Source organism: Triticum dicoccoides, chromosome 5A (assembly GCF_002162155.2).
Source record: "Triticum dicoccoides isolate Atlit2015 ecotype Zavitan chromosome 5A, WEW_v2.0, whole genome shotgun sequence".
Taxonomy (NCBI): Eukaryota; Viridiplantae; Streptophyta; class Magnoliopsida; order Poales; family Poaceae; genus Triticum; species Triticum dicoccoides.
The window spans coordinates 64,485,389-64,557,477 of NC_041388.1; the positions used below are offsets into that span (position 1 = coordinate 64,485,389).

Consider the following 72,089-nt stretch of genomic DNA (forward strand, 5'->3'; position numbering starts at 1 on the left):
TTGGAGACACCCTAAGACACCAATAGAGACATAAGAGATCACAAACAGACGTCACACACACACATGTATGTATGTATGTAGACCATTCACAGAGGGCTGTATTCATCCTTGTCTGCCAACAGATGAATCCAGTGACCATGTGTGCAATATGTGCCAACGTGAGAAATAATGCACGAGTATATGCCTACCTGCTTCATTATAACTTGGCAGCACTTATATTCATAAGTTAGTGCAAAAATGCAGTGTCTATTTGGCACTCGACACAAAAGTAATTGGGCTTCAATCAGATTTTATGAAAAATAGAGAGATGGCATGTGTTTTTCCTTTTTTCTTAGGGATGAAATTAGTTGGACCATTCAATCGTAGTAACTTTTTTTAACAGAGTATAGGTCCTTTGTGGATGGACATCACATGCTGACACAAGAACTCAAAGAAAAGATAACTACAACTTGGCCCTGACCTTTTTATGGAGAGCCTCAATAGAGAAACTACATTATAATCGGGTGTAAAAACTACCTGAATGCAAAACCAATTGCACTGACACCGGAGGCAAACCACTTGGTTTGATGTAACCATCATTGCCTTCGAAGGATATGCATAGCTCATCAGAGAAGGACACCATGGACTCTATATCAAAGGACAATTACCTCCCTTTTGGAAATTATGGCTGCGGTGAAGACCCGAGCGGTAGCTTCAACCCAAAACCAGCGGTGACGAACAGCTGCCTAAACACTACACTTCAGTAATCCCTCCCTCCCCCTCTATCCTTCCACCACCACGATGAAGAGAAGAGAGGAGGAGGAGAGGCTGAGGCTCCTCCAGATCAGGGGTGACTAGGGCCTCTGGTTTGACCATCTCCCCAACTCGAACAACTTTTCCTCTGACCAACATGGTTGCGATGAAGACTGGAGTGGTAGCTTCAATGCAAACACCAGGGGTGACGAACTGTAGCCCAGACACTACACTCCGGTAATCCACCCCCTATCTTCCCACCACGACGAGTAGAAGAGAGGAGGAGGAGAGGCTAAAGCTCCTCCAAATCAGGGATGACTCCCCAACTCGAACAATTTTTCCTAACGAGGAGAGGATAACCAAGATCAGCTTTATTTAGAGAAGCAAAAGGGGGCGGGTTAGTGAGGGCGTTGGCGGTGAAACAACTCGTTGCCATATGGATCTGGCCAAGAGGTGCCAACTTAGGAGTGTAATCTTGTCCGGCCCTCTACCTTGCCTACATCACCATGAATGAAAGGGAGAGGAGATAGAGGAGGAATCATGGTGGATCTAGATCTGATTGCCTCTTTATTTGGCAGGAGAAGCACAGCAAAGCAAACCCTACTACTACACATGGGTACGGCCTCTTCCCCCCATTCCGGCTGACAACGCGAGTGGAAGAGGGAGGAATAATGCTGATCGGAGTCTACGACATGAGCCTGACTTCACTCAGAGCTCAGCCTACATGAATGGGGTAAAGGAAGAAAGAAAGTGTCATTGATGAACACCGCATGTGCTTACAAATCCCTTATTGCTTTGATGGTCTAATAACATAGAATACGTAAGTAATTTGCTATCATGAACTCTATTTATAGTTCAGTACTTCAGGTGATTGCTTTTGTTACTATACATAGTTTCAAACATACTTGATCCATGACATGAAATTTTTAGGTCAAATACTTTTTAGTGTTATGTCCATGAGGATATGCTTAACAAAATTGATCATGAAAAATAATGACTTCAAATGGGACCATGAAACAAGCCACATCATTTGTTTTCGAAAAAGAGGATAACTCCCGGCCTTTGCATCAAAAGATGCATATAGCCATATATTATTCAAGAAAGAAAATCACGCAACGGAACAAATTCGACCCGAAAAATAAAACCCGAGGCCATGCCTCGCGAGAGTAGTGCCGTCAGACAACCACTAACCATATGGTAAAAGTCCACAACAACAAAAAAGTATACAACTCCTAGGCTAAGCCTTCAAGAGGGAAATACCGCACGTGTGCTAATTGTGACAAGTCCAAACATAGGTCAGTCATGGGATTTTCATCCTCAAAGTTGAGATTTAATCCACCACCTTCAACAAGAACACAACGCAGACGCCCGTCGCTCATCATCGGCCAACTCAAAATAAATACATAAACAACACATCGGTAATGGCTTCTCCGTGACAACAATAATGTAACTAGAAAAATAAATAAAGCATCGGTAATAGCTTGACAAACATAGACTAGTTTGCTTCATGTGATCGTGGTCATCATCAAAGCATATATGTGTGACAAGTCATCATGATATGAACTAGTAACAGAGTGAACAAGCCTTTGCCTTTTCTTAGGGACCCTTTTCTTCTTTCGTCAACGTGGACAAGTCATCATATACATATTGATTATAATTCCTTCCTCATATTGTAATTAGACTGTCTCCATTATGCTAAAGCCATGCTACATTTGCAACACTAAACTACAAGCAAACTACATTTTTGCGATCCCTGTAGTGTTTAATTTTCTTTGACATCGACAGTGTGCCTACCCAAACTACATTTCCTTGTTTTCCAAGTTGTCAACCACATAGCACCAGCTCATGTGGATCCGATGGAAAAGAAGATATCCATCTGCCAAGCATGGCATTAGTCCTATCATGTTGATCGAGCAATACCAAAAGCACTGAGCACCACCAGCCATATAAATTTGGCTAAAGAAGAGCCAAAAATAGCACATATGTACAATTTTCTGGGTAAAGGAAGTCGCGACAATGAAGGTCTATTTTCTAATGAGATCATCAATATGAAAACCACTATACACAAAAGGGAGAGATACAATGAGCAAAGTAAGGTAGAGGCTACCAAGATGGTAAATTGAGCACCCCCAATAACCATAGAGTAGGTGTGATTATATCAGGGGTGCCACCGGTATTCATGGCGCAATATCCCTCCTTGAGGACAAAATAAATCAATGTCTCAACATATTTCAAATATTTTCTCGCTTGTTTGTATCAGGACCGGCCAAGGCAATTAAAATATTATTTTTACAAAATGTTTTGGATTGTATTCATATTGCATAACATTACAACAGTTTTGCTTCGTTATGTCTCAATCGATGCTACCTTCCTTTGATTTTGCATAGAGATTTGTATAAAAAATATATTTTCAGTTTCTCTTTTTCTTCTTACATAGTATATCACTTGACTGAGACTTAGTTAAGTCTCAGTCGACTGAGACCTAGCCACACCCGACAACACATATGGCAAATTATTGGGGACGTTGACTTTATTTTTGCGGGGAGCTAGGGAACTTTGACCACATTTCTAGAAAAAAGTGAAAGCATTTATGGCATCAAATTAGTATCACTAGATTCGTTTTAAAATGTACTTTGATAATATATCAATTTGATTTCATATATGTTACTACTATTTTCCATAAAGTTGGTCAAAATTTTAAAATTCGCGAACGAATGGAGTACATATGCATTCAATTGAAAACATAGGACCTACACCCCGCAAAAAAACATACACCTACCACACCAACCAGTCAGTGACCACGCAGACGCAAAGCCACCAGCCAGCTGCATTCCACGATCATATCGCTTGCTTGTTCGTTCGTGGCTATATATGTATCTCCCTCCTCCTCTCGGCGTTGCGTTGCTCCTTGCTCGATCGCGTCCCAGGAAATTAAGCTCTCGATAGGCCGCCCCTGATCGACTCTGGACATGGCGGGGCGCAGCGACGACGTGGCCGTGATGACCGTGGCGGAGTATGAGGCAAGGAGGAGGAGGCGGGCGGAGCAGGTCACGCTGCCGACCGGCATGCTGCTTGTGCAGGTGCTGACGGTGGTGACCATGCTGCTTACCAAGGTGGCTCTCAACGACATGCACCCCCTCATCCTGCTCGCCTACCACAACCTCGTCGCAGCCGCCTTCTTCTTCCTCCTCGCCATCGTCTTCGAGAGGTACGCAACGCAGGCGCGCGCGTGATCCATCGACCTATCGATGGATGGTATATACTACGATGCGTGTTCGCCGCGTTCGCGGCACGCGATGCGATCGTATTTTATTTCCATGCATCATTCATGAACTCTCTTTTGTTTCATGTTAGGCATAATGGAGCGCCGGACGGGTCATACGTAGAGTTACTTAGATGCATGCATGCTAGCTACCAGGTCGTGTGGCCGGCTGTTGAGGAACTGATGCGCGCATGGATATGGACGTCGTGCATGTAGCTAGCTTAGAGGGTGTTTGTTTTCAGGGACTTATTGCTTTATGGACTTAAAAAAGTCCCTAGAAACTTATAGGGACTTAATGTGATAATTTGGGACTTATAAAATAAGACTCTCAAGGAGGGACTTATAGGGACTTATAGTTGTAATATGGTCTTTTAGTTCATATTAAGTCCCAGGAGCCAGATAAGTAGGGACTTTTTAGAGACTTAAAACTTATAAGTTGGGATTAAAAAAAGTCTTAGGACTTATTAACCAAACAGGGCCTTAGTGGTATAGTTAGTACTTGCGTGTGAACGGGTTAGTGGCCGTGAGTTTAGGCCGGTGATGTGTGTGTGTGTGTGTGCTGGGCTGCGTGTACACGCAGGTATAAAACCCCCAGACCTGATGTAGCCAAAGGGGGGAGTTGCCGATATTGTAGCGATGTAGCCAGTGTAAAGAGGAAAAAGATTTGGGCGTTCGTGCGCCCGTGGCGGCGTTCGTGCGCCGGCTGGAAAAATCTCTTGTGTCCAGTGTTTCCTTTCTTCCTCCTCTTTAGTCTTTGTTGTGTTAGAAAGAGAGAGCGCGAAGAAGGTCCAGAGAAAGAGTGCAAGAGGAAGGCCACGGCAACAACAATTGGTATTCAGAGCCACAAGGTTCGAGGGGCGGCCGTGGCGCGCGGTGGCGTGCGCGGCGGACGCGGCGTGCGCGACCGACATGGAGGCATTGGCTGCGGCGTGCGGCGAGCGCGTGGCGTCGGCGACGCGCGACGAGTCCGCGGCTGTGCGGTGTGATGCCGTGCGTGCGAAGAGCACGGTGGTCGCGGAGACGAGGAGGTCGCGGAGGACCTGCGTGGTGGCACAGAGGTCGCGGCGGCTCGGCGCGACAACCGTGGAGGCGCGTGGCACAGAGCCGGGGTGGACCTGTGTGGTGGCGCAGAGGCTGCGGTGGGGCAGCGTGGTGGCATGGAGGTGATGTGCTGCGGTTGAGGCTGCAGCGGTGCAGGGCAATAAGCTGCGGCGGCGAGCCGAGCGCAACCAGTGCGTGTTATGGGTGCGCACTGGACGCGTCGGGCGCGCCGGGAACCCGGGCGCGCGTACGAGCGTGCGGTTGACGTTGGGAGGAGGCGTATGTCGCCGTTGTACTCGAATCCGTGCTCGAGTTCGGCTACATCCTTCCGGCGTTTGTCGCCGGCGGCTGCCATGGCGGACGCGGAGGCGGCACACGGGAGCGTCTGGTGCGGTTGGGCTCGTCGGACACGTCGGGTGCGTGCAGGACGTGCGGGACGCACTGGTGCGGTCGGGCTCGTCGGACGCGCCGGGTGCGCGCGAGACGTGCGGGACGCAGAGGGACGCTAGGTATGTGTCGCCGGCGGAGAAAGAGCTCGGCGTATGTCGTCAGGATCGTGACGGAGCACGGTGCGACCAGCGTCAATGCGTCCAGGTCGGGTCCATGACGGTGCGACTGACGTCGATGTGCCGGGTCGGGTCCGCGGGCTGGGTCCGTCGTGATGACGACAATAACAGGAGTTGCAACTCTGATGACGACAAGCAGGCGGCACGTCACATCGTTGGACGGAGACGGTCAAGATGACGGTCGACGACTAGCCATATCAAGATTAGGAGAATTGTTAGGCATGATCTTTGACATGAGACTGGAGCGGGCCGGCCCGGTCATACGTGGAGTTAGTTAGATGCATGCATGCTATCTACCAGGTCGTGTGGCCGGCTGTCGAGGAACTGATGCGCGCCTGGATATGGACGCCATGCATGTAGCTAGCTTAGTGGTATAGTTAGTACTTGTGTGTGAACATGTTAGTGGCCGTGAGTTCAGGCCGGTGATGTGTGCGTGCGTGTGTGCTGGGGTGCGTGTACGTGCAGGTATAAAATCCCTCAGACCTGATGTAACCAAAGGGGGGAGTTGCCGGTGTTGTAGCGATGTAGCCAGTGTAAAAAGAAAAATAATTTGGGTGTTCGTGCGCCCGTGACGGTGTTCGTGCGTCGGCCGACAAAATCTCTCGTGTTCACTGTCTTCTTTCTTCCTCCTTCATCTTTGTTGTGTCAGAAAAAGAGAGCGCGAAGGAGGTTCAAAGAAAGAGTGCAAGAGAAAGGCCACGGCAACAATATTTCAGTATATACTACAAGTTGTTTATTAACTACTTTTTTCGTTCTGAATTACTTGTCGCAAGTATGGTTGTATCTAGATGTATTTTTTTTACAAAGTATCTAGATGTATTTTAGTTCTAGATATATCCATTCTTGCGATAAGTAATTTAAAATGGAGAGAGTAATTATTTCGCTATGCTATGCTTGAGACGCCGGCCATCAACGGAGGGAGTAGCTAGCTCGATGGACATATTTGACCCGCGCCGGCCGATTAGCTGCGGTGTTAATATGATGGATTGTCTGGCTCATATATAGATATTCACGCAGTTTATTTGATTATAGCAATACGTACGTAGCTGCACGCACTGAAATTATTGCGTGTGTTCATGTAGTATAAAACTAAAACTTTTGACACCCATATGGCCACAACTGGCAAATTCGACAATCTTTGTTAATTTTGAGGTCAGTTACGGACAATTAGCTAGTTTTCGTACTGTCAAAAAGAAAAAAACAGTTAGCTAGTTTTTGTGATGGTGCTAGAGCTAGACATACACTACACGCATGCAGCTCTGTCCATTAATTTGTGCTGGTCGATATATGGATGGACGGCCGAGATCATGCTTGCACATATATAGTGACACGTACGGTAACTGCACTAATTAATGTACTCTGCGCCGATTTGGAAAATGCATGCACTAAGTAACCCTGCTACCCTACTTCTTAGGCCCTGTTTGGTTCTAAATAAGTCATCAACTTATAAGTCGAAAAATAAAAAAAGTGACTTATTTTGTCAAACAAACCCAACTTATAAATCACCCCAACTTATAAGTCATAAGTAGTTCCACCCCAACTTAAAATTTATAAGTCACCCTCTTTTGCGTGGGTCCCACCACCTTTATATAAAAAATAAGGTAAGAATGTGTGGTCGATGACTTATAAGTCAGGTGACAACCAAACAGACGTGACTAATAAGTCACTGATTTTAAGTCACCTGATTTATATGTCAGGTGATTTATTAGAACCAAACAGACCCTTAATTGTGTGTGCGCACGTTCCTTTCGGTCCTCCTTGATCGATTGTCTACCGCAATCTCTTGTGCACAGCTAGCAGAATAGCATTGGGCAGAACTGGAAAGTTGGGACAAGGATGACTTGGTCTGTCTTTTACTTTTAGTACGGGTCAGTGTCAGATTGCTGACAGCTAGCTAGCGCTAAACATGCCAACTGCACCTAATTAATGCACTATGCTCCTACTACTCCGTGTCTCTGTCAATTTGGAATGTCACACCTACTCCTGTGAATATAGCCTCTTCAGGTGAGAGCACAACACATTAGTGCTAATTAACTGGGATACTAATGTTTGTTGCTGTTGAGAACAACTGAGATAACGTACGTCTGTTCCCGTCGATGCATGCATGCAATATCTGGGAAGGAGTTCCTTACAAACTACTCCCTCCTTTGACCTTTCAACTGAGGGAGTAGTTTTTCCTTGTTGCACTGATTAATAAAGATCTGTTTGGTTTCAATAAGTCACCCGATTTATAAGTCAGGTGACTTAAAACTAGTGACTTATAAGCACGCCTGTTTGGTTGTCACCTGACTTATAAGTCACCTGACACATCTTTTCACACCAATCAACATCATGCAGGTGGTGGGACCCACGCAAAAGGGGGTGACTTATAAGTTTTAAGTTGGGGTAGAGCAACTTATGACTTATAAGTTGGGATGACTTATAAGTCGGGTCTGTTTGACAAAATAAGTCACTTTTTTCACTTTTCGACTTATAAGTTGGTGACTTATTTAGAACCAAACATGCCCTAAGTTCCTGCTTAATTATTTTTGATAGTAATTAATTAAAAAGGTAAATACACGGGCAGTCATAGAACTTGCACGTGACGGTCAGTTTGGTACATAAACTTATAAATTACATGTTTCTAGTCATCAAACTTGCGTGGGCGTGCAAATACGGTGCTTTCTACCGTAGCTGGGTGTATTACATGCATGCGTGCCGTGCCAACATTGCATGGGCCCGCTGTCAATGGCTGAGGAGGTGGGTAACCCGCATGCGTTTTTTTCTTCAGAAAGCACCCTTGCATTTCATTTTTTTACACAGAAAATTCTGAAATAAAACGAAAAAAAAGGATGGATCAGTATTGATGGGATTCAACCACACCTGCAATTCGCATGCATATTGCCCGCTAATCGGCTAACTGACGTTTGACGTCTAACGTGCACAATTAGCTTTATATACGAGCACCGTCCTAATTAAAATAGAAATTAAAACCAGAAAAGGGTTCGCGAAAAGGTGGAAGCCGGGTTCGAACCATCCAGCCACAATGACACATAAAAGGATAAACACAATTTATCTTATGTATTTTGCTTTTGTTTTTTCTATGTAAGAAAACAACTTATATTCTAGATAATTTTTTTGGACAGATTGACTAGATTTCTCTTTTGAATTAGAGTATTTTTTGGAATGAATGCATATATTTTTTACGGACAAAGCAACCAATTTCCGTTAGAGTATCTATAGCAAACCCCTTATAGTGTGTTTACAGTGTTTGTTCAGACAACCTTTTGGCGCAAAACCGCAAACTGGCGATTATTTTAAGGGTCGGCGCGATATGAGGGATTTGCTAGAGATGCGCTTAGAATTCAAAAAAATATATTAGAAAATCTAGATAAAACATAATATAGCGCAGAATGAATGAATGGAGGGCTTTTGTACGAAGTATTAAAAAACTTGAGGGTGTTTTTATAAAAAATATCACATGCACAACGCTTCATCCACTGACAATGGGCCCCGGCCATGCTGGCATGCCATGTAGGCAGTGAATACATCCATATACAGGAAATGTGACCGTATTTACACGTCCACGCAAGTTTGATGACCAGAAACACGTATTTTGCAAGTTTATGCACCAAACTGACCATCACGTGCAAGTTCTATGACTCCTGGTGTATTTATCTCTAAATTAAATAAATTATTGCAGGGGGGTGAGTAGTGAGAAGATGAACCCGCGAGTGTTGGGCTGGATTTCCCTCAACGCAATGTTCGGGCTCGCATCCATCGCACTTACTCTTACAACTACTAGTAGCGTGTGTATTTTACACAGCCAGCAGTTCTATCTTTAGAAATGCATGTATGATTTGCCCTTTTGCAAAGTTCTGCCAGACCTCAGTTATAATTAATGAAACAGCAAATCCGAAGAAAAAAAGCATGATTTTTCAAGGATCTTACCGAGTAGAAGAAAAACAGTATACCTGAAATAGAGATGTACAGATGCATAAACTAATTCTTAGTTATTTTTCATTTACATTTACTAGTCGAATGCCTGTGCGTTGCCACGGGATAGATAACAACATTAGGCAAAGAGACATTTGTCGAATTATCACTAAGTTACATCATGTATGTCACAATCAGGTTATGAGTTTGTTCAAACAAATATTATTTTGTACAAACCCAACCTTTTTGCTCTTGGGCACTCCTGGTGCAGGCTACAAAAAATCATCCGGAGAATCATGTATGCATATCTGGATCTTCCTTACCATTTCAAAAGGTTAACAATAATAATAATGAGATATGCATTCTATACAAAAATAACAATCACAAGTGAACGAAATGCAAATAGAAATATGTAGGAACACGGCCGATCTCTTATTTTTGCACAAGCTACATTAATTTCAATTATTTTATGAAGATTTATAGGCTCAACAAACATGCATATTGAGACATTGATTAAAACATCATTGTAACTTCAAGAATGAGTGCCATGCAATTATCACTGCATTTCAAAAACATCACCTTACACTTGCTTCCCTTACACATGCATTCGCCTCACATATTTCAAGTTTCTTTCACATGTGTATGAAAAATAGTCATAGAATACCCCAAAGCAACAAGATGTCACTTCGACTTCAAATGTGTTTCAAGTAAAGCTATTGGCATCATATGCAAATAAAAACAGAAGTAATTTTTCTTAGCTATTCGTTCTTTGATGATATGCTTGACTATTACATAGTTGCTTCCATTTTTGTCGAACAATTTGTGAATACAAGCATAATTCAGAAACAATAACCACAAATGCACTTTGAATTCCGCTAACTCAAAGCAGACCACTTGGCACTTCTTCTCAGTTCTCTTTTCCTGTTTGTCCCACTTGCCAACCCATTGCTACCAGGTTTTGTCTGGCGGAGCAACCAGAAAGATTTGAGGCCAGATTGCAATGCTTAAGAGATGAATTATCCATATGCTTAGTAATTCACAAGAACATCTGGCTGCCCATGCTAAACATGTATTGAACATTATCAGTTTTTTACACAAAAATTGACCATGTTTTCTCCATGAACATACACTCATGCTTCCAGGAATGTGCGCATAAAAAAGAAATTTCTTGTATTTGATACTCCTACTTGTATCATAGTATTCGAGTATGCTATACTACCATGGATTCAGTTTTGGCATGGGGGGGGGATAATTTGTTGACTCAAAAGGCTGCTTCCTTGAAGATACTATATGTTCTCTTTTAATTTGTTGGGCTGAAAGAACTCATTTATTTCTCTATTACAAAACAGAAGAAATATGTTATAGCAACAAGCACTCAGTACGAGTACCCTACATTGAGTCCCTTCACACCATGATCTCTCTAGATAAAACAGATGGCATAGATCATTTCCTTCTGTAGCATTTAGTGTTGATGATTGTTGGAGCCTTGGTCATGCATTCATTGTTTCATAACTTCACAAGGCACATCACATAGATAAAAGATGCAAGTGTATCTCCTAGAATGAGCTTGAAAAAAAGCTTATGATGTGTCAAGGAATCAACACATTATTCTGATGAACAAGTAAATCATATCGGTAAGTATTACATGAGCCAAAACAGAGACCGGAAAAGTTTTAATATACAAAGACCCCTTGCATTGGTGGCACTAAAAAATGACAAGGAATAACTTATTGAGAACTTCACGCAGGACATACAAAAATCCATTTGTGCAGCTAGATCCTAGTAACATGCTGAGAACCAGTATAAATTTTACACCGCGTCATGCAGATTTTCTAAAAGAAAACACAGTAGTCATAAAAAATATTTTCTCTCTAACTACTCCAGCAAATAAGTGAGAGAAATGACCTCTTAGATTAGGATTAGTGTGCTCTAGCCATGTCTTAGTTGATTCAATAACAATAACAACAAAATATGTTACAGCTGTAGCAAGTGAACCAGTAACACCTATACTAATTCCTCTGTAAAAAACTGCAAATAGGTCCACAGTAGAAAACAACAAGAAATAGAAAGTCGGGAATACTAAGTTTATCATGATTACTGTTAATGTTGTGAACAAGTTCAATCAGTTGGCACTCACGCAGTACGAAATTTCGTAGATTACAACAGCTAACACTACAGTTTGCTTCCATGTGCAGTGCACACTTTTGGAACTGTGTGTTGCCCAGTTTCTTTGAACTCTATTACAAATTATGACATAGTCTACTACCAAAGTGCAGCAAAATTTTGGTGAAAATAAACCATCATAAACATATGTAGCTAGCATAGTGAAATATATAAGTCTTTCTATTTGTTTAAACTATTTATTAGCATCACGAGTGGGCAAAGATATGACACATCGGTTGTCAATTTGCCATCGAATGCAAGGTAATAGATAATAATAACGTGAAACATAACCTTTTCTCAGAGAGCATGTTACTGTACAACCATCGAATGCAAGGCAATAGATAATAATAACTTGAAACATAGCCTCATATTGCATAAAAAGAACCTATATTGTGGAAAACAGAATATACGGTTCATATCATTAATCATGTCGAAATTATAAGCCCAATAAACAACAGCCTCAAAATTAGAGCCACTTCCATCCCATACCCTCATCTCAAGCAAATGCATACCATGCCAAATTTAGAAGACAAGAGCACAATCGAGGATGCTAGCAATCAACTATCAACATCAAGTGAAATGTGAGAGGGGGAAGAAAGAGCACCCACAGAAGAAGTCGGTGAGGTTTGGGGACAACGATCGGTAGGTTGGGCTTCGGTCGCTAACCACAAAAATTAGGGTGGGGAAAGAACAGATGCTACCTTATTATGACATGGCACCACACACTCCACCGTTGTGACGCCACCGGGATCAACATGCCGGAGACGGAGAGGGAGGACGGGGACCTGCTGCCTCGCTGCCAGGGGACGGAGGAACTCAAGTAGAACCCCACGTGGGTCAACTACTGCTGAGGAGCACCTGAGTGCGTTCGTTCACAATGTCGTCCTCGGAGCTAAAATGCATGCACGAGCACGTCCAACTCCGGCGTTCGCAAGCGCTAGGAACTCAGTAGGCGTGTCATCGTGCTCGAGCACCCTGGTACCACAAACATCATCAATGCGTGTAATTAATGAGCAAACCTACAGATTTGTGCAACAGAAGTATTAGCACGTACCTTATTCTATTTCTTAATTTCAGTTTGCTTTAGTAAAAAAATATCTTGGTAATGTACAATGTTTGGTTGTCGTGACAACTCAAGCTTATATAATTTTTAAAAGACAATACTTTGTCACTTCTGTTGATTGCACATGAGGCATCAATCTTTATCATATTACCCTTACAGAGAAGTAATTGGCATTTCACCAAAGTATTCAAATGCCTGCATATTATATTTTACTTCAGTTTAGCTAGCAGAGCACCTATTCTTATCATTGTCATTTTGCTCAGAAATGCTAGAGTAGTAGGTACACTAATTAGTTGATTATATAAGAAGACATGGACATGGAGATATATTTTTCGGAAGAACATGCTACTTCAAGTGCATGATTAATTATTATCTGGCCTACACATTAGCAGGACAGCTTGGGCCTCATTTTGTACTAATCATTTTCTATTTGTAGTTTCTTGAACTTCATCAGCGATCCATAGTGCGCTGGTCCAAATCCATCATTTCACTGAACTATATGCAATGAAAAATCTGGCTAATCATGACATGAATCAACGAAATTTCCATTAGCAGGAGGAAAGCCATGCTCCTGTCAGCTTCATTGCGTACAACAATACCAAAAGGTAGAGCAAGTAAGCTCCTATTAATTCAGTTTCTACTGTAAACATCAACAAATAAAATATGCAGGAGCAACACAAACAAAAACAAACCGAATTAGCTATTGCAGCAGCAGAAAGGGGATGTAAAAGTAAAACAGTTAGTCTGCAAGGGGGAATTGGATTGGATTGGCACCTGGGCTATCCAGTCACCGAGGGAGTAGACGACGCCGCGATCATCATCTTGGCAAGAACCGGATTGGCCTTGAGGGCCTCCTCGTACGCCGACCAGTTATGCTCTGACATGTACCGCAGGATCTCAAAGATAGTCCACCCCTACACCAAATCCAATTAAAATAAACAAAGCATAGTCATCCTGTTGGGGAACGTTGCAGAAAACAAAAAAAATTCCTACGTTTTCACCAAGATCCATCTATGAGTTCATCTAGCAACGAGTGATCGGACGCATCTACACACCTTTGTAGATCGCGAGCGGACGCGTTCAAGAGAACGGGGATGAGGGAGTCGTACTCGACGTGATCCAAATCACCGGAGATCCTAGCGCCGAACGGAAGGCACCTCCGCGTTCAACACACGTACGGTCAGTGTGACGTCTCCTCCTTCTTGATCCAGCAAGGGGGAAGGAGAGGTTGATGAAGATCCAGTAGCACGACGGCGTGGTGGTGGATGCAGCAGTCACTGCAGCAGGGCTTCGCCGTTCTTCTGCGAGAGGGACAGGTGTAGCAGGGGAGAGGGAGGCGCCAAGAGTCAAGGGTGCAGCTGCCCCTTCCTCCCCCCTTTATATAGGCTCCCCTAGGGGGGGCGCCGGCCCTAGGAGATGGGATCTCCTAGGGGGGCGGCGGCCAAGGGGTGGAGTGCCCCCCAAGCCAGGTGGGGCGCCCCCACCCTAGGGTTCCCAACCCTAGGCGCATGGGGTGGGCCAAAGGGGGTGCACCAGCCCACTATGGGTTGGTTCCCCTCCCCACTTCAGCCCATGGGGCCCTCCGGGATGGGTGGCCCCAACCGGTGGACCCCCGGGACCCTTCCGGTGGCCCCGGTACAATACCGGTGACCCCCGAAACTCTCCCGATGGCCGAAACTGCACTTCCTATATATAATTCTTCACCTCCGGACCATTCCGGAACTCCGCGTGACGTCTGGGATCTCATCTGGGACTCCGAACAACTTTCGGGTTACTGCATATTCATATCTCTACAACCCTAGCATCACCGAACCTTAAGTGTGTAGAGCCTACGGGTTCGGGAGACATGTAGACATGACCGAGATGGCTCTCCGGTCAATAACCAACAGCGGGATCTGGATACCCATGTTGGCTCCCACATGCTCCTCGATGATCTCATCGGATGAACCACGATGTCGAGGATTCAAGCAACCCCGTATACAATTCCCTTTGTCAATCGGTACGTTACTTGCCCGAGATTCGATCGTCGGTATCCCAATACCTCGTTCAATCTCGTTACCGGCAAGTCACTTTACTCGTACCGTAATGCATGATCCCGTGACCAGACACTTGGTCACTTTGAGCTCATTATGATGATGCATTACCGAGTGGGCCCAGAGATACCTCTCCGTCATACGGAGTGACAAATCCCAGTCTTGATCCGTGTCAACCCAACAGACACTTTCGGAGATACCCGTAGTATACCTTTATAGTCACCCAGTTACGTTGTGACGTTTGGTACACCCAAAGCACTCCTACGGTATTCGGGAGTTACACGAACTCATGGTCTAAGGAAAAGATACTTGACTTTGGAAAAACTCTAGCAAACGAACTATATGATCTTGTGCTATGTTTAGGATTGGGTCTTGTCCATCACATCATTCTCCTAATGATGTGATCTCGTTATCAATGACATCCAATGTCCATAGTCAGGAAACCATGACTATTTGTTGATCAACGAGCTAGTCAACTAGAGGCTTACTAGGGACATGTTGCTGTCTATGTATTCACACATGTATTACGATTTCCGGATAACACAATTATAGCATGAATAAAGACAATTATCATGAACAAGGAAATATAGTAATAATCCTTTTATTATTGCCTCTAGGGCATATTTCCAACAGTCTCCCACTTGCACTAGAGTCAATAATCTAGTTACATTGTGATGAATCGAACACCCATGGAATTCTGGTGTTGATCATGTTTTGCTCTAGGGAGAGGTTTAGTCAACGGATCTGCTACATTCAGGTCCGTATGTACTTTACAAATATCTATGTCTCCATCTTGAACATTTTCACGAATGGAGTTGAAGCGACGCTTGATGTGCCTGGTCTTCTTGTGAAACCTGGGCTCCTTGGCAAGTGCAATAGCTCCAGTGTTGTCATAGAAGAGTTTGATCGGCCTCGACACATTGGGTATGACTCCTAGGTCGGTGATGAACTCCTTCACCCAAATTGCTTCATGCGCTGCCTCTGAGGCTGCCATGTACTCCGCTTCACATGTAGATCCCACCACGACGCTCTGCTTGCAACTGCACCAGCTTACTGCCCCACCATTCAAAATATACACGTATCCGGTTTGTGACTTAGAGTCATCCAGATCTGTGTCGAAGCTAGCGTCGACGTAACCCTTTACGACGAGCTCTTCGTCACCTCCATAAACGAGAAACATTTCCTTAGTCCTTTTCAGGTACTTCAGGATATTATTGACCGCTGTCCAGTGTTCCTTGCCGGGATTACTTTGGTACCTACCTACCAAACTTATGACAAGGTTTACATCAGGTCTGGTACACAGCATGGCATACATAATAGAACCTATGGCTGAGGCATAGGGGATGACACTCATCTCTTTTATATCTTCTGCCGTGGTCGGACATTTAGCTGAGCTCAATTTCACACCTAGCAACACAGGCAAGAACCCCTTCTTAGACTGATCCATATTGAACTTCTTCAATATCTTATCAAGGTATGTGCTTTGTGAAAGACCTATGAGGCGTCTTGATCTATCTCTATAGATCTTGATGCCTAATATATATGCAGCTTCTCCAAGGTCCTTCATTGAAAAACTCTTATTCAAGTAGGCCTTAATGCTGTCCAAAAGCTCTATATCATTTCCCATCAAAAGTATGTCATCTACATATATTATGAGAAATGCTACAGAGCTCCCACTCACTTTCTTGTAAACGCAGGCTTCTCCATAAGTCTACATAAACCCAAACGCTTTGATCATCTCATCAAAGCGAATGTTCCAACTCCGAGATGCTTGCACCAGCCCATAAATCGAGCGTTGGAGCTTGCACACCTTGTCAGCATTCTTAGGATCGACAAAACCTTCCGGCTGCATCATATACAATTCTTCCTTAAGGAAACCATTAAGGAATGCCATTTTGACGTCCATTTGCCATATCTCATAATCATAGAATGCGGCAATTGCTAACATGATTCGGACGGACTTCAGCTTCGCTACAGGTGAGAAAGTCTCATCGTAGTCAACCCCTTGAACTTGTCGATAACCCTTAGCGACAAGCCGAGCTTTATAGATGGTCACATTACCATCCGCGTCTGTCTTCTTCTTAAAGATCCATTTATTTTCTATGGCTCGCCGCTCAACAGGCTAGTCAGTCAAAGTCCATACTCCGTTTTCATACATGGATCCTATCTCGGATTTCATGGCTTCCAGCCATTTTTCGGAATCCGGGCCCGCCATCGCTTCTTCATAGTTCGAAGGTTCACAATTGTCTAACAACATGATTTCCAAGACAGGGTTGCCGTACCACTCTGGTGCGGAACGTGTCCTTGTGGACCTACGAAGTTCAGTAGCAACTTGATCTGAAGTTTCATGATCATCATCATTAACTTCCTCTCTAGTCGGTGCAGGCACCTCAGGAACATTTTCTTGAGCCGCGCCACTTTCCGGTTCAAGAGGTAATACTTCATCAAGTTCTACTTTCCTCCCACTTACTTCTTTCGAGAGAAACTCTTTCTCTAGAAAGGATCCATTCTTGGCAACAAAGATCTTGCCTTCGGATCTGAGGTAGAAGGTATACCCAATAGTTTCTTTAGGGTATCCTATGAAGACGCATTTTTCCGACTTGGGTTCGAGATTTTCAGGTTGAAGTTTCTTGACATAAGCATCGCATCCCCAAACTTTTAGAAACGACAGCTTAGGTTTCTTCCCAAACCATAATTCATATGGTGTCGTCTCAACGGATTTCGACGGAGCCCTATTTAAAGTGAATGCGGCAGTCTCTAAAGCATAGCCCCAAAAAGATAGTGGTAAATCGGTAAGAGACATCATAGATCGCACCATATCTAATAGAGTGCGATTACGACGTTCGGACACACCATTACGCTGAGGTGTTCCAGGCGGCGTGAGTTGTGAAACTATTCCACTTTTTCTTAAGTGTGTGCCAAATTCGTGACTCAAGTATTCTCCTCCACGATCTGATCGCAAGAACTTGATTTTCCTGTCACGTTGATTCTCAACCTCACTCTGAAATTCCTTGAACCTTTCAAAGGTCTCAGACTTGTGTTTCATTAAGTAGACATACCCATATCTACTCAAGTCATCAGTGAGGGTGAGAACATAACGATAACCACCGCGAGCCTCAACACTCATTGGACCGCACACATCAGTATGTATGATTTCCAATAAGTTGGTTGCTCGCTCCATTGTTCCTGAGAACGGAATCATGGTCATTTTACCCATGAGGCATGGTTCGCACGTGTCAAATGATTCGTAATCAAGAGACTCTAAAAGTCCATCTGCATGGAGCTTCTTCATGCGTTCGACACCTATGTGACCAAGGCGGCAGTGCCACAAGTATGTGGGACTATCATTATCAACCTTATATCTTTTGGTACTCACACTATGAATATGTGTAGCATTACGCTCGAGATTCATTAAGAATAAACCATTCACCATCGGAGCATGACCATAAAACATATCTCTCATATAAATAGAACAACCATTATTCTCAGATTTAAATGAGTAGCCATCTCGTATTAAACGAGATCCTGATACAATGTTCATGCTCAAACTTGGCACTAAATAACAATTATTGAGGTTTAAAGCTAATCCCGTAGGTAAATGTAGAGGTAGCGTGCCGACGGCGATCACATCGACCTTGGAACCATTCCCGACGCGTATCGTCACCTCGTCCTTCGCCAGTCTCCGCTTATTCCGCAGCTCCTGCTTTGAGTTACAAATGTGAGTAACTGCACTGGTATCAAATACCCAGGAGCTACTACGAGTACTGGTAAGGTACACATCAATTACATGTATATCACATATACCTTTCGTTTTGCCGGCCTTCTTGTCCGCTAAGTATTTGGGGCAGTTCCGCTTCCAGTGACCACTTTCCTTGCAATAAAAACACTCAGTCTCGGGCTTGGGTCCATTCTTTGGCTTCTTCCCGGCAGCTTGCTTACCGGGCGTGGCAACTCCCTTGCCGTCCTTCTTGAAGTTCTTCTTACCCTTGCCTTTCTTGAACTTAGTGGTTTTATTCACCATCAACACTTGATGTTCCTTTTTGACTTCTACCTCTGCTGATTTCAGCATTGCAAATACTTCAGGAATGGTCTTTTCCATCCCCTCGATATTGAAGTTCATCACAAAGCTCTTGTAGCTCGGTGGAAGCGACTGAAGGATTTTGTCAATGACCGTGTCATCCGGGAGATTAACTCCCAGCTGAGTCAAGCGGTTATGTAACCCTGACATAGTGAGTATGTGCTCACTGACAGAACTATTTTCCTCCATCTTACAGCTGAAGAACTTGTCGGAGACTTCATATCTCTCGACCCGGGCATGAGCTTGAAAAACCATTTTCAGCTCTTCGAACATCTCATATGCTCCGTGTCTCTCAAAACGCTTTTGGAGCCCCGGTTCTAAGCTGTAAAGCATGCCGCACTGAACGAGGGAGTAATCATCAGCACGTGTCTGCCAAGCGTTCATAACGTCTTGTTCCGCAGGGAGAACAGGTGTGTCACCTAGCGGTGCTTCTAGGACATAATCTTTCTTTGCAGCTATGAGGATGATCCTCAGGTTCCGGACCCAGTCCGTATAATTGCTGCCATCGTCTTTCAGCTTGGTTTTCTTTAGGAATGCGTTGAAGTTGAGGACAACGTTGGCCATTTGATCTACAAGACATATTGTAAATATTTTAGACTAAGTTCATAATAATTAAGTTCATCTATTTAATGAACTCCCACTCAGATAGACATCCCTCCAGTCATCTAAGTATAACATGATCCGAGTTAACTAGGCCGTGTCCGATCATCACGTGAGACGGACTAGTCAACATCGGTGAACATCTTCATGTTGATTGTATCTGCTATACGACTAATTCTCGACCTTTCGGTCTTCTGTGTTCCGAGGCCATGTCTGTACATGCTAGGCTCGTCAAGTCAACCTAAGTGTTTGCATGTGTAAATCTGTCTTACACCCGTTGTATGTGAACGTTGGAATCTATCACACCCGATCATCACGTGGTGCTTCGAAACAACGAACTGTCGCAACGGTGCACAGTTAGGGGGAACACTTTCTTGAAATTATTATGAGGGATCATCTTATTTACTACCGTCGTTCTAAGTAAACAAGATGCAAAAACATGATAAACATCACATGCAATCAAATAATAATAGTGACATGATATGGCCAATATCACATAGCTCCTTTGATCTCCATCTTGGGGCTCCATGATCATCTTGTCACCGGCATGACACCATGATCTCCATCATCGTGTCTCCATGAAGTTGCTCGCCAACTATTACTTCTACTACTATGGCTAACACGCTTAGCAATAAAGTAAAGTAATTTACATGGGGTTTCTCAATGACACGCAGGTCATACAAAAAATAAAGACAACTCCTGTGGCTCCTGCCGGTTGTCATACTCATCGACATGCAAGTCGTGATTCCTATTACAATAGCATGAACATCTCATACATCACATATATGTCATTCATCATTCATCACAACTTTGGCCATATCACATCACAAAACACTTGCTGCAAAAACAAGTTAGACGTCCTCTAATTGTTGTTGCAAGTTTTACGTGGCTGCAATAGGGTTCTAGCAAGAACATTTTCTTACCTACGTGAAAGCCACAACATGAATTGTCAACTTCTATTTACCCTTCATAAGGACCCTTTTCATTGAATCCGCTCCAACTAAAGTGGGAGAGACAGACACCCGCCAGCCACCTTATGCAACTAGTGCATGTCAGTCGGTGGAACCGGTCTCACGTAAGCGTACGTGTAAGGTTGGTCCGGGCCGCTTCATCCCACAATACCGCTGAAGCAAAATGAGACTAGTAGCGGCAAGAAAGTTGACAACATCTACGCCCACAACAAATTGTGTTCTACTCGTGCAAAAAGAACTACCAATAGACCTAGCTCATGATGCCACTGTTGGGGAACGTTGCAGAAAACAAAAAAATTCCTACGTTTTCACCAAGACCCATCTATGAGTTCATCTAGCAACGAGTGATCAGATGCATCTACATACCTTTGTAGATCGCGAGCAGAAGCGTTCAAGAGAACGGGGATGAGGGAGTCGTACTCGACGTGATCCAAATCACCGGAGATCCTAGCACCGAATGGACGGCACCTCCGCGTTCAACACACGTACGGTCAGCGTGACGTCTCCTCCTTCTTGATCCAGCAAGGGGGAAGGAGAGGTTGATGAAGATTCAGCAGCACGACGGCGTGGTGGTGGATGCAGCAGTCACCGCAGCAGGGCTTCGCCGTTCTTCTGCGAGAGGGAGAGGTGTAGAAGGGGAGAGGGAGGCGCCAAGAGTCAAGGGTGCAGCTGCCCCTCCCTCCCCCCCTTTTATATAGGCTCCCCTAGGGGGGCGCCGGCCAAGCGGTGGAGTGCCCCCCAAGCCAGGTGGGGCGCCCCCCACCCTAGGGTTCCCAACCCTAGGCGCATGGGGTGGGACAAAGGGGGCACACCAGCCCACTATGGGCTGGTTCCCCTCCCCACTTCAGCCCATGGGGCCCTCCGGGATGGGTGGCCCCACCCGGTGGACCCTCGGGACCCTTCCGGTGGCCCCGGTACAATACCGGTGACCCCCGAAACTCTCCCGATGGCCGAAACTGCACTTCCTATATATAATTCTTCACCTCCGGACCATTCCGGAACTCCTCGTGACATCCGGGATCTCATCCGGGACTCCGAACAACTTTCGGGTTACTGCATATTCATATCTCTACAACCCTAGCGTCACCGAACCTTAAGTGTGTAGACCCTACGGGTTCGGGAGACATGTAGACATGACCGAGATGGTTCTCCGGTCAATAACCAACAGCAGGATCTGGATACCCATGTTGGCTCCCACATGCTCCTCGATGATCTCATCGGATGAACCACGATGTCGAGGAGTCAAGCAACCCCGTATACAATTCCCTTTGTCAATCGGTACGTTACTTGCCCGAGATTCGATCGTCGGTATCCTGATACCTCGTTCAATCTCGTTACCGGCAAGTCACTTTACTTGTACCGTAATGCATGATCCCGTGACCAGACACTTGGTCACTTTGAGCTCATTATGATGATGCATTACCGAGTGGGTCCAGAGATACCTCTCCGTCATACGGAGTGACAAATCCCAGTCTTGATCCGTGTGAACCCAACAGACACTTTCGGAGATACCCGTAGTATACCTTTATAGTCACCCAGTTACGTTGTGACGTTTGGTACACCCAAAGCACTCCTACGGTATCCGGGAGTTACACGAACTCATGGTCTAAGGAAAATATACTTGACATTGGAAAAACTCTAGCAAACGAACTATACGATCTTGTGCTATGTTTAGGATTGGGTCTTGTCCATCACATCATTCTCCTAATGATGTGATCTCGTTATCAATGACATCAAATGTCCATAGTCAGGAAACCATGACTATCTGTTGATCAACGAGCTAGTCAACTAGAGGCTTACTAGGGACATGTTGGTGTCTATGTATTCACACATGTATTACGATTTCCGGATAACACAATTATAGCATGAATAAAAGACAACTATCATGAACAAGAAAATATAATAATAATCCTTTTATTATTGCCTCTAGAGCATATTTCCAACACATCCATCATGAACCACCAATAGATCGAGATAATGGCTACCTATTAGCAGAAGAAGTAGAGGCTATGGGGCGAAAACCTATCAACAATAAAAAACTCACAATCTCTGTCAACGACAACCATGCCTATATATGCTGGTCGGCTTCCCCTGGTGACAAGCTGGTCGGCTTCCTCCTTGGAGAGCCTCCCTCTCATCTATATGCCCTCCTCCCCGGTGGTATGCTGACCCCGGAAGCTCGCGCTCTTCTTCCACCCAGACATCGGCGGTGCTGCACTGGATCTAGTTGGCCGCGAGCTCCCGCCAGCTTCCCCGCAGGGGTCAACCTCCTAAGACATCGGCGACGTAGTCCATGGAAGTGACGGTTGTTGCGGTGGTGGAGGCGAGGAGGCCGTACAAGGGCGGCTTGCACGGGCTTCACCGTGGCGACCGAGATGAGCACCGAACGGCGATGGAGATGGGCAGTTCAACGTGGCGGACGAGTGTCGGGGAAGAGGCTGCGGCGGTGATTTTTCTCACGAGATCGAAAGAATGGACGGATCGGGAGAGGCGGGGGAGACGGGACGTGGGACGGGAGTGGGTCCTGTTTTTTTCTAATTGCGCGAAGGAAGGCTGGGAGGGGAGGTGGAACCAGGTCGCGAGGGGTAGTTTTTTTACTGCATGCGATCGTGCGAAGGGGAGGGAGGGGAACGAGGTCGAACCATCATGACGTTCGATCCTCCGTTAATAGTAGAGATGCTATTCCTCTCACACAAGTATATGATTGTATGTAGAGTACTGCTGGCTCCTGGGCTATACTATTGTGGCCTACGCACCAGCGGCGCCGCCTACGCCATCAACTTCCTCAACCTCATCCCTGTCGCCACCTTCATCATCGCTGCCGCTCTCCGGGTCGAGCAGCTCTCCCTCGCCGCCTGGCCAAGTGGGATGAAGCTCCTCGGAGCGGTGGTGGGCGTCGCCGGCACCATGGTCGTCAGCCTCTGCAAGGGCACCCATCTCCGGCTGCCGCACCTCGAAATATCGTCCCACGCCAACCCCCACCTCGCCGCACCCCACGGCGACGGTGACATGGCCGTCGGCACGGATTTTTTTCCAAACTATCACGTTTTTTGAAGCAAATTCGAAAACTATAGATAGAATGGAAAAAATTCAAAAGTATGTCCCTGTCGGCCTTGCTTGGGCCGAAAAGGGTGTTTTTGGCTAAACTTTGGCCGAAAAGGGGTCTTCGGCCTGCGATTGACCGAAGACGGGCTTTTCTGGGCCGAAGACATGGCGTCGGCGGTGGCCCAGCCGGAAATAGTAGCTTCAGCCACCAGCTGACCGAATTGGGCCGTTTTCAGCCACCCATAGGCCGAAGTAGTTTTCAGCCATCCATCGGCCGAAAAGGCTGGATAAGCCAGCGTCGCGCCCATCTTCTTCATGTCGCCTATGTTCTTCTTTCTCTCGTTCTCTCTCTCAGTTCTTCTTTGTAGGTCGCCACGCCACTCCGATCTCCTCCATTTGCCACCCATTTTCACATCCAAGCCATAGAATCGATAGATCATAGCAATCCCCGAGGGCCTACAGTGTTATTTCTTGCTATGGGATAGTTTTTGATGCGTTTGGGGAGTAGCCATGGTGGGGAGGAGGACGTGGGGTTGGGCAGTAGGTGGTGGTGAGGAGGAGCAGCAGCTGTGGAGGAGGAGGTGGTGAGGAGGAGGTGCGGCTAGGGGGGTGACCGAAGTTGAACCTCTGGTCGTCGAGGGGGCGGCGGTGTCATTGTCCAGTGGTGCAAAAATGTCAAGTGGGAGTTGATGCCGATAGATAGGAGCCAGCATTGGTTGTCCCTGTTAAGACGGTGCCGAGACCGAAGAATCCACCCATATGCACTTGTGCAACCTTTGCCGAAGGAGGAGAATGTCGCACAACTCCACAGGGGGTATGAACCCGGCCAAGGCAGTGAAGTGGCTAATGAGATTGTTTTATCTGGGTCACAACCACAAGATGTGGATGCTAGCCAACCCGAGAAAGTGTCGGACTACGTGCCACACAATGTTTGTGGTCCTAATACTGGGCAGAGTAGCCAGTCGATAATATTAGCTGGTTCTGGTTTTGCTGGCGGGGATGAGGAAGGGGATGAAATGCAGAGGGTGATGGAGGAAGAGGACGAGGATGGATTGGTGGAGGAGCTGGATTCTGAAAATTCTGAGGATGAAGTTGAGTTGCCGATTCCTTCTGCATGGGAGCAGGACATATCCACCTGCCTTACGGTCAACGATGTCCATGAGACTCCATGGCAGTATAATCTGAACCAAGTACAGATAGGGGCTATGTTTGATACAAAGAAAAAATTGAAATATGCGGTGATAAAGTGGGCTATGTCTACGCAGAGGGTTTTTCGGACACACATATCAAGTCCAACAAACTATACCATGAAATGTGTTGAAACAGGTTGTCCTGGGAAGGTGCACAGGCACGTGCCGAAGTATGACATCCACTGGGTTGTCACGATTTTTGTCCCACATAATTGTGTGAGGAAGAACCTGCTGGTGAAGCATCCGAACCTAACTTCAAGTCTCATTGCGCAACTCATGTATACTGAGATAGTAGAGAAGAAAGATATGGAAGCAAAACACATCCAGACAGTAGTGAAGGTCAGATGGAATTATGTCATTCCATATGGGAAGGCTTGGAGGGCTAAGCAGAAGGCTATGGAGGAAAGCTTTGGGACGTTCTGCGACTTATATGATAATGTTGTCCGTCTCCTTGGCATACTGAAGGAGAGGAATCCCGGCACTTATGTGAACGTACAACACATGAGGTTGTTGAGTATACCAGATTTCAAGGTGTTGAAACGAGTGTTCTTCTCTTTCTCTATGTGCATCGAAGCTTTCCGGCATTGTCCTCCTGTTATGTTTGTGGATGATACATTCCTGACCGGTCAGTATAGAGGGCAAATCCTGGCTGCTATTGGTGTGGACGGGATCAATCAAATCATCCCACTTGCCATGGCATTTGTGGAGGGTGAGAACTTTCCCCGCTGGATATGGTTCTTCCGGCAAGTGAAAATTGCCATCGTGAAGGACCGACCAAATGTGTGTGTCATTCATGATAGACATGCTGGTATATTGAAGGCCGTGAAGACACTACATAATCCAGCAGTTGACGAACCAACACCTTGGAGGGACTTGCAGAGCCGGTGGTGCATGCGCCATCTTGGGGCTAATTTTTTCTCACAGTTCAAGAACAAGTGGTTGATGAACTTGTTCAAAAAATTATGCAAGAAGAGCCAGCAACGCAAATATGGATTTATTTGATCAAAACTAGATGAGTTCACTCAGAAGCGGGTCTGTGCGAAAAAGAAAATGGAAGAAGACCAGGTTAAATTAGCAGCACTCATCGCGGAGCTAGAGGAGCCACTAGGTCTTTGTGACTTGCCAGCAATTGACCCTCCTAATAATAAGAGAAAGAAGAGAAGGGCAATAAAGAATTTTTCTGAGTGGATAGAGAAAGAGCCTCCAGTGAATTGGTCTTTGCTGCATGACACACATGGAGCTAGGTATGGCCACATGAAAACCAATCTTGCAGAGGTGAATAACTTTGTGCTGAGAGGGAATAGAGCATTGCCACATTGTGAAGGCTGTATTCCATGGCACTTTGAGATATTTCAGAGAAAGGCACAAGTTAGCAAAGAAGCATATTGAAGATAATCAGAACATACCTTATTGTAGCCGTGTCATGGAATACATGGCAAAGAAGATAGAGAAAGCAAAGAAGCACACTATCAGACTCATAGGGAATCAAGAAAGGAGGTATGAGGTTCAGCTTCCTACCGATGGTTTTGGTTCTGGACATGAGATGAAGACACACGAGGTAAAAATTGGAACGGAATTTTATCCAACGTGTGAGTGTACATGCAACAAACCAAAGTTGTTGCACCTACCTTGCTCTCATATGTTGGCTGCCTGTGGCCAGATTGAGTTGGATGCTGTCTCCTTCGTGTACCCATACTATTTAAAAAAGGCAGTGTTGAACACATGGACAAGTGAGATGACAGGGTTTAGATTCATCGGCAATTTCAACAAGGTAAGCGACGGTGAGAGAGTATACATTCCACATCCAGACCTTCGGCGAACAAGTAGGGGCAGACGAAAGGCCCATCACATCCAAAACGATATGGAACAATCTGAAGCTAGTGGAGCAACCAGACAATGTTTGTTATGCGCGGCTTATGGGCATAGGATGAAATATTGTCCCGACCTGAACAAAGATGGCGCTTCCACATCGACGAGTGCTTCCACATCGACGACTGCGACAAGAGGAGCAAGAGGCGGACATTGTCATGGCAGTCGAGGCCGAAGGGGTGGACGAGGAAGAAATAACTCACAAGCTATATAATGTGTCGTAGTGGGTTTTAATTTGTAATATGCCAGGACTATGTTTTAATATGTAATATGTTAGGACTATGTTTTAATATGTAATGTGTCGTACTGTATTTCAATATGTAATATGTCAGGACTATGTTTTAGTTTGTAATATGTGAGGACTATGTTTAATTTGTAATATGTCGTACTATGTTTTAATTTGTAATATGTTTGTACTATGTTTTATTTGCACCTGAGATTTGTTGTTTGAATTGAAGATATGTCTTCGTATCTGTTGCTTAACGGTAACATCGATAGAAAGCATCGGGGCACCCTTATGGAAGCGGGGAACAACTTAGACGTGTTGGTCACTCGTACCCCAAAGACTAACTGGATGATACACGATTCATGGGTTGATAGGTATGTGTGCATATAATAGAATCCATATAATGGCTTACTATGTTTGTCATACTTTTCATAGCCGCTAAAAATCTCTTTATTTTGTAGGTTAAATTGGGTTGGACTTCTACCCTTGTCACGACTGGTTGAGGGTACATTGGATGAGTGGGTTGATGGTCCAGACTTAGATGAGGCAGGTGAACCATTGCAGTTACACAAGGGGCAAGTGAAACGTTTCTCCTACGACAAGTCACTCCTGATTTTTTTTCAAAATTATGACATATTTTATAGCATTTTCGGAAACTATAGCATGATTTGGATAAAAATCAAAAGTAGCACCCCGTCGGCCATGCGCTGGCCGAAATGGGAGTTTTCGGCCACCTCTAGGCCGAAGTAGACTTTTCGGCCTTCCCTCGGCCGAAATGGTGGGGACCTGGTGATACGTCTCCAACGTATCTATAATTTTTGATTGTTCCATGCTATTATATTATCAAGCTTGGATGTTTTATATGATTTTTGGGACTAACCTATTAACCTAGAGCCCAGTGCCAGTTTCTATTTTTTCCTTGTTTTTGAGTTTTACAGAAAAGGAATACCAAACGGAGTCCAATTGACGTGCCAATTTTTGACGATTTTTTATGGACCAAAAGATGACCCCGGAGTAGAAGAGTTGGGCCAGGAGAGTCCCGGGTTGCCCACGAGGGTGGGGCGCGCCCACCCCCTGGGCGTGGGCCCTTGCCTCGTGGACAACTCGGAGACCCCCCCCTGATGTGAGACCTACGCCAAAAAATCCTATAAATATTGAAACCTCCAGAAAACACAATAGATCGGGAGTTCCGCCGCCAGAAGCCTCCGTAGCCACTGAAAACCAATCTAGACCCGTTCCGGCACCCTGCCGGAGGGGGGAATCCCTCTCCGGTGGCCATCTTCATCATCCCGGTGCTCTCCATGATGAGGATGGAGTAGTTCTCCCTCGGGGCTGAGGGTATGTACCAGTAGCTATGTGTTTGATCTCTCTCTCTCTCTCTCTCTCTCTCTCGTGTTCTTGAGGTGATACGATCTTGATGTATCGTGAGTTTGCTATTATAGTTGGTTCTTATGATGTTTCTCCCCCTCTAGTCTCTTGTAATGAATTGAGGTTTCCCTTTGAAGTTATCTTATCGGATTGAGTCTTTAAGGATTTGAGAACACTTGATGTATGTCTTGCCATGCGTATCTGTGGTGACAATGGGATATCAAGTGATTCACTTGATGTATGTTTTGGTGATCAACTTGCGGGTTCCGCCCATGAACCTATGCATAGGGGTTGGAACACGTTTTCGCCGTGATTCTCCGGTAGAAACTTTGGGGCACTCTTTGAGGTCCTATGTGTTGGTTGAATAGATGAATCCGAGATTGTGTGATGCATATCGTATAATCATACCCACGGATACTTGAGGTGACATTGGAGTATCTAGGTGACATTAGGGTTTTGGTTGATTTGTGTCTTAAGGTGTTATTCTAGTACGAACTCTAGGGTTGTTTGTGACACTTATAGGAATATCCCAACAGATTGATTGGAAAGAATAACTTTGAGGTGGTTTCGTACCCTACAATAATCTCTTCGTTTGTTCTCCGCTATTAGTGACTTTGGAGTGACTCTTTGTTGCATGTTGAGGGATAGTTATGTGATCCAATTATGTTATTATTGTTGAGGGAACTTACACTAGTGAAAGAATGAACCCTAGGCCTTGTTTCAACGCATTGCAATACCGTTTGTGCTCACTTTTATCATTAGTTACCTTGCTGTTTTTATATTTTCAGATTGCAAAAACCTTTATCTACCATCCATATACCACTTGTATCACCATCTCTTCGCCGAACTAGTGCACCTATACAATTTACCATTGTATTGGGTGTGTTGGGGACACAAGAGACTCTTTGTTATTTGGTTGCAGGGTTGCTTGAGAGAGACCATCTTCATGCTACGCCTCCTACGGATTGATAAACCTTAGGTCATCCACTTGAGGGAAATTTGCTACTGTCCTACAAACCTCTGCACTTGGAGGCCCAACAACGTCTACAAGAAGAAGGTTGTGTAGTAGACGTCACCTGGCCGAAACGAAACTTTTTGGTCAAGTGTAGGCCGAAATAGACTTTTTGGTCAAGTTTAGGCCGAAAAGTCCTTTTTGGTCTCGTGTAGGCCGAAGTTGCATGGCTCATACATTAGGCTCACATGTATTTTCCCGCCACCCGTTTCCCGCCAAACCCTTCCTGCCATATGTTGCCGCCACCCATTTCCCGCCAACCCCTTCCCACCATATGTTCCCGCCACCCGTTTCCGGCCAACCCTTTCCCGCCATACCACAGTCATTCTTTCCCGCCATTTTCTCCTCTCTATCTATAAAACACCCTTCAGGCGGAGGTGGATAAGCATTCCAGTGTAGTGTAGTCGAGATGTCCCATTATCCATTCGATCGTAGTTTTCACCCTAAGATGAGTAGGACTCTTCTGAGTCTAGCTACCGATTCCAGGATGGACAATAGGATAGTTCCATGGGACGAACTCACCCGTAGTGACACCATAATAAATGAGTTGGCTCACGAATTACATAGGTCTGGGTGGCCTGAAAGGACCTATGAGGAGGTACGTAAAGAACTTCTGAGGTTGCATGAAAGGTGGAAGAAGGTGGTGGAGCCGAAGAGTGAAACTTTCAGAAGGAATGCAGTAAGAAATACATTTTTGATGGACCGAGGAGAGCGGACGAAGATGATATCTTCATGCTGCCGCTTCCAGGTTCTGCATCGTCGAAGGGCAAGAGTTCTGCATCGACCAAGAGCAAGAGTTCTGCATCGACGGAGGGCAAGAGGACCGCATCATCGAAGGGCAAGAGGGCTGCATCAATGGAGGATGACGACGATGACTTCATGTAGTATGTAAGATGTATTCTAGTTGTACTGTTTCATTCAGATGTACTTACATTATTAGTTTGTACTGTATTATTGTAGGGCATTATATTCTATTTGAATTTCATTTGAATTTCGGTTGTAGTCTCTTTGGAAATGTAACTGGGATAAGAATGCGAATTAATATTAATATGTCTCTCGCATACATAAAACAATATATGTCTCCTGGTCAGATAGAAGCAAGTGTGATAGTAACACATACATGAAGCATGTCTCATACATAAATATTGACTCACAGCTGCGAATAGTCTGAAACTAACATAGATAATGAGTCATACGTAGATAGATAAGCATATCACTACGGGGGACGACGACGAGTCTGGGTCTTCCTCGGGCGAGGACTGGAAGGCGATAAGCACTGACGCGGTGGATGAGGCTCGCGATAACCACGACCATAGTTAACCTCGTCTGTCACAGTCTGTGTCTCCTGCGTCGATGGTGGTGGTGGAGTGTGAAACACTGTCTGCGAGAAGCCATAAATGTTTGTAGCTTGGTCATCATCCTCACCATCGCCCTCAAAGTACGAAGCACCACCACTAAGCATCGGTGAGCACTGAATGCATGAACGGTTGCGACTGGTTGCCGCCTATGGTAAAGTAAAACATGTAAAATCGATACAAATGCATGAACGAAGCACCACAGTAAGCATAAGTGACAACTGACAATGCAGGAACGATTACTACACTATTGAAAAGAATGTAGTGAGTAGTGTTGCCTAGTTCCATCTGCTGATGCCAGTAAGCGCTCCCTAGCTATGAAGGAGGTGGCTAATGCCAGGAAGAGCTCCCTGGCTGTGAAGGAGGTGGCTGATGTGAGGAAGAACTCCCTGGCTGTGAAGGATGAGGTTCTGCACGGTGCACAGAGGATCGTGGTTCTGAATGGTGCATAGAGGGTCGTGGTTCTGAATGTTGTACATAGGGACGTGGCAGATGATGTGCTGGAGGAGGAAGTGCAACATCCGAAGACCGTCTACACGTAACAGCTGCGTAAATCCCGCACGGCTTGTCATCAAGACGCCTCAACCATGAGACGCCCTCTCGCGATGGGATGGTTTCTCCCCTCTGAAAGTGCTGCATTAAGGCAGAAACCTCCTCTCGCGCCTGTACTGTCAAGTCACCCTGTACACGAAGAGTTAACCAATTATATCCTCGTTGTATGATAGACACCAGGAATAGATTACCAAGCGAATATGTCCAAGTTAACAAAAGACTTAACATATGAGAACCAAGGCACGTACCGCGTGGTGTCTGGTTCCCACAACAGAGGAAGTTGGGTACATATCGCTGGTGAGAGGGGCTTCGATTTGATCAGGAGCAGCTAATGGAACCAAGTAGATCCTCGTGGTATGCCGGTAACGCTGCAGATACAACCCGAACATTTCCCAGTTAAAGGGCCGAACCTCACCCCAGATATTTGTCGGCGCGGTAGTCCATTCGTCAACGTAAGGGGTAATGCTCTTAAGCCAATAAGCCATGGACTTTTTTCCTACTAGGCGACTGTCCCTGAGATTGACATGCGCGATTCATGATTAGGTATATTATGAATGCAGAGCTGAAAACTAAAATAGTATTAGTACTTACTTGTGCACGTGTTCTGGCAACAGTGGAATATATGGAATCTCAGGCTCTTGATACAGACCGAACTGTCTCATCACCTATGAAGAGCCATCTCCTCAACCGTCACGTCGAACACCAACTTAGCCTTGGTCATCCAATAGTGCCTATCTCTAGTGCACAATCCAAAAATCCCAACTGGGCACCTCGATGATATAGCCTCAGGCAAGTATGGCTCCCAGATAACTTGATCCTCGTGCAAACTATCAAACTGCACTATGAAGGACGGGTAGCATCCCCTAACCTGGCTATGCGCAAACTGTCTCTGTGCATGACAACAATTAAGCATTAGTAATACTATTGAATGGCAAGAAATAGTGGAATTAATTGTTATTTAATATAAAAGTACCTCTCGCCATGCCCAAACAGATCCCATAGTAGGCAAGTCGCCGATAGCAGGCACATAAGCCCCAGCTAAGTCCTCCAAACCAAAAGGTTTATCAACGTAGACATAGGGTCGTCCAATAGGGAATCTCTCGTATGACCAGAGCTGCAACAATAATGGACATCCAACAAGACTAGATTTTCTAGACTTCAACAAGCAATCTTTGCACAGGCCTCTGTACGTAGCCGCTAACACAGCAGAACCAAAACTCCTCTGCAGAATATCCCCAGGGCAACTGCGTCAGCTATCTCTCGTGCAATACCGATGAGTCGTGCATCGACAGTGGTCATGTCGTTCTCCGTAAACATCGTCTTGCCAAACAGTCAAAGAATATATGCCTCTAGGGACCGGTCAATCTGTACCTCTGACAACTGAACATCGGGATATCCTAACGAGACAATCTACATAGAAACGTAATGATTGTATGAACATCGGGAACTAAAAACAACAAAATTTGTTGAAGTGGCCTTGAAGGTTACCCGTAACTGGCTCAACCATATAAAAAGAGGCCCGTGAGGATCATTGTCTATGGCCCTAGCAGTCGGTACCGCAGTGAAGAAATGGGTCTGCATCGCTGCTTGCTAACCAGATTCTACCTCTAAGGGACGTATGGCAGCACCGGCCAGAGGTAATCCCAACAAGTAAGACACATCCTGTAAAGTAGGCGCCATCTCTCCCCAGGGAAAGTGAAACGTCTGTGTCTCTGGTCTCTATCTATCTACTAAGTAGGTAAGGAGTGACTTGTCGTAAGAGAAACGTTTCACTTGCCTCTTGTGTAACTGCAATGGTTCACCTGCCTCATCTAAGTCTGGACCATCAACCCACTCATCCAATGTACCCTCAACCAGTCATGCCAAGGGTAGAAGTCCAGCCCAATTTAACCTACAAAATAAAGAGATTTTTAGGGGCTATGAAAAGTATGACAAACATAGTAAGTCATTATATGGATTCTATTATATGCACACATACCTATCAACCCATGAATCATGTATCATCCAGTTAGTCTTTGGGGTACAAGTGACCAACACGTCTAAGTTGTTCCCCGCTTCCACAAGGGCGCCCCGGTGCTTTCTATCGATGTTACCGTTAAGCAACAGATATGAAGACATATCTGCAATTCAATTAACAAATTTTAGGTGCAAATAAAATATAGTACAAACATATTACAAATTAAAACATAGTACGGCATATTACAAATTAAACATAGTCCTGACATATTACAAATTAAAACATAGTCCTGACATATTACAAATTAAAACATAGTCCTGACATATTACATATTGAAACACAGTAGGACACATCACATATGTTTTACCCTGACATATTACATATTAAAACATAGTCCTGACATATTACAAATTAAAACCCACTACGACACATTATATAGCGTGTGAGTTCTTTCTTCCTCGTCTGCCCCTTCGGCCTCGACTGCCACGACCATGTCCGCCTCTTGCTCCTGTTGTTGCAGTCGTCGATGTGGAAGCACTCGTCGATGTGGAAGCACCATCTTTGTTCAGGCCGGGACAATATTTCATCCTATGCCCATAAGCCGCGCATAATAAACATTGTCTGGTTGCTCCACGAGCTTCAGATTGGTCCATATCGTTCCGGATGCGACGGGCCTTTCATCTGCCCCTACTTGTTGGAAGGTCTAGATGCGGAATGTATACTCTCTCACCGTCGTTTACCTTGTTGAAATAGCCGACGACTCTAAACCATGTCATCTCACCTGTCCATGTGTTCAGCACTTCCTCTTTTAAATAGTATGGGGGCACGAAGGAGATAGCATCCAACTCAATCTGGCCACAGGCAGCCAACACATGAGAGCAAGGTCGGTGCAACAACTTTGGTTTGTTGCATGTACACTCACACGTTGGATAGAACTCCGTTCCAATTTTTACCTCGTGTGTCTTCACCTCATGTCTAGAACCAAAACCATCGGTAGGAACCTGAACCTCATACCTCCTTTCTTGATACCCTATGAGTCTGACAGTGTGCTTCTTTGCTTTCTCTATCTTCTTTGCCATGTATTCCATGACACGGCTACAATAAGGTGTGTTCTGATTATCTTCAATATGCTTCTTTGCTAACTCGAGCCTTTCTCTGAAATATCTCAAAGTGCCATGGAATACATGTTGGGGAACGTAGTAATTTCAAAAAAATTCCTACGCACACGCAAGATCATGTGATGCATAGCAACGAGAGGGGAGAGTGTGATCTACATACCTAGTAGATCGACAACGGAAGCGTTTGGTTGATGTAGTCGTACGTCTTCACGGCCCGACCGATCAAGCACCGAAACTACGGCACCTCCGAGTTTTAGCACATGTTCAGCTCGATGACGATCCCCGGACTCCGATCCAGCAAAGTGTCGGGGAAGAGTTCCGTCAGCACGATGGCGTGGTGACGATCTTGATGTACTACTGCAGCAGGGCTTCGCCTAAACTCCGCTACAATATTATCGAGGACTATGGTGGAAGGGGGCACCGCACACGGCTAAGGAAAAGATCACGTGGATCAACTTGTGTATCTTTGGGGTGCCCCTACCTCTGTATATAAAGGACTAAAAGGGGGGAGGCTGGCCGTCCAAGGAGGGCGCGCCAGGAGAGTCCTACTCCCTCTGGGAGTAGGATTCCCCCCCAATCCTAGTTGGAATAGGATTCGCGGAGGGGGAAAAGAGAGAGAAGGGGCCGGCCCCCTCTCCTTGTCCTATTCGGACCAAGGGAGGGGAGGGGCGCGCGGCCCATGTAGGGCTGCCTCTTCTCTTTTCCACTATGGCCCATGATGGCCCATATAGCTCCAGGGGGGTTCCGGTAACCTCCCGGTACTCCGGTAAAATCCCGATTTCACCCGGAACACTTCCGGTATCCATACATAGGCTTCCAATATATCAATCTTTATGTCTCGGCCATTTCGAGACTCCTCGTCATGTCCGTGATCACATCCGGGACTCCGAACAAACTTCGGTACATCAAAATGCATAAACTCATAATATAACTGTCATCGTAACCTTAAGCGTGCGGACCCTACGGGTTCGAGAACAATGTAGACATGACCGAGACACGTCTCCGGTCAATAACCAAATAGCGGGACCTGGATGCCCATATTGGCTCCTACATATTCTATGAAGATCTTTATCGGTCAGACCGCATAACAACATACGTTGTTCCCTTTGTCATCGGTATGTTACTTGCCCGAGATTCGATCGTCGGTATTCCAATACCTAGTTCAATCTCGTTACCGGCAAGTCTCTTTACTCGATCTGTAATACATCATCCCGCAACTAACTCATTAGTTGCAATTCTTGCAAGGCTTTAAGTGATGTGCATTACCGAGAGGGCCCAGAGATACCTCTCCGACAATCGGAGTGACAAATCCTAATCTCGAAATACGCCAACCCAACATGTACCTTTGGAGACACCTGTAGTACTCCTTTATAATCACCCAGTTACGTTGTGACGTTTGGTAGCACCTAAAGTGTTCCTTCGGCAAACGGGAGTTGCATAATCTCATAGTTATAGGAACATGTATAAGTCATGAAGAAAGCAATAGCAACATACTAAACGATCAGGTGCTAAGCTAATGGAATGGGTCATGTCAATCAGATCATTCACTTAATGATGTGATCCCGTTAATCAAATAACAACTCATTGTTCATGGTCAGGAAACATAACCATCTTTGATTAACGAGCTAGTCAAGTAGAGGCATACTAGTGGCACTTTGTTTATCTATGTATTCACACATGTATTATGTTTCCGGTTAATACAATTCTAGCATGAATAATAAACATTTATCATGATATAAGGAAATAAATAATAACTTTATTATTGCCTCTAGGGCATATTTCCTTCAGTCTCCCACTTGCACTAGAGTCAATAATCTAGATTACACAGTAATGATTCTCACACCCATGGAGCCTTGGTGCTGATCATGTTTTGCTCGTGGAAGAGGCTTACTCAACGGGTCTGCAACATTCAGATCCGTGTGTATCTTGCAAATCTCTATGTCTCCCACCTAGACTAGATCCCGGATGGAATTGAAGCGTCTCTTGATGTGCTTGGTTCTCTTGTGAAATCTGGATTCCTTTGCCAAGGCAATTGCACCAGTATTGTCACAAAAGATTTTCATTGGACCCGATGCACTAGGTATGACACCTAGATCGGATATGAACTCCTTCATCCAGACTCCTTCATTTGCTGCTTCCGAAGCAGCTATGTACTCCGCCTCACATGTAGATCCCGCTACAACGCTTTGTTTAGAACTGCACCAACTGACAGCTCCACCGTTTAATGTAAACACGTATCCGGTTTGCGATTTAGAATCGTCCGGATCAGTGTCAAAGCTTGCATCAACGTAACCTTTTACGATGAGCTCTTTGTCACCTCCATATACGAGAAACATATCCTTAGTCCTTTTCAGGTATTTCAGGATGTTCTTGACCGCTGTCCAGTGATCCACTCCTGGATTACTTTGGTACCTCCCTGCTAGACTTATAGCAAGGCACACATCAGGTCTCGTACACAGCATTGCATACATGATAGATCCTATGGCTGATGCATAGGGAACATCTTTCATATTCTCTCTATCTTCTGCAGTGGTCGGGCATTGAGTCTTACTCAACTTCACACCTTGTAACATAGGCAAGAACCCTTTCTTTGCTTGATCCATTTTGAACTTCTTCAAAACTTTGTCAAGGTATGTGCTTTGTGAAAGTCCAATTAAGCGTCTTGATCTATCTCTATAGATCTTAATGCCTAATATGTAAGCAGCTTCACCGAGGTCTTTCATTGAAAAACTTTTTATTCAAGTATCCCTTTATGCTATCCAGAAATTCTATATCATTTCCAATTAGTAATATGTCATCTACATATAATATCAGAAATTCTATAGAGCTCCCACTCACTTTCTTGTAAATACAGGCTTCTCCAAAAGTCTGTATAAAACCAAATGCTTTCATCACTCTATCAAAACGTTTATTCCAACTCCGAGAGGCTTGCACCAGTCCATAAATGGATCGCTGGAGCTTGCACACTTTGTTAGTTCCCTTTGGATCAACAAAACCTTCTGGTTGCATCATATACAACTCTTCTTCCAGAAATCCATTCAGGAATGCAGTTTTGACATTCATCTGCCAAATTTCATAATCATAAAATGCGGCAATTGCTAACATGATTCGGACAGACTTAAGCATCGCTACGGGTGAGAAGGTCTCATCGTAGTCAATCCCTTGAACTTGCCGAAAACCTTTTGCGACAAGTCGAGCTTTGTAGACAGTAATATTACCGTCAGCGTCAGTCTTCTTCTTGAAGATCCATTTATTCTCAATTGCTCGCCGATCATCGGGCAAGTCAACCAAAGTCCATACTTTGTTCTCATACATGGATCCCATCTCAGATTTCATGGCTTCAAGCCAGTTTGCGGAATCTGGGCTTACCATCGCTTCTTCATAGTTCGTAGGTTCATCATGATCTAGTAGCATGACTTCCAGAACGGGATTACCGTACCACTCTGGCGCGGATCTTACTCTGGTTGATCTACGAGGTTCAGTAGTATCTTGTTCTGAAGTTTCATGATCATTATCATTAGCTTCCTCACTAACTGGTGTAGGTGTCACAGAAATAGTTTTCTGTGATGCACTACTTTCCAATAAGGGAGCAGGTACAGTTACCTCGTCAAGTTCTACTTTCCTCCCACTCACTTCTTTCGAGAGAAACTCCTTCTCTAGAAAGTTTCCGAATATAGCAACAAAAGTCTTGCTTTCGGATCTGTGATAGAAGGTGTATCCAATAGTCTCCTTTGGATATCCTATGAAGACACATTTCTCCGATTTGGGTTCGAGCTTATCAGGTTCAAGCTTTTTCACATAAGCATCGCAGCCCCAAACTTTCAGAAACGACAACTTTGGTTTCTTGCCAAACCACAGTTCATAAGGCGTCGTCTCAACGGATTTTGATGGTGCCCTATTTAATGTGAATGCGGCCGTCTCTAGAGCGTATCCCCAAAATGATAGCGGTAAATTAGTAAGAGATATCATTGATCGCACCATATCTAGTAAAGTACGATTACGACGTTCGGACACACCATTATGCTGTGGTGTTCCGGGTGGTGTGAGTTGTGAAACTATTCCACAATTTTTCAAATGTACACCAAACTCGTAACCCAAATATTCTCCTCCACGATCAGATCGTAGGAACTTTATTTTCTTGTTACGATGATTTTCAACTTCACTCTGAAATTCTTTGAACTTTTCAAATGTTTCAGACTTATGTTTCATTAAGTAGATATACCCATATCTGCTTAAATCATCTGTGAAGGTGAGAAAATAATGATATCCGCCACGAGCCTCAATATTCATCGGACCACATACATCTGTATGTATGATTTCCAAGAAATCTGTTGCTCTCTCCATAGTACCGGAGAACGGCGTTTTGGTCATCTTGCCCATGAGGCACGGTTCGCAAGTACCAAGTGATTCATAATCAAGTGGTTCCAAAAGTCCATCAGTATGGAGTTTCTTCATGCGCTTTACACCGATATGACCTAAACGGCAGTGCCACAAATATGTTGCACTATCATTATCAACTCTGCATCTTTTGGCTTCAACATTATGAATATGTGTGTTACTACTATCGAGATTCAATAAGAATAGACCACTCTTCAAGGGTGCATGACCATAAAAGATATTACTCATATAAATAGAACAACCATTATTCTCTAATTTAAATGAATAACCGTCTCGCATCAAACAAGATCCAGATATAATGTTCATGCTTAACGCTGGCACCAAATAAGAATTATTTAGGTCTAATATTAACCCCGTAGGTAGATGTAGAGGTAGCGTGCCGACCGCGATCACATCGACTTTGGAACCGTTTCCCACGCGCATCGTCACCTCGTCCTTAACCAATCTTCGCTTAATCCGTAGTCCCTGTTTCGAGTTGCAAATATTAGCAACAGAACCAGTATCAAATACCCAGGTGCTACTGCGAGCATTAGTAAGGTACACATCAATAACATGTATATACAATATACCTTTGTTCACCTTGCCATCCTTCTTATCCGCCAAATACTTGGGGCAGTTCCGCTTCCAGTGACCAGTCTGCTTGCAATAGAAGCACTCAGTTTCAGGCTTAGGTCCAGGTTTGGGTTTCTTCTCTCGAGTAGCAACTTGCTTGCCGTTCTTTTTGAAGTTCCCCTTTTTCTTTCCTTTGCCCTTTTTCTTGAAACTAGTGGTCTTGTTAACCATCAACACTTGATGCTCCTTCCTGATTTCTACCTCCGCAGCTTTCAGCATTGCGAAGAGCTCGGGAATAGTCTTATTCATCCCTTGCATATTATAGTTCATCACGAAGCTCTTGTAGCTTGGTGGCAGTGATTTGAGAATTCTGTCAATGACGCAATCATCTAGAAGATTAACTCCCAATTGAATCAAGTGATTATTATACCCAGACATTTTGAGTATATGCTCACTGACAGAACTGTTCTCCTCCATCTTGCAGCTATAGAACTTATTGGAGACTTCATATCTCTCAATCCGTGCATTTGCTTGAAATATTAACTTCAACTCCCGGAACATCTCATATGCTGCATGACGTTCAAAACGTCGTTGAAGTCCCGATTCTAAGCCGTAAAGCATGGCACACTGAACTATTGAGTAGTCATCAGCTTTGCTTTGCCAGACGTTCATAACATCCGGCGTTGCTCCAGCAGCAGGCCTGGCACCCATCGGTGCTTCCAGGACGTAATTCTTCTGTGCAGCAATGAGGATAATCCTCAAGTTACGGACCCAGTCCGTGTAATTGCTACCATCATCTTTCAACTTTGTTTTCTCAAGGAACGCATTAAAATTCAACGGAACAACAGCACGAGCCATCTATCTACAATCAACATAAACAAGCAAGATACTATCAGGGACTAAGTTCATGATTAATTTAAGTTCAATTAATCATATTACTTAAGAACTCCCACTTAGATAGACATCCCTCTAATCTTCTAAGTGATCACGTGATCCAAATCAACTAAACCATAACCGATCATCACGTGAGATGGAGTAGTTTCATTGGTGAACATCACTATGTTGATCATATCTAGTATATGATTCACGCTCGACCTTTCGGTCTCCGTGTTCCGAGGCCATATCTGTATATGCTTGGCTCGTCAAGTATAACCCGAGTATTCCGCGTGTGCAACTGTTTTGCACCCGTTGTATTTGAACTAGAGCCTATCACACCCGATCATCACGTGGTGTCTCAGCACGAAGAACTTTCACAACGGTGCATACTCAGGGAGAACACTTCTTGATAATTTAGTGAGAGATCATCTTATAATGCTACCGTCAATCAAAGCAAGATAAGATGCATAAAAGGATAAACATCACATGCAATCAATATAAGTGATATGATATGGCCATCATCATCTTGTGCTTGTGATCTCCATCTCCGAAGCACCGTTGTGATCACCATCGTCACCGGCGTGACACCTTGATCTCCATCGTAGCATCGTTGTCGTCTCGCCAAGCTTGTGCTTCTACGACTATCGCTACCGCTTAGTGATAAAGTAAAGCATTACATCGCGATTGCATTGCATACAATAAAACGACAACCATAAGGCTCCTGCCAGTTGCCGATAATTCAGTTACAAAACATGATCATCTCATACAATAAAATCAGCATCATGTCTTGACCATATCACATCACAACATGCCCTGCAAAAACAAGTTAGACGTCCAAACCTTTGTTGTTGCAAGTTTTACGTGGCTGCTACGGGCTTAAGCAAGAACTAATCTTACCTACGCATCAAAACCATAATGATAGTTTGTCAATTTGACTCTGTTTTAACCTTCGCAAGGACCGGGCGTAGCCACACTTGGTTCAACTAAAGTTGGAGAGACAGTCGCCCGCAAGCCACCTATGTGCAAAGCACGTCGAGAGAACCGATCTCGCGTAAGCATACGCGTAATGTTGGTCCGGGTCGTCTCGTCCAACAATACCGCCGAACCAAAGTATGACATGCTGGTAGGCAGTATGACTTATATCGACCACAACTCACTTGTGTTCTACTCGTGCATATAACATCAACATATAAAACCTAGGCTCTGATACCACTGTTGGGGAACGTAGTAATTTCAAAAAAATTCCTACACACATGCAAGATCATGTGATGCATAGCAACGAGAGGGGAGAGTGTGATCTACATACCTAGTAGATCGACAACGGAAGCGTTTGGTTGATGTAGTCGTACGTCTTCACGGCCCGACCGATCAAGCACCGAAACTACGGCACCTCCGAGTTTTAGCACACGTTCAGCTCGATGACGATCCCCGGACTCCGATCCAGCAAAGTGTCGGGGAAGAGTTCCGTCAGCACGACGGCGTGATGACGATCTTGATGTACTACTGCAGCAGGGCTTCGCCTAAACTCCGCTACAATATTATCGAGGACTATGGTGGAAGGGGGCACCGCACACGGCTAAGGAAAAGATCACGTGGATCAACTTGTGTATCTTTGGGGTGCCCCTGCCTCTGTATATAAAGGACTAAAAGGGGAGAGGCTGGCCGGCTAAGGGGGGCGCGCCAGGAGAGTCCTACTCCCTCTGGGAGTAGGATCCCCCCCCCCCCCCAATCCTTGTTGGAATAGGATTCGCGGAGGGGGAAAAGAGAGAGGGGGGGCCGGGCCCTCTCCTTGTCCTATTCGGACCAAGGGAGGGGAGGGGCGCGCGGCCCATGTAGGGCTGCCTCTTCTCTTTTCCACTATGGCCCATGATGGCCCATATAGCTCCCGGGGGGTTCCGGTAACCTCCCGGTACTCTGGTAAAATCCCGATTTCACCCGGAACACTTCCGGTATCCATACATAGGCTTCCAATATATCAATCTTTATGTCTCGACCATTTCGAGACTCCTCGTCATGTCCGTGATCACATCCGGGACTCCGAACAAACTTCGTTACATCAAAATGCATAAACTCATAATATAACTGTCGTCGTAACCTTAAGCGTGCGGACCCTACGGGTTCGAGAACAATGTAGACATGACCGAGACACGTCTCCGGTCAATAACCAAATAGCGGGACCTGGATGCCCATATTGGCTCCTACATATTCTATGAAGATCTTTATCGGTCAGACCGCATAACAACATACATTGTTCCCTTTGTCATTGGTATGTTACTTGCCCGAGATTCGATCGTCGGTATTCCAATACCTAGTTCAATCTCGTTACCGGCAAGTCTCTTTACTTGTTATGTAATACATCATCCCACAACTAACTCATTAGTTGCAATGCTTGCAAGGCTATAAGTGATGTGCATTACCGAGAGGGCCCAGAGATACCTCTCCGACAATCGGAGTGACAAATCCTAATCTCGAAATACGCCAACCCAACATGTACCTTTGGAGACACCTGTAGTACTCCTTTATAATCACCTAGTTACGTTGTGACGTTTGGTAGCACCCAAAGTGTTCCTCCGGCAAAGAGGACTTGCATAATCTCATAGTTATAGGAACATGTATAAGCAATGGCAACATACTAAATGATCGGGTGCTAAGCTAATGGAATGGGTCATGTCAATCAGATCATTCACTTAATGATGTGATCCCGTTAATCAAATAACAACTCATTGTTCATGGTCAGGAAATATAACCATCTTTGATTAACGAGCTAGTCAAGTAGAGGCATACTAGTGACACTTTGTTTGTCTATGTATTCACACATGTATTATGTTTCCGGTTAATACAATTCTAGCATGAATAATAAACATTTATCATGATATAAGGAAATAAATAATAACTTTATTATTGCCTCTAGGGCATATTTCCTTCAATACAGCCTCCACAATAGCTGTGAGTGGCAATGCTCTATTCCCTTTCAGCACAAAGTTATACACCTCTGCAAGATTGGTTGTCATGTGGCCATACCTAGCTCCATGTGTGTCATGCAGCAAAGACCAATTCACTGGAGGCTCTTTCTCTATCCACTCAGAAAAATTCTTTATTGCCCTTCCCTTCTTTCTCTTAGTATTAGGAGTGTCAATTGATGGCAAGTCACAAAGACCTAGTGGCTCCTCTAGCTCCGCGATGAGTGCTGCTAATTTAACCTGATCTTCTTCCATTTTCTTTCTCGCACGGACCTGCTTCTTAGTGAACTCATCTAGTTTTGACCAAATAAATCCGTATTTGCGCTGCTGGCTCTGCTTGCATAATTTTTTGAACAAGTTCATCAACCGCTTGTTCTTGAACTGTGAGAAAAAATTAGAGCCAAGATGGCGCATGCACCACCGGCTCTGCAAGTCCCTCCAAGGTGTTGGTTCGTCAACTGTTGGATTACGTAGTGTCCTCACATCCTTCAATATACCAGCATGTCTATCATGAATGCCACACGCGTTTGGTCGGTCCTTCACGATGGCAATTTTCACTTGCCGGAAGAACCATACCCAGCCGGGAAAGTTCTCACCCTCCACAAAAGCCATGACAAGTGGGATGATTTGATTGTTCCCGTCCACACCAATAGCATTCAGGATTTGCCCTCTATACTGACCAGTCAGGAATGTACCATCCACAAACATAACAGGAGGACAATGCCGGAAAGCTTCGATGCACATAGCGAAAGAGAAGAACACTCGTTTCAACACCTTGAAATCTGGTATACTCAGCAACCTCATGTGTTGTACGTTCACATAAGTGCCGGGATTCCTCTCCTTCAGTATGCCAAGGAGACGGACAACATTATCATATGAGTCAAAGAACGTCCCAAACCTTTCCTCCATAGCCTTCTGCTTAGCCCTCCAAGCCTTCCCATAAGGAATGACATAATTCCATCTGACCTTCACTGCTGTCTGGATGTGTTTTGCTTCCATATCTTTCTTCTATACTATCTTAGTATACATGAGTTGCGCAATGAGACTTGAAGTCAGGTTCGGATGCTTCACCAGCAGGTTCTTCCTCACACAATTATGTGGGACGATAATGGTGACAACCCAGTGGATGTCATACTTCGGCACGTGCCCGTGCACCTTCGCAGGACAACCTGTTTCAACACATTTCACGGTATAGTTTGTTGGACTTGATATGTGTGTCCGGAAAACCCTCTGCGTAGACATAGCCCACTTTATCACCGCATACTTCAATTTTTTCTTCTTATCAAACATAGCCCCTATCTATACTTGGTTCAGATTATACTGCCATAGAGTCACATGGCCATCGTTGACTGTAAGGTAGGTGGATATGTCCTGCTCCCATGCAGAAGGAATTGGTACCTCAACTTCATCCTCAGAATTTTCAGAATCCAGTTCCTCCACCAATCCATCCTCGTCCTCTTCCTCCATCACCCTATGCATTTCATCCCCTTCCTCATCCCCATCAGCAAAACTAGAACCAGCTAATATTATCGACTGGCTACTCTGCCCAGTATCAGGACCACAAACATTGTGTGGCACGTAGTCTGACTCTTTCTCGGGTTGGCTAGCATCCACATCTTGTGGTTGTGACCCAGATAAAACAATCTCATTAGCCACTTCACTGCCTTGGCCGGGTTCATACCCCCTGTGGAGTTGTATGGTATTTTCCTCCTTCGCCACAGGTTGCACAAGTGCATATGGGTGGATTCTTCGGTCTCGGCAACGTCTTAACAGGGAAAACCAATGCTGGCTCCTATCTATCGGCATCAACTCCCACTTGACATTTTTACAGGATTTGGTCCACAATGCATGAATATTAACGGAACATACTTCAGGATCCAGCCCGAAACTAGTTGTCAACCAGTACTTCAACTGTCTAATGTCCAGTCTGTCTGGGTCTGCTAGTGTCATGACGCCAGTTTTGAACTTGCTAATACCAACCCCAGACTCATTATATCGACCATTACCAGTGCCGTAGTAAACATTCAGATTTACCGATTCAGACATTTTCACCTGTCAGACATTGTCATCTTCTCATTAATCACAACGAACACTAATATTACCCGCTACATGAACTATGCGCTAAAATGCCTCCACAAATATATTAGCACTAAAATTCGCAATATGACTTATATACACTAACTAAACTATACAATTTAGATAAAATCAATTTGTGACGACATGGTTATACCTTCAAAGCGTGTGTCCCTAGCTTCTTGCTCCTCTCTTCGACTCAGCGGCACCGGCCACCTCGCAGAGTTCTTGCACCACCGGACAACGACACCGCCGCCCCCTCGACGACCGGAGGTTCAACTCCGGTCACCCCCAAGCCGCACCTCCTCCTTACTACCTCCTCCTCCACAGCTGCTGCTCCTCCTCACCACCACCTACTGCCCAACCCCACGTCCTCCTCCCCACCATGGCTCCTCCTCCCCACCATGGCTACTCCTCCCCAAACACATCAAAAACTATCCCATAGCAAGAAATAACACTGTAGGCCGTCGGGTATTGCTACGATCTATCGATTCTATGGCTTGGATGTGAAAATGGGTGGCAAATGGAGGAGATCGGAGTGGGGTGGCGACCTACAGAGAAGAACTGGGAGAGAGAACGAGAGAAAGAAGAACAGAGGCGACAGGAAGAAGACGGGCGCGGCGCTGGCTTATCCAGCCTTTTCGGCCGATGGATGGCCGAAAACTACTTCGGCCTATGGGTGGCCGAAAACGGCCCAATTCGGTCAGCTGGTGTCCGAAGCTACTATTTTTGGCTGGGCCACCGCCGACGCCATGTCTTCGGCCCAGAAAAGCCCGTCTTCGGTCAACCCGGGGCCGAAGACCCCTTTTCGGCCAAAGTTTAGCCGAAAACACCCTTTTCGGCCCAAGCAAGGCCGACAGGGTCATACTTTTGAAATTTTCCCATTTTGTCCTATAGTTTTCAAATTTGCTTCAAAAAACGTGATAGTTTTGAAAAAAAACTACCTGCTTAGTAGATAGATGGTGACTAGAGACACATGCGTTTCACTTTTCCTGGGAAGAGATGGCGCCTACTTTACAGGATGTGTCTTACTTGTTGGGATTACCTCTGGCCGATGCTGCCATAGGTCCCTTAGAGGCAGAATCTGGTTGGCAAGCAGCGATGCAGACCCGTTTTTTGGCCGCGGTGCCGACTGCTAGGGCCATAGACAACGATCCTCACGGGCCTCTTTTTAGATGGTTGAGCCAATTTTAGGTAACCTTCACGGCCACTTAAACAAATGTTGTTTTTTTAGTTCCCCGATGTTCATACAATCATTACGTTTCTATGTAGATTGTCTTGTTAGGATATCCCGATATTCAGTTGTCGGAGGCACAGATTGACCGGTCCCTAGAGCCATCTATTCTTTGGCTGTTCGGCAAGACGATGTTTACGGAGAACCATGTGACCACTGTCGATGCACGACTCATCGGTATTGCACGAGAGATAGCTGATGCACGTTGCCCTAGGGATATTCTGCCGAGGAGTTTTGGTTCTGCTATGTTAGCGGCTACGTACAGAGGCCTGTGCAAAGCTTGCTTGTTGAAGTCTAGAAAATCTAGTCATGTTGGATGTCCATTATTGTTGCAGCTCTGGTCATACGAGAGATTCCCTATTGGACGACCCTATGTCTACGTTGATAAACCTTTTGGTTTGGAGGACTTAGCTGGGGCTTATGTGCCTGCTATCGGCGACTTGCCTACTATGGGATCTGTTTGGGCACGGCGAGAGGTACTTTTATATTAAATAAAATTAATCCCACTATTTCTTGCCATTCATTTAGTATTACTAATGCTTAATTGTTGTCATGCACAGAAACAGTTTGCGCATAGCCAGGTTAGGGGATGCTACCCGTCCTTCACGACACAATTTGATAGTTTGCACGAGGATCAAGTTATCTGGGAGCCATACTCGCCTGAGGCTATATCATCGAGGTGCCCAGTTGGGATTTCTGGATTGTGCACTAGAGATCGGCACTATTGGATGACCAAGGCTAAGTTGGTGTTCAAGCATGACGGTTGAGGAGATGGCTCTTCATAGGGTGATGAGACAGTTCGGTCTATATCAAGAGCCTGAGATTCCAGATATTCCACACTTGCCAGAACACGTGCACAAGTAAGTACTAATACTATTTTAGTTTTCAGCTCTGCATTCATAATATACCTAATCATGTATCGCGCATGTCAATCTCAGGGACAGTCGCCTATGAGGAAACAAGTCCATGGCTTATTGGCTGAAGAGCATTACCCCTTAAGTTGACGAATGGACTACCGCGCCAACAAATATCTGGGATGAGGTTCGGCCCTTTAACTGGGAAATGTTCGGGTTTTATTTGCAGCGTTACCGGCATACAACGAGGATCTACTTGGTTCCATCATCTGCTCCTGATCAGATCGAAGCCCCTCTCACCAGCGATATGTACCCAACTGCCTCTGTTGTGGGAACCAGACACCACGCGATACGTGCCTTGGTTCTCATATGTTAAGTCTTTTGTTAACTTGGACATATTCGCTTGGTTATCTATTCGTGGTGTCTATCATACAACGAGGATATAATTGGTTAACTCTTCATGTACAGGGTGACTTGACAGTACAGGCGCGAGAGTAGGTTTCCACCTTAATGCAACGCTTTCAGAGGGAAGAAACTATCCCACCGCGAGAGGGCGTCTCATGATTGAGGCATCTTGATGACAAGCTACGCGGGATTTACGCAGCTGTTACATGTAGACGGTCTTCGGATGTTGCACTTCCTCCTCCAGCCACGAGACGGGGTGACCGAAAACCAGCCATGAGATGGTTCCATCGGCTGCTCGTGATCAAATCGAAGCCCCTCTCACGAGCGATATGTACCCAACTGTCTTTGTTGTGGGAACTAGACACCACGCAATACGTGTAGACGGTCTTTAGATGTTGCACTTCGGCCTAAAGGTGGCCGAAAACTCCCATTTCGGCCAGCGCGTGGTCGACGGGGTGCTACTTTTAATTTTTATCCAAATTATGCTATAGTTTCCGAAAATGCTATAAAATATGTCATAGTTTTGAAAAAAAAAATCGTCGGCACGCTGTTCCTGTGCGGGAGCTGCGTCAGCTACGCGCTCTGGTTCGTCGTCCAGGCTAAGGTCACCAAGGTGTTCCCGTACCGGTACTGGACCACGGCGCTCACGTGCCCCGTGGGCTGCCTGCAGTCCCCCCTGCCCGTCTCCGTGCCGATCATCGTCGCCGCCGGCGACGTATATGGATGGGCGCCCATGTGGACGCTGCGCTGGGACCTGCAGCTGGCCACGGTGGTCTACTCCGGGGTGTTCAACACGGGCGTCACGTTCGTGCTCGTGTCCTGGGCGGTGGAGCGCCGCGGGCCGGTGTACCCGGCCATGTTCAACTCCCTGTCGCTCGTCGCCACCACCGCCGTCGACGCCGTCGTGTTCTGCACCGACGCCTACCTTGGTGGGGTGCTGGGGGCGGCGCTCGTCGTCGTCGGCCTCTGCGCGTTCCTGTGGGGCAAAAGCAAAGAGGTCGCGGCTGCTAAGGCGATCAATGCCGAGCAGTAGCTGCGGCATGCATGAGACGCCGACGATTGTGTAGCGATTTATCCAACCTAGGTACAGATGGGATTACTCAACCGTAGTAGTAACCTGAGATCATATCGCACAATGTTATGTGCTAGTCCGTCACGCTCGGTATGATTCAGATACAAGCACAGACAGAAATAATCACAAACAGACGTTCAGCACATATGTGTAGAGCATTCACAGACAGTTGTTTTCATCCTTATATGCCAACTGAATCCAGTGACACCATGTGTGCAGTATGTGCCAACGGAAAAAAGAATGCACAAGTAGTGTATGCAATTATGCATACCTGCTTCATTATAACTTGTTAACCATCATATTCATAGGATAGTAAAAAAAAAATGGAGTATCTATTTAGTACTCGACGTGCTTCAATCAAATTTTGTGACAAATAAAGAGAGGGCATGTGCTTTTCCTTTTTACCTAGGGCTGAAATTAATTTTATCATTCAACAGTAGTACAATACCATTTTCTTACTAGAGGGTGGGTCCTTTGTGGAAGGAGAGCACATGCTCTCACACAAGAACTCAAAGGAACAACTTGCCCCCTGACCTTTTCATGAAGGAACCCAACAGAGAAACTAGATTACAATTGGGTCTGGAAACTACCCCCAACGCAAAACCAATTGCACTGACGTCGGAGATGAACCACTTGGTTCGATGCAATCATCATTGCCTTCAAACCATAGGCAAAGCTTGTTGGAGAAGGACACCATAGACTCTGGATCGAAGTGATACTACCTTCCTTTTGACAATCATGGTTGGGATGAAGACATGAGCGTTAGCTCCAATGCAAGCACCGATGGTAACGAATTGTTGTCCGAACTAAACTCTAGTAATCCACCTCCCCTCCGTCGTTGCACCACCGAGATGACAAGAAGAGAGGAGGGGGAGAGACTGAAGCTCCTCCAGATCAGGGGCGACTAGGGCCTCCGGCCTAATCATCTCCCCGACTCGTCAGAGTAGCGAGGGCGATGGCGGCAATAACGGCTCGTCCCCATGTATCTGGCTAAGAGGTGCTAGCATAGGAGTGTAATGAGCCTCTTTGACCCTCTATCTCACCTATGAATGAGAGGGAGAGGAGGTTGAGGAAGAATCAGGATAGATCTAGATCCGACCACCTCTTTATTTTGGCAGGAGAAGCAGATGAAAATAAAATCTACTATTACACACGGGCACACCCTCTCCCTCCCTTTCCGGTCGACAACATGGGCAGAGGAGGGAGGAATAAGGGCGGCCGGAGTCCATGGCATGAGCCGAATTTACTCGTAGTCTACGTCAATGGAGAGAGGGGAAGATTCTCATTGGTGAACACTACATGAACTTACAAATCCCTTCTTTTCTGCAGGTTCAATAGTAGTTTATTTCATAATAATAGAGTTACAATCTAAAGGCAAGAGCTCCTCAATACACGGGAGACCACTTTCGAGCCACACTATTGTGGCCTGCTTTGAACGACTATACCTTGCCATGCATTCTGCAATTCTGTTTTGAGTTCTATTTAGCTTATGTGGAATAAACTCTCTATCGATCATTAAAGACTTAATCTCAACAACTAAATGACCATAATCCGAACGATCCAAACTTGACCCAGAGAGATAGGAGAGGGCAGTCGAAGAGTCTAACTGCACCAGAACAAATCCCTTCTTGCTTCGATGGTCTAATAATAGAGTATGTAATTAATTTGCTATCAAACTACTCCCTCCATTCCAAAATAGATGACCCAACTTTGTACTAACTTTGCTAAAGTTAGTACAAAGTTGGGTCATCTATTTTGGAATGGAGGGAGTACAACTCTATTTAGAGCTCGGTACTTCGGATGATTGCTTTTGTAACCGTGCACGGTTTCAAACATAATTCTTGATCCATTGCATGATATTTTTAAGTCAAATATCTTTTAGTGTTATGTCCATGATGATATGCTTAATAAATGTTTAAAGTAAACAAAAGTGATCAGCAAAAGCTATGACTTCAAAAGTTATAGTTTGAGTGTTCCCACCTCAACTTGTTACTCACTCTTGTGCTAAAGGTATACCAAAATTTAATTTTCAATAGCTAAGCCGGGCTAAAATATCCTAGGATATAGAATTGAGAAATCTGAACTAGACAACAAATAGCACTAGTGCTATGAAATAGCCATAATCAACAGAAACTAACAAGTAAAGGAGAACTTAACCTAGTTCATATATTTAATAGCATTTTTTAGTAAAAAGGCAGAAGGCCATATATTAGATAAAACGAGCCCTTATAAGAAGCTCCTTACAGAAATAAGAAATTGAAAGAAAGTCCTTGAGGAAAGAAACACCATCTTCCTTCTGCATCCACCGGCGGCGTGCCGTGAGCAAAGCTCATTGCCACCTTTAGGTCTCCATCTGAGCGGGGAAACTTTGTGGAAAGCCAGGAGCTTGGAGAAGTAGTGGCTGAGAAGTTGTCAATGTAGACCAAGAGACACCGATACGATTTGGAAAATCACCATCCCGGAGAAGCTGGCGCTTAGAAGGACCAGAAGATAATCCCAACTCCGAGAAGATAGAGGAGGGGGATAGAAACCTTGCAAGTTCCCTACTGCAACCCCATCTTGCTGAGCCGCCATTGGAACCCGAGTAAAATGACACACTGCAATATCACCCCCTACCGTTGATTACCTACACAAAACAAAGAGAGAAATGAGGTCCAATATCTGTCCCTGGCTGAAACTTCACATGCCCTCCGCCAATGCCGAACAACATCGCCGAATGTGGATAGGACGGGGATAATTTATTCCTAGCCATCAATGACACCATCGTCTCACCACTAGCGAGATACATGAACTTGATCCTAACTGAAGTTAGCGTGACCGAAGACTACAAAGACAAGCCAACCGGGGTCCCCCTCCTCCTCGGCGCCAAAGGCACCTGGAACCGAGGGGAACCGGTGGCTGTCAGAGGAACCCTAGTAGCATATTTTTCAAAGAGGCCATTCACAGTATTTTCAAAACGCGCAAATTGAAAAACCTATATAACTAGAGTGCCACATCCTCTTGAATCCTAGTATAAGAGAGTATTTCATAGCATAGAGAAAACAAAGGAATTCTGAAAATGGTTTTGAGTTGATAGAATGTTTTTTTCCTGGGGTGCAAATGAATTGTAAGGAAATGTTCGTAAGGATTCCAATGATGTGAATCAAATGAGCAATGTTTTGGAAAAATACTAAGAATTCAAATCCTCCACAAATCATAAAATTCCTTTGAATCAAGACCCTTAGAGATAACAGTAGTGTGACCTATCCCGGACGGAAACTCAAGTTCTGCCAGCGAAAAACAAGATTTTACTGTAAACAGATAATCTGCCACAAGTTTTTTTTAATTTGCACTGTTAATCTGCCAAGCTAACCTGAAAATAATCATATAGGATCGTTCAATTTCTTCTTCTTCTTCTTCCTCTTCTTCTTCTTCCTCCTCCTCCTCCTCCTCCTCCTCCTCCTTCGAACTTCTTAGTTTGAATTACATATAACACATGTAGCATTCATACAATGTGCTTTCAGATCAACATCCATGCTCGCGTGCATGTCTTATAGGCACTAGAAACAAGAGATTAATTAACTACCAAATACTTTATCCATCATCTTCGGGGCAGTCAACGTCATAGCCGTAGTCTCCAGCAGCAAACATGTCCTCATGGTAGAACCCAGCAGTAATTCGCCTCTCAGCAAACCACCTGCGATCCATACTCCTCCTGCAATGGGACGAGCTGTCGAGGCACACGTACTCCAGAAACGCCTTCCCGGCTCCAGCAACCGCCGGACTACTGCCGGGGCCGGGCCGCGGGATCACGACCATCACAAGGTTACCGAATTTGCGCGCTTCTTCTGTGACATCCTCCACCAGGCCATCGAACCCGTCGTCCTCAAGGCGATCGTCCGGCGAGAGCATCTTGGTCAGGCGTACCACCTTGGTCGCTCCGGCTTTGGGAGGCACCGGAGGACGGTCGGTGGTGGTGGTGGTGGTGTATGTTGGGTATTGTTGATGAGCATTAGTTCTTGGACGATTTGGCCTGCAGTGAAGATGGAGTCAGAGCGGAGTACCGTCTGGTTTCCTGATGTGTTTACACTCTAAAACAACCGGAGTCCACTCATGCTGCAATCCAGTCAAAATTAAGTCAGAATGGATGTAGTACGTACTAACATCGTCAAAGAGCAAAATAAGCAATTCCGTCACCCAGCTTGCCACAAGCAAATCCGAACCGATTAGTCAAAATAGAACTAATCGGGCCCGAATAGATCAATCGCTGTTCCTAGGGAGAAAAAAAATCTCAACATTAATAAGGTGAACAACAAATCAAAACATGCTTGTGGGTTCGCAGCCGTGCGCCCGCGCGTGGACCAGAGCAGAAAAGAAAAAGGTTAAGAGAGGGACGGGAGATGCATGGGAACCTGGTCGGAGTGGCTATCGGCCGGCGGAAAAGAGTTGGCCATGCGATACGGCAAGGCCGGCAAGGCGGCGGCGGAAGATTCAGTCTGTGGGATCGGATGGATCGATCGTTCTATGCTTTTTTTTTAATTTTTTGAGCCGATCGTTCTATGTTGGAGACGAGCCGGTCGGGCCGTTCATATATAAAGGCCGGCCGGGCCGTGGGGCATAACGTTTCAGATAGGAGTCGATGTCCGAGTTCAGTGGGCGTTTTGCTGCTTTTTAATAATAACGGAAACAAATTCCGGCGAACGTTCGCCGTGGGTGGGGCAGACTCCAGCGGCAGTAGATTTTCAGGAGTCATTCGCTGTAAGAGCATATCCAACAGGCGTCCAAAAAGAGCTCCGCGCATTAAAAATTTATTTTTTTGGCGCCGCACAGCTCCAGCAGATGCTGTAGCGCTAAAAAATTTTGGGCGCGCGCTGAAAAACGCTATCGCGTGCAGTATATTTTGGGCTCTGGATTGCACGCGCTTCACAATTTGCACTGTGTGCTTTTTGTGCGCGCGTTTTTGAGTGTCTGCAAAAGCGATGTTGGTCCCGGCGCACTAAAAGTGCTAAAGTGGCGCGCTATAACTTTTGTTGGGCGCCAAATTTTTGTGCGGCCGTTGGAGATGCTCTAATGCTGTAACACACTTCCTACACTCCGTTTTTATTCTCTCCAAGACATATATAAGCTCCTGGGTGACGGTTCCATAATTTGCGCAGGGGCGATCTCGAGGCGATCCGATCTACCCTAGGGTTCGTCGGCTCCCTCTCGCTCCTGGTCATCAATCCTCCCAGTAACGCAGGCCTGCCGTTCTCTCTGTGATTACGGCCAGGTCTAGGTCTCTCCTCCTTCGACCCAGTGTCCGTCGAGGGTGTAAGATCCCATGTTCGTATAAACACACAAAACCCATGAGTCCAGGTGAGGAGGGGGAGATTGAGAGGATGGAGGAGGTGGCGTGGATGATGAGAGGGCTTAGGCTTTCGGAGGCAGAGAAGAGGGGTTTGAAGTTGAAGAAGGTGGAGAAGGGGAAGGTGATTGAGTGGGCAGAGGATGATCCGCATGTGGTTGGGAAGTTGTTCTAGGAGAAACCAGTGAATTCGAGCGTGATTGGGAACACGTTGGGAAGAATTTGGTGCCCAATCAAAGGGGTGGGTTGCACAGAACTAGAAGCAAACATCTTCTTATTCACTTTTCGGCAGGCAGTAGGTTGGAAAAGAGTTTTGGAGGATGGACCATGGTGGTTTGACAATGAGTTGCTGGTAATGGAAGCTGTCGGGGATATACCCCGCGGTATGACCTAGCCGGAGATGATAACCCGACAGGAGTTAAGTCAGATGACAACCCGGCAGGAGTTAAGTCAGATGATAAACCGGCAGGAGTTAAGTCAGATGATAACCCGGCAGGAATTAGGTCAGATGATAAACCGGCAGGAGTTAAGTCAGATGATAAAACAACATGAGTTAAGTCAGATGATAACCCGGCAGGAGTTAAGTCCGATCATAATACGGCAGACAATCATAAACCAGCAGACAGTGATAACCCAGTAGATCATCATAAACCGACACCAGTCATAACCCGGCAGACAGTGATAACTCGGTTGCTAGGGGTTATGAAGCCCAAGACGTTATGAAGCCCAAGACGTTAAGAAGACCATGAAGAGAAGTCAGAATAGTTTAAGTCTTAATCCGAGTTGGACTCTACATGTAACCCGCCCTTTCAACATATATAAGGAGGGGTAGGGCACCCCAAGAGGGGGGAGGATAATCTTAGGGCTAGACATAACTGGGAGAGCCGGTTTACGGCGACTCCCTCGTGATGATAATAAGACCTAGCCACAAACAACACGTAGGGTTGTTGCCGGATGATGTTTCCCGGGACCCGAAGCTGTCTAAATCCTTGTCTTGCGTTGCGCCTCTCGATTCCGCTCAACCCCTCCCAAGCTACCACATAAATGCGTTGACCTCACGACTAAGTCCTCACACTAGGACATCTGCCGTGACAATTCCACGACAGTTGGCACCCACCTTGGGGCTTGCGTACGGTGGTGTTGAGATTCTTGGAGGGATCTATCTCAGGGATCGAGAAGTTTGCGATGTGTTGGATGAAAAAGAGCTGGCGCAGAAGACATCCGACGAACAATTAAAAAATTAGGTTTGCAGGTTGAGCGCCCGTTACATGCGCCATGATAACCCGCCGAGTCTGAGACTAATTGGGGTAGATCAGACAATTACTGTTGGTAATAATACTTGTCCGGTTTACAGAAAGAAGGAGAGCCGGTTTAAGTAGCCAAGATTATCAATTCTTCCGCAACCTATTTACGGATTAGGCACAGTTCAAGTCCCGAGGGCATCAACCAGTACTGCTACTCTCCAACGCGAAAAGCCACGATGGCGGTTGCCTCTGCTGTTTAATTCACCCGGTGATCGGCTCCTGTACAATCTGTCGAGATGGACGCAAACGTCCGCTACGTCACTGCTGTCAATTTGCAAGTCACCTTCTGCATACACGCACTCAAAGCCATCCATCATTGAGCTGCCGTCTCGGTGTTAAACCGCCGCCGGGTCAAGTGGACCCTGTTGGGGAACGTTGCAGAAAATTAAAATTTTTCCTACGGTTTCACCAAGATCCATCTATGAGTTCATCTAAGCAACGAGTCTAGGGAGAGAGTTTGCATCTACATACCACTTGTAGATCGCGTGCGGAAGCTTGCAAGGTGATGATGTAGTCGTACTCGACGTGATCCAAATCACCGATGACCAGCGCCGAACGGACGGCACCTCCGCGTTCAACACACGTACGGGACGGGAGACGTCTCCTCCTTCTTGATCCAGCAAGGGGGAAGGAGAGGTTGATGAAGATCCAGGAGCACGACGGCGTGGTGGTGGATGCAGGGCGTCACAGCAGCAGGGCTTCGCCGAGACTACGAGGGAGAGACGTAACGGGGGAAGGTGGAGGCGCCAGGGGCTGGTGTATGAAGTCCCTCCTCTCCCCCACTATATATAGGGGTGCCAGGGGGGCGCCGGCCCTAGTAGATGAGATCTACTAGGGGGGGCAGCGGCCTAGGGGAGGTTTCCCTCCCCCCCCAAGGCACCTAGGGGTGCCTTCCACCACTAGGACTCCTCCTAGGGGGAAACCCTAGGCGCATGGGCCTATAGGGGCTGGTGACCTTGGCCCATGATGGCCAAGGCGCACCCCCTACAGCCCATGTGGCCCCCCGGGACAGGTGGCCCCACCCGGTGGACGCCCGGGACCCTTCCGGTGGTCCCGGTACAATACCGATAACCCCAAAACTTGTCCCGATGCCCGAAATAGCACTTCCTATATATAATTCTTTACCTCCGGACCATTCCGGAACTCCTCGTGACGTCCGGGATCTCATCCGGGACTCCGAACAACATTCGGGTTTCTGCATATACATATCTTCATAACCCTAGCGTCACCGAACCTTAAGTGTGTAGACCCTACGGGTTCGGGAGACATGCAGACATGACCGAGACGCTCTCAGTCAATAACCATCAGCGGGATCTGGATACCCATGATGGCTCCCACATGCTCCTCGATGTTGTCATCGGATGAACCACTATGTCGAGGATTCGATCAAACCCTGTATGCAATTCCCTTTGTCAATCGGTACGTTACTTGCCCGAGACTCGATCGTCGGTATCCCAATACCTTGTTCAGTCTCATTACCGGCAAGTCACTTTACTCGTACCGTAATGCATGATCCCGTGTCCAACACCTTGGTCACATTGAGCTCATTATGATGATGCATTACCGAGTGGGCCCAGAGATACCTCTCCGTCATACGGAGTGACAAATCCCAGTCTCGATCCGTGTCAACCCAACAGCTACTTTCGGAGATACCTGTAATGCACCTTTATAGTCACCCAGTTACGTTGTGACGTTTGATACACCCAAGGCACTCTTACGGTATCCGGGAGTTACACGATCTCATGGTCGAAGGAAGAGATACTTGACACTTGCAAAGCTCTAGCAAAACGAACTACACGATCTTTTATGCTATGCTTAGGATTGGGTCTTGTCCATCACATCATTCTCCTAATGATGTGATCCCGTTATCAACAACATCCAATGTCCATAGTCAGGAAACCATGACTATCTGTTGATCACAACGAGCTGGTCAACTAGAGGCTTACCAGGGACATAGTGTGGTCTAAGTATTCACACGTGTATTACGATTTCCGGATAATACAGTTATAGCATGAATAAAAGACAATTATCATGAACAATGAAATATAATAATACTTTTATTATTGCCTCTAGGGCATATTTCCAACAGTCTCCCACTTGCACTAGAGTCACCAATCTAGTTACATTGTGATGAATCGAACACCCATAGAGTTCTGGTGTTGATCATGTTTTGCACGCGAGAGAGGTTTAGTCAGCGGACCTGCGACATTCAGATCCGTGTGCAGTTTGCAAATCTCTATGTCTCCATCTTGAACATTTTCACGGATGGAGTTGAAACGACGCTTGATGTGCCTGGTCTTGTTGTGAAACCTGGGCTCCTTTGCGAGGGCAATAGCTCCAGTGTTGTCACAGAAGAGTTTGATCGGCCCCGACGCATTGGGTATGACTCCTAGGTCGGTGATGAACTCCTTCACCCAAATCGCTTCATGTGCTGCCTCCGAGGCTGCCATGTACTCCGCTTCACACGTATATCCCGCCACGACGCTCTTCTTGCAGCTGCACCAGCTTACTGCTCCACCATTCAACATATACACGTATCCGGTTTGTGACTTAGAGTCATCCAGATCTGAGTCGAAGCTAGCGTCGACGTAACCCTTTACGACGAGCTCTTCGTCTCCTCCATAAACGAGAAACATGTCCTTTGTCCTTTTCAGGTACTTCAGGATATTCTTGACCGTTGTCCAGTGCTCCTTGCCGGGATTACTTTGGTATCTTGCTACCAAACTTACGGCAAGGTTTACATCGGGTCTGGTACACAGCATGGCATACATAATAGATCCTATGGCTGAAGCATAGGGGATGACACTCATCTCTTCTTTATCTTTTGCCGTGGTCGGTGACTGAGCTGAGCTCAGTCTCATACCTTGTAACATAGGCAAGAACCCCTTCTTGGACTGATCCATTCTGAATCTCTTCAAAAGCTTATCAAGGTATGTGCTTTGTGAAAGACCTATGAGGCGTCTCGATCTATCTCTATAGATCTTGATGCCTAATATATAAGCAGCTTCTCCAAGGTCCTTCATTGAAAAACACTTATTCAAGTAGGCCTTAATGCTGTCCAGAAATTCTATATTATTTCCCATCAGGAGTATGTCATCTACATATAATATGAGAAATGCTACAGAGCTCCCACTCACTTTCTTGTAAACGCAGGCTTCTCCATAAGTCTGCATAAACCCAAACGCTTTGATCATCTCATCAAAGCGAATGTTCCAACTCCGAGATGCTTGCACCAGTCCATAAATGGATCGCTGGAGCTTGCATACTTTGTTAGCGTTCCGAGGATCGACAAAACCTTCCGGCTGCATCATATACAGTTCTTCCTTAAGATGCCCGTTAAGGAATGCTGTTTTTGACGTCCATCTGCCATATCTCATAATCATAGTATGCGGCAATTGCTAACATGATTTGGACGGACTTTAGCTTCGCTACGGGAGAGAATGTCTCGTCGTAGTCAATCCCTTGAACCTGTCGATAACCCTTAGCGACAAGTCGAGCTTTATAGATGGTAACATTACCATCCGCGTCCGTCTTCTTCTTAAAGATCCATTTGTTTTCTATCGCTCGCCGATCATCGGGCAAGTCTGTCAAAGTCCATACTTTGTTTTCATACATGGATTCTATCTCGGATTTCATGGCTTCAAGCCATTTGTTGGAATCCGGGCCCGCCATTGCTTCTTCATAGTTCGAAGGTTCATTGTTGTCTAACAACATGATTTCCAGGACAGGGTTGCCGTACCACTCTGGTGCGGAACGTGTCCTTGTGGACCTACGAAGTTCAGCAGTAACTTGATCCGAAGTACCTTGATCATTATCATTGTTTTCCTCTTCAGTTGGTGTGGGCATCACAGGAATGGTTTCCTGTGCTGCGTCACTATCCCGCTCAAGAGGTAGTACTTCATCGAGTTCTACTTTCCTCCCACTTACTTCTTTCGAGAGAAACTCTTTTTCCAGAAAGCATCCGTTCTTGGCAACAAAGATCTTGCCTTCGGATCTTAAGTAGAAGGTATACCCTACAGTTTCCTTAGGGTATCCTATGAATACGCATTTTTCCGACTTGGGTTCGAGCTTTTCAGGTTGAAGTTTCTTGACATAAGCTTCGCATCCCCAAACTTTTAGAAACGACAGCTTAGGTTTCTTTTCAAACCATAATTCATACGGTGTCGTCTCAACGGATTTAGACGGTGCCCTATTTAAAGTGAATGTAGCTGTCTCTAGAGCGTATCCCCAAAATGATAGCGGTAAATCGGTAAGAGACATCATAGACCGCACCATATCCAATAGAGTGCGATTACGACATTCGGACACACCGTTTCGCTGAGGTGTTCCAGGCGGCGTGAGCTGTGAAACGATTCCACATTTCTTTAAGTGTGTACCAAATTCGTGACTTAAGTATTCTCCTCCACGATCTGATCGTAAGAATTTTATCTTTCGGTCACGTTGATTCTCCACCTCATTCTGAAATTCCTTGAACTTTTCAAAGGTCTCGGACTTGTGTTTCATTAAGTAGACATACCCATATCTACTCAAGTCATCTGTGAGAGTGAGAACATAACGATATCCTCCGCGAGCCTCAACGCTCATTGGACCGCACACATCGGTATGTATGATTTCCAACAAGTTGGTTGCTCGCTCCATTGTTCCGGAGAACGGAGTCTTGGTCATTTTGCCCAAGAGGCATGGTTCGCACGTGTCAAACGATTCATAATCAAGAGACTCTAAAAGTCCATCGGCATGGAGCTTCTTCATGCGCTTGAAACCAATGTGACCAAGGCGGCAGTGCCACAAGTATGTGGGACTATCGTTATCAACTTTAAATCTTTTGGCATCTACACTATGAACATGTGTAATATTACGCTCGAGATTCATTAAGAATAAACCATTGACCATCGGAGCATGACCATAAAACATATCTCTCATATAAATCGAACAACCATTATTCTCAGACTTAAATGAGTAGCCATCTCGTATTAAACGAGATCCTGATACAATGTTCATGCTCAAACTTGGCACTAAATAACAATTATTAAGGTTCAAAACTAATCCCGTAGGTAAATGTAGAGGCAGCGTGCTGACGGCGATCACATCGACTCTGGAACCATTCCCGACGCGCATCGTCACCTCGTCCTTTGCCAGTCTCCGTTTATTCCGCAGCTCCTGCTGTGAGTTACAAATATGAGCAACGACACCGGTATCAAATACCCAGGAGTTACTACGATTACTGGTAAGGTACACATCAATCACATGTATATCAAATATACCTTTGGTGTTGCCAGCCTTCTTATCCGCTAAGTATTTGGGGCAGTTCCGCTTCCAGTGACCCTTCCCCTTGCAATAAAAGCACTCAGTCTCAGGCTTGGGTCCATTCTTTGACTTCTTCCCGGTAACTGGCTTACCAGGCGCGGCAACATCTTTGCCGTCCTTCTTGAAGTTCTTCTTACCCTTGCCCTTCTTGAACTTAGTGGTCTTATTGACCATCAACACTTGATGTTCTTTCTTGATTTCAGCCTCTGCTGACTTCAGCATCGAGAACACTTCAGGAATGGTCTTTTCCATTCCCTGCATGTTGTAGTTCATCACAAAGCTCTTTTAGCTTGGTGGGAGCGGCTGGAGGATTCTGCCAATGACCGCCTCATCTGGGAGGTTAATGTTCAGCTGGGTCATACGGTTGTGCAACCCAGACATCTTCAGGATGTGCTCACTGATAGAACTGTTTTCCTCCATCTTACAACTGTAGAACTTGTCGGAGACATCATATCTCTCGACCCGGGCATGAGCTTGGAAAACTAGTTTCAGCTCTTCGAACATCTCATATGCTCCGTGATGCTCAAAACGCTTTTGGAGCCCCGGTTCTAAGCTGTAAAGCATGCCGCACTGAACGAGGGAGTAATCATCAGCGCGAGACTGCCAAGCATTCATAATGTCTTGGTTCTCTGGGACGGGAGCGTCACCTAGCGGTCCTTCTAGGACATATTGTTTCCTGGCAGCTATGAGGATGATCCTCAGGTTCCGGACCCAGTCCGTATAGTTGCTGCCATCATGTTTCAGCTTGGTTTTCTCTAGGAACGCGTTGAAGTTCATGTTAACATGAGCGTTGGCCATTTGATCTACAAGACATATTTGCAAAGGTTTTAGACTAAGTTCATGATAATTAAGTTCTAATCAAATTATGAACTCCCACTTAGATTAGACATCCCTTTAGTCATCTAAGTGTTACACGATCCGAGTCGACTAGCCCGTGTCCGATCATCACGTGAGACGGACTAGTCATCGTCGGTGAACATTTTCATGTTGATCGTATCTTCCATACGACTCGTGTTCGACCTTTCGGTCTCCGTGTTCCGAGGCCATGTCTGCACATGCTAGGCTCGTCAAGTTAACCCTAAGTGTTTTCGCTGTGTAAAACTGTCTTACACCCGTTGTATGTGAACGTAAGAATCCATCACACCCGATCATCACGTGGTGCTTAGAAACGACGAACTGTAGCAACGGTGCACAGTTAGGGGAGAACACTTCTTGAAATTTTATAAGGGATCATCTTATTTACTACCGTCGTCCTAAGTAAACAAGATGCATAATACATAATAAACATCACATGCAATTATATAGTTGTGACATGCTATGGCCAATATCATATAGCTCCATTGATCTTCATCTTCGGGGCTCCATGATCATCTTGTCACCGGCTTGACACCATGATCTCCATCATCATGATCTCCATCATCGTGTCTTCATGAAGTTGTCACGCCAACGACTACTTCTACTTCTATGACTAACGTTTAGCAATAAAGTAAAGTAGTTTACATGACGTTATTCAATGACACGCAGGTCATACAAAAAATAATGACAACTCCTATGGCTCCTGCCGGTTGTCATACTCATCGACATGCAAGTCGTGAATCCTATTACAAAGAACATGATCTCATACATCACAATTCATCATTCATCACAACTTCTGGCCATATCACATCACATGATCAATCGCTGCAAAAACAAGTTAGACGTCCTCTAATTGTTGTTGCATCTTTTACGTGGCTGCAATTGGGTTCTAGCAAGAACGTTTTCTTACCTACGAATCACCACAACGTGATTTTGTCAACTTCTATTTACCCTTCATAAGGGCCCTGTTCATCGATTCTGCTCCAACTAAGGTGGAAGAGACAGACACCCGCCAGCCACCTTATGCAACTTGTGCATGTCAGTCGGTGGAACCGGTCTCACGTAAGTGTACGTGTAAGGTTGGTTCGGGCCGCTTCATCCCACAATACCGTTGAGCAAGAAAAGACTAGTAGAGGCAAGTAAGATGACAAAATCCACGCCCACAACAAAGTTGTGTTCTACTCGTGCAAAGAGAACTACGCATAGACCTAGCTCATGATGCCACTGTTGGGGAACGTTGCAGAAAATTAAAATTTTTCCTACGGTTTCACCAAGATCCATCTATGAGTTCATCTAAGCAACGAGTCTAGGGAGAGAGTTTGCATCTACATACCACTTGTAGATCGCGTGCGGAAGCTTGCAAGGTGATGATGTAGTCGTACTCGACGTGATCCAAATCACCGATGACCAGCGCCGAACGGACGGCACCTCCGCGTTCAACACACGTACAGGACGGGAGACGTCTCCTCCTTCTTGATCCAGCAAGGGGGAAGGAGAGGTTGATGAAGATCCAGCAGCACGACGGCGTGGTGGTGGATGCAGGGCGTCACAGCAGCAGGGCTTCGCCGAGACTACAAGGGAGAGACGTAACGGGGGAAGGTGGAGGCGCCAGGGGCTGGTGTATGAAGTCCCTCCTCTCCCCCACTATATATAGGGGTGCCAGGGGGGGCGCCGGCCCTAGTAGATGAGATCTACTAGGGGGGGCGGCGGCCTAGGGGAGGTTTCCCTCCCCCCCAAGGCACCTAGGGGTGCCTTCCACCACTAGGACTCCTCCTAGGGGGAAACCCTAGGCGCATGGGCCTATAGGGGCTGGTGCCCTTGGCCCATGATGGCCAAGGCGCACCCCCTACAGCCCATGTGGCCCCCTGGGACAGGTGGCCCCACCCGGTGGACCCCCGGGACCCTTCCGGTGGTCCCGGTACAATACCGATAACCCCGAAACTTGTCCCGATGCCCGAAATAGCACTTCCTATATATAATTCTTTACCTCCGGACCATTCCGGAACTCCTCGTGACGTCCGGGATCTCATCCGGGACCGAACAACATTCGGGTTTCTGCATATACATATCTTCATAACCCTAGCGTCACCGAACCTTAAGTGTGTAGACCCTACGGGTTCGGGAGACATGCAGACATGACCGAGACGCTCTCAGTCAATAACCATCAGCGGGATCTGGATACCCATGATGGCTCCCACATGCTCCTCGATGTTGTCATCGGATGAACCACTATGTCGAGGATTCGATCAAACCCTGTATGCAATTCCCTTTGTCAATCGGTACGTTACTTGCCCGAGACTCGATCGTCGGTATCCCAATACCTTGTTCAGTCTTGTTACCGGCAAGTCACTTTACTCGTACCGTAATGCATGATCCCGTGTCCAACACCTTGGTCACATTGAGCTCAATATGATGATGCATTACCGAGTGGGCCCAGAGATACCTCTCTGTCATACGGAGTGACAAATCCCAGTCTCGATCCGTGTCAACCCAACAGCTACTTTCGGAGATACCTGTAATGCACCTTTATAGTCACCCAGTTACGTTGTGACGTTTGATACACCCAAGGCACTCTTACGGTATCCGGGAGTTACACGATCTCATGGTCGAAGGAAGAGATACTTGACACTTGCAAAGCTCTAGCAAAACGAACTACACGATCTTTTATGCTATGCTTAGGATTGGGTCTTGTCCATCACATCATTCTCCTAATGATGTGATCCCGTTATCAACGACATCCAATGTCCATAGTCAGGGAACCATGACTATCTGTTGATCACAACGAGCTGGTCAACTAGAGGCTTACCAGGGACATAGTGTGGTCTAAGTATTCACACGTGTATTACGATTTCCGGATAATACAGTTATAGCATGAATAAAAGACAATTATCATGAACAATGAAATATAATAATACTTTTATTATTGCCTCTAGGGCATATTTCCAACAGTCTCCCACTTGCACTAGAGTCACCAATCTAGTTACATTGTGATGAATCGAACACCCATAGAGTTCTGGTGTTGATCATGTTTTGCACGCGAGAGAGGTTTAGTCAGCGGACCTGCGACATTCAGATCCGTGTGCAGTTTGCAAATCTCTATGTCTCCATCTTGAACATTTTCACGGATGGAGTTGAAACGACGCTTGATGTGCCTGGTCTTGTTGTGAAACCTGGGCTCCTTTGCGAGGGCAATAGCTCCAGTGTTGTCACAGAAGAGTTTGATCGGCCCCGACGCATTGGGTATGACTCCTAGGTCGGTGATGAACTCCTTCACCCAAATCGCTTCATGTGCTGCCTCCGAGGCTGCCATGTACTCCGCTTCACACGTAGATCCCGCCACGACGCTCTTCTTGCAGCTGCACCAGCTTACTGCTCCACCATTCAACATATACACGTATCCGGTTTGTGACTTAGAGTCATCCAGATCTGAGTCGAAGCTAGCGTCGACGTAACCCTTTACGACGAGCTCTTCGTCTCCTCCATAAACGAGAAACATGTCCTTTGTCCTTTTCAGGTACTTCAGGATATTCTTGACCGTTGTCCAGTGCTCCTTGCCGGGATTACTTTGGTATCTTGCTACCAAACTTACGGCAAGGTTTACATCGGGTCTGGTACACAGCATGGCATACATAATAGATCCTATGGCTGAAGCATAGGGGATGACACTCATCTCTTCTTTATCTTTTGCCGTGGTCGGTGACTGAGCTGAGCTCAGTCTCATACCTTGTAACATAGGCAAGAACCCCTTCTTGGACTGATCCATTCTGAATCTCTTCAAAAGCTTATCAAGGTATGTGCTTTGTGAAAGACCTATGAGGCGTCTCGATCTATCTCTATAGATCTTGATGCCTAATATATAAGCAGCTTCTCCAAGGTCCTTCATTGAAAAACACTTATTCAAGTAGGCCTTAATGCTGTCCAGAAATTCTATATTATTTCCCATCAGGAGTATGTCATCTACATATAATATGAGAAATGCTACAGAGCTCCCACTCACTTTCTTGTAAACGCAGGCTTCTCCATAAGTCTGCATAAACCCAAACGCTTTGATCATCTCATCAAAGCGAATGTTCCAACTCCGAGATGCTTGCACCAGTCCATAAATGGATCGCTGGAGCTTGCATACTTTGTTAGCGTTCCGAGGATCGACAAAACCTTCCGGCTGCATCATATACAGTTCTTCCTTAAGATGCCCGTTAAGGAATGCTGTTTTGACGTCCATCTGCCATATCTCATAATCATAGTATGCGACAATTGCTAACATGATTCGGACGGACTTTAGCTTCGCTACGGGAGAGAATGTCTCGTCGTAGTCAATCCCTTGAACCTGTCGATAACCCTTAGCGACAAGTCGAGCTTTATAGATGGTAACATTACCATCCGCGTCCGTCTTCTTCTTGAAGATCCATTTGTTTTCTATCGCTCGCCGATCATCGGGCAAGTCTGTCAAAGTCCATACTTTGTTTTCATACATGGATTCTATCTCGGATTTCATGGCTTCAAGCCATTTGTTGGAATCCGGGCCCGCCATTGCTTCTTCATAGTTCGAAGGTTCATTGTTGTCTAACAACATGATTTCCAGGACAGGGTTGCCGTACCACTCTGGTGCGGAACGTGTCCTTGTGGACCTACGAAGTTCAGCAGTAACTTGATCCGAAGTACCTTGATCATTATCATGGTTTTCCTCTTCAGTTGGTGTGGGCATCACAGGAACGGTTTCCTGTGCTGCGTCACTATCCCGCTCAAGAGGTAGTACTTCATCGAGTTCTACTTTCCTCCCACTTACTTCTTTCGAGAGAAACTCTTTTTCCAGAAAGCATCCGTTCTTGGCAACAAAGATCTTGCCTTTGGATCTTAAGTAGAAGGTATACCCTATAGTTTCCTTAGGGTATCCTATGAATACGCATTTTTCCGACTTGGGTTCGAGCTTTTCAGGTTGAAGTTTCTTGACATAAGCTTCGCATCCCCAAACTTTTAGAAACGACAACTTAGGTTTCTTTCCAAACCATAGTTCATACGGTGTCGTCTCAACGGATTTAGACGGTGCCCTATTTAAAGTGAATGTAGCTGTCTCTAGAGCGTATCCCCAAAATGATAGCGGTAAATCGGTAAGAGACATCATAGACCGCACCATATCCAATAGAGTGCGATTACGACGTTCGGACACACCGTTTCGCTGAGGTGTTCCAGGCGGCGTGAGCTGTGAAACGATTCCACATTTCTTTAAGTGTGTACCAAATTCATGACTTAAGTATTCTCCTCCACGATCTGATCGTAAGAATTTTATCTTTCGATCACGTTGATTCTCCACCTCATTCTGAAATTCCTTGAACTTTTCAAAGGTCTCAGACTTGTGTTTCATTAAGTAGACATACCCATATCTACTCAAGTCATCTGTGAGAGTGAGAACATAACGATATCCTCCGCGAGCCTCAACGCTCATTGGACCGCACACATCAGTATGTATGATTTCCAACAAGTTGGTTGCTCGCTCCATTGTTCCGGAGAATGGAGTCTTGGTCATTTTACCCAAGAGGCATGGTTCGCACGTGTCAAACGATTCATAATCAAGAGACTCTAAAAGTCCATCGGCATGGAGCTTCTTCATGCGCTTGACACCAATGTGACCAAGGCGGCAGTGCCACAAGTATGTGGGACTATCGTTATCAACTTTAAATCTTTTGGCATCTACACTATGAACATGTGTAATATTACGCTCGAGATTCATTAAGAATAAACCATTGACCATCGGAGCATGACCATAAAACATATCTCTCATATAAATCGAACAACCATTATTCTCAGACTTAAATGAGTAGCCATCTCGTATTAAACGAGATCCTGATACAATGTTCATGCTCAAACTTGGCACTAAATAACAATTATTAAGGTTCAAAACTAATCCCGTAGGTAAATGTAGAGGCAGCGTGCTGACGGCGATCACATCGACTCTGGAACCATTCCCGACGCGCATCGTCACCTCGTCCTTTGCCAGTCTCCGTTTATTCCGCAGCTCCTGCTGTGAGTTACAAATATGAGCAACGGCACCGGTATCAAATACCCAGGAGTTACTACGATTACTGGTAAGGTACACATCAATCACATGTATATCAAATATACCTTTGGTGTTGCCAGCCTTCTTATCCGCTAAGTATTTGGGGCAGTTCCGCTTCCAGTGACCCTTCCCCTTGCAATAAAAGCACTCAGTCTCAGGCTTGGGTCCATTCTTTGACTTCTTCCCGGTAACTGGCTTACCAGGCGCGGCAACATCTTTGCCGTCCTTCTTGAAGTTCTTCTTACCCTTGCCCTTCTTGAACTTAGTGGTCTTATTGACCATCAACACTTGATGTTCTTTCTTGATTTCAGCCTCTGCTGACTTCAGCATCGAGAACACTTCAGGAATGGTCTTTTCCATTCCCTGCATGTTGTAGTTCATCACAAAGCTCTTGTAGCTTGGTGGGAGCGACTGGAGGATTCTGCCAATGACCGCCTCATCTGGGAGGTTAATGTTCAGCTGGGTCATACGGTTGTGCAACCCAGACATCTTCAGGATGTGCTCACTGACAGAACTGTTTTCCTCCATCTTACAACTGTAGAACTTGTCGGAGACATCATATCTCTCGACCCGGGCATGAGCTTGGAAAACTAGTTTCAGCTCTTCGAACATCTCATATGCTCCGTGATGCTCAAAACGCTTTTGGAGCCCCGGTTCTAAGCTGTAAAGCATGCCGCACTGAACGAGGGAGTAATCATCAGCGCGAGACTGCCAAGCATTCATAATGTCTTGGTTCTCTGGGACGGGAGCGTCACCTAGCGGTCCTTCTAGGACATATTGTTTCCTGGCAGCTATGAGGATGATCCTCAGGTTCCGGACCCAGTCCGTATAGTTGCTGCCATCATGTTTCAGCTTGGTTTTCTCTAGGAACGCGTTGAAGTTCATGTTAACATGAGCGTTGGCCATTTGATCTACAAGACATATTTGCAAAGGTTTTAGACTAAGTTCATGATAATTAAGTTCTAATCAAATTATGAACTCCCACTTAGATTAGACATACCTTTAGTCATCTAAGTGTTACACGATCCGAGTCGACTAGCCCGTGTCCGATCATCACGTGAGACGGACTAGTCATCGTCGGTGAACATTTTCATGTTGATCGTATCTTCCATACGACTCGTGTTCGACCTTTCGGTCTCCATGTTCCGAGGCCATGTCTGCACATGCTAGGCTCGTCAAGTTAACCCTAAGTGTTTTCGCTGTGTAAAACTGTCTTACACCCGTTGTATGTGAACGTAAGAATCCAACACACCCGATCATCACGTGGTGCTTAGAAACGACGAACTGTAGCAACGGTGCACAGTTAGGGGAGAACACTTCTTGAAATTTTATAAGGGATCATCTTATTTACTACCGTCGTCCTAAGTAAACAAGATGCATAATACATAATAAACATCACATGCAATTATATAGTTGTGACATGATATGGCCAATATCATATAGCTCCATTGATCTTCATCTTCGGGGCTCCATGATCATCTTGTCACCGGCTTGACACCATGATCTCCATCATCATGATCTCCATCATCGTGTCTTCATGAAGTTGTCACGCCAACGACTACTTCTACTTCTATGACTAACGTTTAGCAATAAAGTAAAGTAGTTTACATGACGTTATTCAATGACACGCAGGTCATACAAAAAATAATGACAACTCCTATGGCTCCTGCCGGTTGTCATACTCATCGACATGCAAGTCGTGAATCCTATTACAAAGAACATGATCTCATACATCACAATTCATCATTCACCACAACTTCTGGCCATATCACATCACATGATCAATCGCTGCAAAAACAAGTTAGACGTCCTCTAATTGTTGTTGCATCTTTTACGTGGCTGCAATTGGGTTCTAGCAAGAACGTTTTCTTACCTACGAATCACCACAACGTGATTTTGTCAACTTCTATTTACCCTTCATAAGGGCCCTGTTCATCGATTCCGCTCCAACTAAGGTGGGAGAGACAGACACCCGCCAGCCACCTTATGCAACTTGTGCATGTCAGTCGGTGGAACCGGTCTCACGTAAGTGTACGTGTAAGGTTGGTCCGGGCCGCTTCATCCCACAATACCGTTGAGCAAGAAAAGACTAGTAGAGGCAAGTAAGATGACAAAATCCACGCCCACAACAAAATTGTGTTCTACTCGTGCAAAGAGAACTACGCATAGACCTAGCTCATGATGCCACTGTTGGGGAACGTTGCAGAAAATTAAAATTTTTCCTACGGTTTCACCAAGATCCATCTATGAGTTCATCTAAGCAACGAGTCTAGGGAGAGAGTTTGCATCTACATACCACTTGTAGATCGCGTGCGGAAGCTTGCAAGGTGATGATGTAGTCGTACTCGACGTGATCCAAATCACCGATGACCAGCGCCGAACGGACGGCACCTCCACGTTCAACACACGTACGGGACGGGAGACGTCTCCTCCTTCTTGATCCAGCAAGGGGGAAGGAGAGGTTGATGAAGATCCAGCAGCACGACGGCGTGGTGGTGGATGCAGGGCGTCACAGCAGCAGGGCTTCGCCGAGACTACAAGGGAGAGACGTAACGGGGGAAGGTGGAGGCGCCAGGGGCTGGTGTATGAAGTCCCTCCTCTCCCCCACTATATATAGGGGTGCCAGGGGGGGCGCCGGCCCTAGTAGATGAGATCTACTAGGGGGGCGCCGGCCTAGGGGAGGTTTCCCTCCCCCCCAAGGCACCTAGGGGTGCCTTCCACCACTAGGACTCCTCCTAGGGGGAAACCCTAGGCGCATGGGCCTATAGGGGCTGGTGCCCTTGGCCCATGATGGCCAAGGCGCACCCCCTACAGCCCATGTGGCCCCCTGGGACAGGTGGCCCCACCCGGTGGACCCCCGGGACCCTTCCGGTGGTCCCGGTACAATACCGATAACCCTGAAACTTGTCCCGATGCCCGAAATAGCACTTCCTATATATAAGTCTTTACCTCCGGACCATTCCGGAACTCCTCGTGACGTCCGGGATCTCATCCGGGACTCCGAACAACATTTGGGTTTCTGCATATACATATCTTCATAACCCTAGCGTCACCGAACCTTAAGTGTGTAGACCCTACGGGTTCGGGAGACATGCAGACATGACCGAGACGCTCTCAGTCAATAACCATCAGCGGGATCTGGATACCCATGATGGCTCCCACATGCTCCTCGATGTTGTCATCGGATGAACCACTATGTCGAGGATTCGATCAAACCCTGTATGCAATTCCCTTTGTCAATCGGTACGTTACTTGCCCGAGACTCGATCGTCGGTATCCCAATACCTTGTTCAGTCTCGTTACCGGCAAGTCACTTTACTCGTACCGTAATGCATGATCCCGTGTCCAACACCTTGGTCACATTGAGCTCAATATGATGATGCATTACCGAGTGGGCCCAGAGATACCTCTCTGTCATACGGAGTGACAAATCCCAGTCTCGATCCGTGTCAACCCAACAGCTACTTTCGGAGATACATGTAATGCACCTTTATAGTCACCCAGTTACGTTGTGACGTTTGATACACCCAAGGCACTCTTACGGTATCCGGGAGTTACACGATCTCATGGTCGAAGGAAGAGATACTTGACACTTGCAAAGCTCTAGCAAAACGAACTACACGATCTTTTATGCTATGCTTAGGATTGGGTCTTGTCCATCACATCATTCTCCTAATGATGTGATCCCGTTATCAACGACATCCAATGTCCATAGTCAGGAAACCATGAATATCTGTTGATCACAACGAGCTGGTCAACTAGAGGCTTACCAGGGACATAGTGTGGTCTAAGTATTCACACGTGTATTACGATTTCCGGATAATACAGTTATAGCATGAATAAAAGACAATTATCATGAACAATGAAATATAATAATACTTTTATTATTGCCTCTAGGGCATATTTCGTCCTCACTGCCGTCGTTTCCTTGCCGAGTCGCCGGCGCCCTTCTGCTACGTCTGCTTCAAGCTGCTGTAGGCCTCGTCTCGCACCGACGAGTCGTTGTCTATCGCAGGCCTGTCTCAAATCGCCAGTCTTCGTCGCGCACTTTCAACGAGCTGATGGCGCTTCCAAAGATACCGTCGCCAGTTCAATACTGATCTGGATAGAAGAAAAGACAGAGTTAAAAAAAGGGGGGAGGCTACTACGGGAAACAAATGTGGATTCATCGAACTCTCCATGGCTCGAAAGTGGAGACGCTCTCCACCCGCCGGCGGCTCGCAGTGCCTCTCAGCCCTCCACCGGCTTGCTGGTCCGCCTCGCCAAACCGTCGTTGCGGCCGAATCAAACTGCCTCTGCTGCGGCCTCGTCCCGTCTCAAGACGGTCTCCGTCGAAGCTGGCCGGATCACCTGCGAGCATGTTTTAGCCGCCGAATCGCCGGCCTAGTCTTCCTCTTTATTGTGACGGCCACAACCTGGATTCCACAGTGCACGCCTGACCCGCCGAGCCTCTCCACTCTGCGTCGGTTCAGCTCGTGCATCCCTTCTACAGCGGCATCGGGTTCGGCCGTCCTCGCCGCCAGAGACGAGCCGCTTTGAGCCGGCCAAACTGCCGAGCCACTACCCGTCTGCTTAATTCACCGCCATGGGCCGCGACGAGTCACCTCTTGTCTGAGTCGCTGATAGGCCTCACCTCCCGTTCGAGTCGCCATTAGGCTCGCCCGCTGTCCGAGCTACCGCCTCCGCCCGGCGCGGACTTCACACCGGT

The 72,089-nt window shown here is 45.9% G+C and overlaps 1 pseudogene; it reads left to right on the forward strand.

Annotated features, from left to right (window-relative positions):
- The first annotated feature begins 3,701 nt into the window (after window positions 1-3,701).
- On the forward strand, window positions 3,702-48,501 carry LOC119299204 (annotated as a pseudogene).
- Window positions 48,502-72,089: the final 23,588 nt, after the last annotated feature.